Source organism: Saccostrea echinata, unplaced genomic scaffold (genome assembly GCF_033153115.1).
Source record: "Saccostrea echinata isolate AGI-Se365-2 ecotype Australia unplaced genomic scaffold, CSIRO_AGI_Sech_v1 ptg000033l, whole genome shotgun sequence".
NCBI lineage: Eukaryota > Metazoa > Mollusca > Bivalvia > Ostreida > Ostreidae > Saccostrea > Saccostrea echinata.
In genome coordinates this window covers 19097634-19169722 of record NW_026889782.1, presented here as the reverse complement: position 1 = coordinate 19169722, position 72089 = coordinate 19097634, and the positions used below count along the sequence as shown (strand labels likewise).

The following is a 72089-nucleotide window of genomic DNA, read 5'->3' as shown; positions in this document are numbered from 1 at the left end:
CATTACAGTCAAATTTCCATAAATTGAAAAAAATGTTGAATCTATGGTGACTCGTTACATAACAAAATTTCATGAGATGAAAAATTCCTTTTATGGTGACTTGTTTCAGTCAAAATTCCATAAAATGAAAAATTTCCAGTGAAAGTTGCATAAAATGAAAAATGTCAAGTTTTTGGTGACTCGTTTCAGTCTGAATTAAATAAAATGAACATTTCGCATCCATGGTGATTCGTTTCAGTCAAATTTCCATAGAATGAGAAATTTCCATCTACGATGACTCCTTCTATCTTAATTAAAGAAAAAGTGGACAATTCGTATTTATGATGACTCGTTTAATTCAAGTCAATATAAATGAAAATCCCAAGGACGAACTTTTCGAGTCCAAATTAAGCAACTAAAAATATAACAAAAAAAAAAAGAATCTTTGGTCACATTTTAAATAAAAATATTTGATTACAGACCTGTTGTACGAGAGCAGACCCTGTTTCATGATATTCAAGACATGGATTCGGACGACGGGACTCCTGCTTCTGCTGATGCCCTATGGGACGGTATCCAGACAGCGTCTAATTCCCAAGATGTGGACTTTGAAGACATTGTCGAGTCCTCGTTCCACGGAGATCAGTCTGTTAGCTGACATGGAGGTCGAAGGTGTTTACGACCCTTTCTCTATGGAGGTGACGGATGCTTCCTTTCACGAAGGGGATTCTCTCATTCGGGACTTGCAATTGGACCCTTTAGATGGACCCGTGCAGTCTGGAGGCGGATGGGACGATTTTGATATTTGGCTCGTCAAGGAGAAGGCTCTCAAAACGATGGGAGTAAGAGAAGCTACGTTCGAGCTGACTTTTAAAGATCGTCTCTTCCGTCAACCACAAAAGATGAAAGAGGTTAAAAATCTTCTAAAAGAGGCTTTCGAGAAGATCATACAACAAGTCAAGAAAGACCTCCGTCCAGGAGACATCGTGAGGTGTCATTCATAACGACGGATTGGACTTGCCAGTGTACGTTCCGTTCCGTCCCATTTAAGACATGAATGCCGAGGCCATGATGAACTGTCTCGAGATCGTTCTCAACAGTAACGAAGACATCCCATTAGATTCCTCTTGTCGAATCGACGTCGGGGCCATTAAGTATCCCCGGGGTGGACGAGGGGTCAAGATATCGACCATATCAAAGATCAAAAAGAAGCTTTCGGTTGTAGAAATACGGAATCTAGACAGGTGTCTCGTTCGAGCCACTCTCGTCGCTCTGGCCAGTGCCTGTAAGGTTCATCCGGTCGAGTTTCAGAGAAGTAAAGCTCTACATCCGACCTACACTGCCGGAGAAATCCTCATCCATTTCGGTCAATGTCCCACGTGGTATTACGACGAATTACGCGATAACAAAAAGGGAGCACAGACACTTTGACCAATCGAGTCTGCATGGCCCTCGATATCAACACTGACGAAGCTCTGACGTATGCCTACCTTCCGCAATTAGAAAATTTTTTCAACGTAAACATCTACGTCGTCAGTGCTCGGATGGGGGATGCTTTTTCGTACGTTAATCCTAACCACGAAGAACGAAAAAAGGTCTTCCTGTACCACGACGACATGGACGGAGCCGAACATTTCCACGCCATCACGAAGATCACGGGTTTCTTTAGTCGTTCCCTGTTCTGCTCCCACTGTCTTAAACCGTACGAGAAAGTTTACAAACACAGCTGTATCAAACACTGCAACGTCTGTCTGACCGACAATTGTACTAAAGTAGAGTCCAGAACCTGTCCGGACTGTCATCGCACCTGTCGTTCAGCCGTCTGCTTTATACGTCATAAATTACCCTCTGAGGGTGGTGACATCCCCTGCGAGGTGATGTACAAATGTCCCGACTGTTGTCGGACGTTTCATTGCTCGGAACGGAAGCGAGAGGACCATCGATGCGGGTATTACACTTGCAAGTCCTGTCATCAGTACGTGGAGGCCGAACATTTATGTTATGCCAGAATGCACCCGTCCTCGTCTGCAGATCAGCGTCGATACATTTTCGCCGACATCGAAGCTTCACAGAAAGACGAACGCCTGCAATGTGAATTGGGGTACGCCCCCCGACCGATGGTCGCTTGTCCGCGATGTCGAGACCAAACGTGTAGTGAGTGTCGCCTCTGTCAGCACTGTCAGAAGTCTCACTGCGGTCAAGCCAGACATTCGTTTGTGTTAGCCGTGTGTCAGACTGCCTGTTCGAAATGCGAACAGGAGGAACTGACTTCCGACAGCACGTGCTCCCATTGAGGCGATCGGTGTGGGACCTGCTCCAAGGTCGACAGGAAATACGTGTCTCCACCCTGTCCCGGTAAGTGTGGAGGTCGAGAACGCGTGTTTTAAGACACTCTACGATCTGGGAGTTTGGATGTTCAGCGAAAAACACAAGGGATTCACAGTCTTCTTCAACAATCTGTCTTATGACGGACAGTTTCTCCTACAGTACCTGGTTTCACAAACCCTTCGTCCTTCATTTGTCATCTATCGAGGAAGTAAGATTCAGATGTTCAACGTCAGCGTATGAACATCAGAGTTTAGATTCATTCAATTTTCTGCCCATGGCGTTGGCCAAACTCCCAAAAGCTTTTCAACTGGAACCCTGAAAAAGGGTTATTTTCCACATTTTTTCACGAGTCTGACCAATTTAAACTACGTGGGGCCTTATCCTCCCGCCGAGACATACGGTCCCGATGCCATATCGGTGGAAGACAGACGAGATATCTATGCATGGTACGACGCAAAAACTACCAGTGGAGCTGTGTTTGATTTCCAGACAGAAATGCTCGAGTACTGTCGCAGTGACGTCGACATCCTCCGGCGAGCCTGTTTGAAATTTAAGCATCTCCCGTGGGAAGCAACGTCCGGAGACGACGGACGAGGCGTCTTGCACCATCGCTTCACTCTGCATGGACGTTTTCAAGACTAAGTTTTTATCGGAGGACTGGAAAGTTCTCGTCAAGGAAAACGAAGAGGAGCATTGGTTGCCCGAACGTCGACTCGATGGTAAGGTAGAAGTTCAGTACCGCGGACGGTGGATTCCGAGGGAAGAGTTCGGATTGGAAATCAAACAAGAAATGTTTGTAACCTCCCCATTGCTCGCCCTCCTCCATACGGCTACCACTCTCGCGTCAATTACAGTAAGAAATCTATCGCTTGGTAAGAGTGGATTCGGCATACCGCACGCGTCGAGGGGCGAAGTTTAGACATTCGACATGGTCTCAAGTCGTAGTTCTCTGGGAACACGACTTTGATGCTCTGTTGAAATCGAACGCTGCGTTTAAGGCTTTCGTCGACCGAATCGATCTGGTCGATCGTCTAGATCCCCGTGATAGTCTCATGGGCGGACGTACCAACGGATGCGTTCTGTAAAAACGGGCTGTGAGGGGTACCAAAATCCTCTACGTGGATTTCACGTCCCATTACCCCTTTGTGAACAAGACGTGTCGTTATCCGGTTGGACACCCGGAGATCATTACTCGAGACATTACTGATCTGTCTTCTTATTTCGGACTGGCTAAAGTCAAAGTGTTGCCTCCTCGGGGTCTCTTTCATCCGGTGTTGGGTTATGGAGGGTAAATTAACATTTCCTCTCTGTCAAACGTGCGTGGAACGTCAGCAGCAAGAACCTTGTACCTGTACCTAGACCCAGAGGGCTTGAACGGGGACATACTGCACACCCGAACTCGAAAAAGCCATCGAAAAGGGGTACAAAATCAGCACGATTTACGAAGTGTATCACTGGGACGAAACGACGATATACGACCCCGAAACGCAGACCGGTGGATTATTTGCCTCTTATATCAACCTGTTCTTGAAAATAAAACAAGAGGCTAGTGGGAGACCTTCGTGGGTCAAGACCGAGGAAGACCTGGATCGGTGCATTGAAATGTACGAGCGGAGAGAGGGTATACGTCTCGACCCTCACAAAGTCGAGTATAATGCAGGTCTCCGTAGTCTGGCTAAATTACTATAAAACAGTTTCTGGGGAAAATTCGGACAGCGGTTGAACTTGACGAAAACACAATTTCTTCACGACAGCCAGGCTCACATACTGTTTTAACAGATGGTAGATCCCACCGTGGAGATTGTGGACTTTCAAATCGTCAACGAGAACCTCATGCTTTCCACCAAACGTGTGTCTGAGGAGCTTTGTCTCCCGGGTCATAAGAACGTGTTTCTGGCCTCTTTCACTACCTGTTGGGCACGATTAAAACTTTACGAGTTGCTGGACCGATTACAGTCTCGCGTGTTGTACTGGGACACGGATTCCATGATTTTTACTTCTTCAAAAGGAGAGTGGGAACCCCCCGTCGGCGATTATCTTCACGAACGAGCTCGACGACGGAGACTATATCACGGAACTCGTGTGTAACGGGCCAAAAAATTACGCTTATCAGACACACGAAGGCAAACGGATCTGAAAGGTCTTTTCCTTGAATTACGGAAACGCACAAATACTCCACCTGGAGAGCATGAGACACGCCATATTCAATAGAGACGATCCTCACGTGGGGACCTATCATACCATCAATCTGAACAAGATCTGTCGTGAGAAAGTGCATTCCGAGCTTTACTCCAGAGAAGAACTCAAACAATATTCTTCCGTCTACACGAAATGCGTCGTCCAGTCGGATCTCACTACCTTGCCATACGGCCATTGATAACAAAGACATTTTATTTTAAAAACAGGTTTAATTAGAAAATGTGTATGAATTAAACAAGAAAAACTATCATGTCAATAAAAATTTAAAATTTAATCTGTCTTTTTCTTCTGTTGGGGAGATGTGCGCATGCCCGGAGGTGACTTCCTTTTTAGGGGTCTGGCATAAATGAGTCCGGATCCGGTCTGGTGGTCTTCGGGTGTCACAAGGGGCTTGGGTTCGATCTGAGGGTCTCTTTCGATGGGAGCCTCGGTATTCGTTCCTTGGTCTCGGACCTCTTTACGTTCATTCTGTCTGAGTTTCATCTGATCGTGTGTCGTCTTTTTGACAAGAACGTATTCTTCTGCCATCTTCTTTCCAATGTGGTTTAAGAATCAGGGATATGACTTCCGGGTGTCTCTTCAGTAATTTTTTGATGTCCGTGTTGTCGATGTTACGGTCGGCGAGAGACTGAAGGAGAGACTTGTGCGTCTTCAGTTTTGTACAGTTGTAAGTCGATACGGTCGGGTGACCCAGATATAGATTCAAGGCTATTTCCCGGAAGGCTTTTAACTGTTCTTCCGTGGCCATTCCCACCAACTCTTTCATTTGTTGGGGATCCGCGGAATAGAGAGATTTAAAAAAGAGATCGTGGCGCTTGGTTCTTTGCGACATGACGTAATGACGAAAGTCGAGGAAAGTACAAAGTATATATTGAGGTTGAAAGACGATGGTGTCTCCCTCTTCTGGCAAGACGTAGGTACGCAGTCGTCGGTCCTCTGGACAGCAATTGGTCAGATCCAGCAAAATGTAACCGCAGTGACGACGCACGGCCTTGGTATAGGCGTTCATCCAAAATTTGGACCGTCCCGTAAACACTTGACTCCCAAATGTGATGATCTGACGATTGAAGAAAGTCATAATACATCATCATGAACATTAAAGCATAAAATTTTTTTAAAAAATCTAAATTGTTTACACATAAAGAAATTCCTACAAGTGTACAATACAATTAATTTAAAATTATGCTCGTCGTAGTCTTCCTGCAATTGTCCGAAACTCGTAAAATTCGCATTGGTCGACACTGACGAACCAGTAGGCGACCCAATGCGACCCCTTCTTTTCGATGGGATCCGTGTTGCACACGTAGGCCGAAGGAAATCGACACACGCGTTCGGGTAGTATGTTGGAAGCATAGATTCCTCGATTGATTGATTGGTTGTACGTTGTTTTACGTCCCATTCGAGAATTTTTCACTCATATAGAGACGTCACCATATACCGGTAAAGGGCTTCAAATTTTGACCTTTACTCGGCACTCAGGGCCATTGAGCAGTGAGGGATCTTTAGCGTGCCAACGCCTGCCGTGACACGGGGCCTCGGTTTTTAAGGTCTCATCCGAAGGACCCGCAACTTTCACTTCAAAGTGCCGAGCGCATGGCGAAGGAACAGTTGCTACCCATTTTTTATCGACTTAGGTCAGTCGCGGCTGAGATTCGAACTCGCGACCTCCCGATCACGAAGCGAGCGCTCTACCGACTGAGCTACAGTGAACGGTTAGATTCCTCGAAAATAAGGTCTTAATTTGGCCTCTTTCACTACCTGTTGGGCCTAGAGACTCGACGATTTTCAACACTTGAATGGCGTCCATGTTCTCAGATTTGTCGAACTTCGCGGGTCTGGTCGATCATCAAAAGTCCGGGACACTCGCATTAGGCCAAGGCGCAGACGGTTTCCGTTGTCGCTTCGGAGAAATCGAGCTTACACTCCCACGTTTCCCTGATGAACGAGGTTTATAAACCCTTCTCCCAAGTCGTTAGGGACGAGGTCGAATGCGTAGATTGCATATCCTTTGGAAAACTGGTCCCGATCGATGATCAATCAGTCGTCTTTGTACCATTTTTCGCTCGATTGGTAGAGGTTACAGAGTGCAGTAACGTAATTCCTATTTTTGCCAAAGTCCAGTCTCTTGGGTCACACTGGGACGGGTTCCCCGTTGACGGTCACTAAAATTTCGGAGAGTATGAAGTGTTCAAAATTGAAGGGATTTGCAGTGTAACTTCCGTTGTCGGCCGACTGTTTGACAAAGGTGACAAACATTTTAGACGATTGTTTTCCGTTCCATACGTCGTCCCAGTAAAATTCGCTCGTCTTTTCCGGGATGGTGGCCATCTTAACGTCCGTTTTCACGTAGTTGTATCGGGCGGGTGTCTTGTTGATGGTCTCGGCATGGTTCAGTAAGACGGCGCTATCCACTCTGATCTAACACGCCTTGAAGACGGCATCTAAAATATTGACCTTGTAACTGGGACTGGATTCGGCACTCGTCACGACGAATTCGTTGCGGGAACGAAACAGTCTTAGCTGTAAGTCTACGCCGTTGATGAGATACTTGTCCAAGTAAAAACAGTCCAAGGACAGAGATCCTTCTAAATCGAAGGTGCGGGACAATTGCGTAAAAACGTAACGAGACGAAGTCCCTGGTTTCTTTCTCCGGAGGCATTGGCGTCTTCTACACCTTCTTGATCGGGATAATACAGCTGCGTCTGAGGCTGTGATTTGCTGGCCGCCGGACCGTTGGACAGGAGGACTTTCAAGTAAGTTTTCCAAGGATAGTTGTTGGCATTCTGAGTGAGGCAGAGGTAGGTTGACGATCCCGGTCTTTTCTGAACAGGCCAGGGCCGTGCCGTCGGATTTGGTGATCTTGGCTTTTAAGTATAGTCGACTTCTCAGATCGAGATACCCCTTTCCGCTTCCGGGGATGGCAAATTCGAGCGGAGCGTCGTCGGCGTCGAAGGACGAAATGGGACGAGTTTCCGAAAAGTATATCTTTTGAAGAGCCACTTGATTGGGAGGATCGGTGAAAAGAGAGAGTTCGCATGGTTCTGCCGTACTAGTGTTGACGTCGCTCAGGAAAGATATGAATGCTAAAAAATGGGTTTTCCGTCGGGATGAGAGTTAGGCTTGCCTTTTCCTTTTTGTTTTTTCTTAAGATTCTTTTTCTTTGGTGGGTTCTGTCTCTTCGTCGGGACACGTCTTTTCCCTTTGAAAGTCAAGGAACCACTAATGTCCTTTTTCCGGGGTTTCTTTTTTATAGACTTCTTGTAAGGGCATGTCCGGTTCGTCGTTACGCATGGTTTCTTTCAGATCCGACAGGGCTCTTTCTCGCTCGGCTGCGACGGGAGTGACTTGTGTGATTTCCGATCTCGGGGAAGCAACACGTTTCACGGGAATCATGTAGGCTCTTCTTCGATTCAAGATGCCAACCCCTTTCTGACCTGTCTTTCTAATCGTCGGAATGAAGTTTTCTCCCCTCTCGGTGTGTCTAAACTGTTCCCACAATGAAGGATGCGAAGCGTACGTCGGCCCAGACATGCCCTAACAAAAAAATACTATAGTAAACTATAGTTAACTATAGTTTACTGTAGTTAACTATAGTAAATCAAAGTTCCAAAGTTTTTACTATAGTAAATCAAAGTTCCAAAGTTTTTACTTCAGTAAATCAAAGTTCCAAAGTTTTTACTATAGTTAATTAAAGTTTCAATGTTTTCCCTTTACTTACTCACATTTTCAATTTTTTTTCTTTAGTTTAAGAACTTATGTATTTTTATTAATTTTTTGTTTATTATTTAGCCGTTTTGGGGGAGGGGGAATTTATGGGGTTGGTTGGAGCTGGTTTTTGTTGTACATCTTTATTTAAATATACAAAGTAGTTAATTCAAATGCAATATTTTCATTTATAAATTAAAAAACATACATGTTTACTGAAGTTGATAAAGCAGATATTTTAAATGTAAATGACACAATTTTTTTTTATAATATAATATTATTTCTGCATAAATAAGACTTACGTTTCATCTGCATAACATTAAAATTAAATACATTGAAATAAATATTGCTTATTTATCGGCGCAAGCGACAACTTTTACATTAAAATTCATATCTTGTACATTATTCTTTTAGGGAAGGGATCGGGTTTTCAAAATGTTCTCTAAAGTTTTATGAATCTTAAACTTGAAATATCATAAGATGTAAAGAATGGGAATCAAAAACATAATTCCACGGGATTTATCGTACTTAATCAAAGTTTCAAAGTTTTCACTATAGTAAATCAAAGTTTCAAAGTTTTAACTATAGTAAATCAAAGTTTCAAAGTTTTAACTATAGTAAATCAAAGTTCCAAAGTTTTCACTATAGTAAATCAAAGTTCCAAAGTTTTTACTATAGTAAATCAAAGTTCCAAAGTTTTCACTATAGTAAATGGAAGTTCCAAAGATTTTATTTAAGTAAATCAAAGTTCCAAAGTTTTCACTATAGTAAATCAAAGTTCCAAAGTTTTTACTATAGTAAATCAAAGTTTCAAAGTTTTAACTATAGTAAATCAAAGTTCCAAAGTTTTCACTATAGTAAATCAAAGTTCCAAAGTTTTTACTATAGTAAATCAAAGTTCCAAAGTTTTCAGTATAGTAAATGGAAGTTCCAAAGATTTTACTTAAGTAAATCAAAGTTCCAAAGTTTTCACTATAGTAAATCAAAGTTTCAAAGTTTTTACTATAGTAAATCAAAGTTACAAAGTTTTTACTTTGGTACTATAGTTAACTATAGTAAACTATAGTTAACTATAGTTTACTATAGTATTTTTTTGTTAGGGTGATCAGAGATGACGAAATACTAGCGGCACCGTGGACTCTCCAGTCAAGAATGAGACGTCTGCGTCTTATATGTCCTTTATATACACGTGAATGTTTCTGAGATCATTGGAGCGTAAAGGGATCCTATAAGGACGAAAAAAATCACGTTGTTAGCGTCCTTCAAGACGATGCGTCTCAGAAGAGGTTTTTGACTTCCTCCCACGACGCTGTCATCGCAGACCGAACAGTAGACGAAAATTTCCTTGTCGGACGTTTTCCCGAGTTTGCTGTTTCTGAACTCGGTCAATTGCACAGTCCAATTGCCCGTCAAAGGTAAGGGTCTTGGTAAACGCACTCGAATGTTTTTCGGTCGATTGTCGGGATGAACGGTGGCACTGTACGTCGACTTGAGAACCATACGCATAGACATCTCGAAGGAAAGTGATACGATGGGAAGAGATCATCTCTCTTTTACATCGCTTTTTGGAATCCAACTGTTGAAGTTCTTGGGCCATCCCAACCATCTCACCAGAACTTTTTCTTTACCCCGAATCTTGCGTTTACGTAGAATCCTGTCGATTCTCCAGATCGTCTGTTCGTCTTTGATCACTTTCTGTAGTTCGCTCGCATAAAAAGTACCTTGGATCGGATCGTCTGCCAGGTCCTTCAGTTTGTAGATGGGGATGCCCTGAGACACGAATCGATCACGAATCACAAAGATTTCCTCGGTGTAGGTCTGGTCGTAATCCAGCTGAAAGGGACGCCGCAAGTGCGTAATTCGGACTTGATCTCCCACTTTGAACGTGTATGGTAAACGTTCTTTCGTCTTGGACGCTTTCTTCACTCGAGGAACCCGAGTGTCTCTTAGACGACGAACCAGGTAGGTATCTAGTCTCACTTCGTCTTCGTTTTCCTTGGTCACGGAAGCCGTTGTGCGACCTTTCAGCGATCGGTTAGGGGCTGTGGTTGATGGATCGAACTACGTCCTGTAAGACGTCCAGGTACTTTTATTTTTGTAAGTGTGTAAAATATCGATACAGACGTTTTTTCAAGGTCTGAATGTACCTCTCGGTAATGTTGGCTTTGGTCTCGTTCAAGGCATAAAAAATCTTGATCCCTTGGTCACTGAGATACTGTTGAAGAAATCGGTTATAAAATTCCGATCCCTTATCGGTTCTTATGGCTCGGAGAAGTCTCGGTCCAGTGAAGACGTCCTTAAACGCCTCAATCACAGATTTGGCTTTTCGGTCTTTTAATGGCCGGACCCATAGAAAGCGAGAAAAGACGTCGACAATCACGAGGAGGAATTTAATGTCATCGTTGTATTCGGACAAGGTCTGAACGTCCGCCAGGTCAGCTTCCCACTCGCAGCTCGGTTAAGGCTGCATAAAGGGGGCGGGGCTTAAACTACACGGGAAATGCTTACTGTGACATCACACAAAAATAGCAATTCCTCACAATAGCAGAAAATGAAATAATATGCTATTTTAAACTGCATATGAGTAATGAACTACATCAAAACTTACCACTGCATTCATTTTTATCTCCATTTAAATCCCACAGAGCAAGATATAAACAAGTCACTGATCGCAATGCACTTGTCGACATGACGTCATCATGGTAAAATTTGACGCATTTTATGTGCAGTGAGAGGCGGATCAAGTATTTTTTTAACAGTGAAAAATGCATTTTATTATTAAAGAGAATATTATTTGCTAATGTTAGGTAGACCATTAATACAAATCTGAAACCATTGTTTATTGCCATCATTTAAAGCTATTGAGGGAATGTTTTGAATTAATTCTACCGTGTTTTCTGTACAGGGTTTACATGTTTCACGCCGAGGTGCCTCATTAAATCACGTTTTCGCGAGGGCATACAGTTTATAGATCTTGAACATTTTTAAGATATACATAAAGGAAACTTTCCTTAACTTGAAAAGTGCTGCTGCTTTCCTGAAATCGAGAGCATAACTTAATAAATACATAAAATACATGGTAAAGGTCACACATATTTCGACTAGAGCTAAATAACTTGAAATTTAAACTAATAAAATGCGAATTCTATTTAAAGCAGCAGTACTTTCCATAAACTACAATATATATAGAATCAATTTATTGCTTAAATTTTTAAGTTGAACTAGGGTATGCCCTTGCGATATTGAAATTTGTTCATGACCTACATACAGTACACATTACATACATTTATCATGTGACTGTCAAATAACGTGACCAAACCAAATTCAATACAGAGCAGGGTATACAATGTTATTTCAATTAATATCAAATTCATGTGATAATCTAGTAGCTTTACAAAAATGAATTCGGTTTAAAAAGGTATGTATTTATGCACGTTCATATTCCGTTGATTTCCTCGTAGTACGCCTTAACATTGCTGCGCTGTTAGTCTATACCTTGAACCACGACCCTTCTCCTCTTAAACCCCTTTCTACGTACTTTATTTTGTAGCGAATAGGCGTTCTGGTTCTGTAGAAAATTTTTGATTTTACTCATGCCGATATTAAATTTACCCCTCTTGTTTCACCACCTGATAAAGTTTAGAGGGTCCCGTAAAAGAACCGGGATGTCGGGGATCGTACCATATTTTTTTTCAAATACTCTTCCATGTCCACACGTCCTGGCGTTGAACGTTTGTATGTCGATATGTCATGCACACATCCGCTCTTATATCCTCAGTTATATACAAATACAAAAAAGATAAGTATCACATTTTAAATATATTTATTAACACATTATTTTTTAATAAAAAGAAAATTACAAACTATAGCCTGTTACCCGTCTCACTACTAAGGTCGATCTCTGCCAATACGGCTCGGAGCACTTTAAGTGTCCTTGATCAGTTTATTCGGATTCTTGACGAACAACTTAGAGAAAAAAAGTCAGAATGGACATACAAGAAATATTTTAAATTTAAATGTCAATGATAGCTTTTTTTCACCGGAAATTATTTCTGGGGCGTACATTCCTTTCCTGTTAATTTCGTTCTTTCCGTCGGACACCATCTGAACGTATTGACAATTCTTGGACCAACGGAGATGTTCTTGGTAGGCATCGTCGATGGGTTTTTGTTGGGTCCTTTCAAGGATCTTGGCCAGTCCCAAAATGTTGCAAACCGAGAGGCAAAAGTGACATATTCTGGATACTGCCAGAGTTGGTGTTGAGGGGGAGGTTGTGGTGGAATGTTCTTGATCTGTCTGATCACATTTCGGGAACTGTTTGACACATCTTCATTCTCTTGATAACGCCAGGCAAAGTTGGCACTAGAATCCCAAGACGTGGAGGGTTGAGCCTCTAGTGACGAATAATCGTTCCAAGAATGTTCGGTACAGGAATCCGTCTCCACGAAATTTACTGCACTACCTAGGGAAGAAGTCATCTTGTTATCTCAAACCTCGTGTGTAAAATGATGACGAGGTGGGAAGCGTTCCTCATTTATACTTTCTCCTGTCACACATAATTGATTTCCATAGCGATACTTCATTGTTTGTTGAAAGAGTCACAGGACTTTCTTTTTGTTTATGGATAACAAAGAAGAAGATCCGTTTTGACGTCATCGTTTTCTTTTTTTTTTCAAGGATTCGTTTATTGTTGTAATGACATTGTTTATTGTTTATGTTATAATGGCCCTGTTTGTATATTGACGTCACTCCTATAAGGTAGACATGATCTTTTTTTTTTTACGGAGTGGACGAGAACAATAGATCTCATTGTTCGTGATTTCACGGTTCATACTTTCACGTCATGGAATTTCCTCGGCGTCCTCTATTGTTCTATAAATGAAGACGATTCACACATCGGGCTTCATTCTCCAGTCAACTTTTACTCAGATCTTGTCAGACTTACGTTTATCCGTAGCCTTTGAAAATGGACGTTATGTCAAAGTCTCCATTAGGCAAAACGAAGTTCGATTGGACATGCGAGAGTATATAGTCGGAGAGAAAAAAAATCATACCTACCAAAAAAGGGATATCTTTGAAATTACATCAAATCAAATCTCTGTCAAATATCATGGAATATGTACTAGAAGCCTTAAAACAAAACCAAGAGAGGAAATGGCACCTGGGATGCAATGTTTACGTCTCCGTCAGAGAAAACAATCCCTGTGTCGACATACGTCAATACTAGAAACCACCTCAGACAGATGAGTCTGTTCCAACAGAAAAGGTTTTATGTCTTCGACCACAGGGTTTCGAACACTTCATGCCTCGATGGGAAAACATCCTGAACTCCATACCAGAATTGGAAAAATTCGTGCCCTGTTACGAACAGAATGATCATCTGAATCAAATTGGAATGTCGAAGAGCCCCGCCTGTAATCCCGACGGATGGGAAAATTGGTGAATTCCGGACACCCCTTATCGATACAAAAGACAATTTTCAGTTCAAGACATTGATTTGAAATGTTCAAAATTAGATTCACGAACAGTGATGTATGAGATTACTGTAAATTCATATTGATTTATCTCTGTAATAAAATTGATGAATGAGATTACTGTGAATTCATATTGATTTATTTCTATGTAATAAAATTTCATTCAAATATGAAAAGTTTTTTCTCCTTTTTTTTAGGAGGGAGAGAAGGTTATATATGAGATATTTATTTAATAAAAATAATAACAGTTGAAAGTCTTCCTTTGAAGATCATAGGACTGATACGCAGCTTTGTTAAGGCTGAATAAAGGGGACGGGGCCTAATTTACACGGGGAATGTCTACTGTGACATCACACAAATATAGCAGTTCCTCACAAAAACAGAAAATGAAATAATTTACGGTTTTAAACTGCATAAGAGTGATGAACTACATCAAAACTTACCACTTCATTCATTTTTGTCGCTAGTTAAATCCCACACAGCAAGATAAAAACAAGTCATTGATCGCAAAGCACTTGTCGACATGACGTCATCATGGTAAAATTCGACGCATTTTATGTGTATTGAGAGGCGGATCAAGTAATTTTTCCACAGTGAAAAACGGATTTTATTATTAAACAAAATATTATTTGAAAATCTGAGGTAGACCATTAATACCAATCTGAAACCTTTGTTTAGTGCCATTATTTAAAAACTATCGAGAGAATGTATTGAATTCATTCTACCGTGTTTTTGTCTATAGGGTGTGCATGTTTCACGCCGAGGTGCCTCATTAAATTGCCTTTTCGCAAGGGCATACACTTGATAGATCTTGACCATTTTTTGAATATGCATAACGGAAACATTCCTTAACTTGAAAAGTGCTGCTGCTTTCCTGAAATCAAGAGCATTACTAAATAAATAAATAAAATACATGGTAAAGGTCACACATATTTCGACAAGAGCCAAATAACTTGAAATTTAAACAAATAAAATCCGAATTCTATTTAAAGCAGCAGCACTTTCCATAAAGTACAAGTTATATAGATACAGTTTATTACTGAAATTTTTAATTCTAACTAGGGTATGCCCTTGCGATATTAAAATTTGTTTATGACCTACAAGTAGTATAAGCGTCTGTCCACCCCTCAAATATACGTAATTAATGATTATTAATTTGCATAATTAATGAATTAATTAAGGTGAATTATCGGAAAATCGATTAATGGTACTCATATTCATTGTTATTTGTTTGAATAATTAATGAAGTTAATTAAAGGTAATTATCGGACAGGTGTTAATTAGAACAGCTGGTAAATGATATTGTTTTTTTTTAAATGTAAATAATTGATGAAGATGATGAGTGATAATAATAAGAATTCCTATACATAGAAAACCAAGAAAAAATGGCTGACCGATCCAATCGATAAAAAAGAGTGGGTAATATAACACCATACGACAATTGAGGTCTTTTTTTTAAATTAATGATAATTAAAGATTTGTTTTTCCTTAATTATTGGGATTGTCATACTCATACGAGAGTAAGAAAGAAGATCTGATAAATATGACTTGAGCTTTTTTTCGGTTTTTGTTGATTTGTTTTCCTTTTGAAAAGAAATGACTCCAGTTTTGAAGAACAAATAAATTCTCTTTGTCTTTTCTTTCATTTTTTTTTTTAAAGAAAAAATATTCTTGAATGATCACAGGGATAGACATTAACTTTCAGATTCACTTGCCCTTCGGGCAAGTGATCTCAAATTTTGACTTGTCCGAATGCAAAACTTGGTTGCCCAAATAGGAAAATAATTTATTGCCGTAAATCTTATGATAAGAAAAAGTGTGAACAGATACACTACTGTAAATCTGGCAAGTTGAGGTACCTGAAAAAATTTAGATGGTACGTTTGGACATAAATGTATACTACCACTTTCCTTGTCAATTTAATCTCTAAACACACACTGCAATGCATCAATAACCATCCGTTTCCTTTTTAATAAAAAATCATTTTAGGTAGGATCGTTTTGTTTTGTGAATTTTGATTGATGCAACGCTAAGGAAGATAGTTGCTATGAAACATACATATCTTGATCAGGATAGGTTCATGTTATATTCTGTCAGTGTGAATGAATTAAGTAGTTAACAGAGTTGTAATACGTAGAGCGTATTAAACATGAAATAAAAAAGAATAACGAACTCGATTTTTAATGAACAATATAATCTAGAAATCCAAGGGGGCAATGTCAGTCGCGTATCTGGCGGAAATAAAGTGTTCAATCTATTGTTTTATTTATAATTAATGTAAACTAGATACCAATATACATTTCTATCAGAGAAATTCACTAGCCCGATCGGACAAGTAAGTTGACAGTTTCACTTGTCCGAACTGAGAATTTACTTGTCCCGGGCAATCGGACAACCGTTAATGTCGATCCCTGGATCATCACTAGGTTTTAAATATTTCCTCTTGTACTAATACACTTTTGTCCATGTTTTCAGGTCCTTTTAAGGATCATTATATATGAATATGACATAAAACAGATTTTCCATTTTATTTTTTTTTATTTATATGAAAAGAACGTTACATTTATAGCACACACACAAAAAAATTAAATTCTATTAACTTAGATAAAACTATACATCAGTAAAGGTTCACTAAAAATTACAAACAGACATACAGATACACAAACACAAAATAAGCTAGGAATTTTTGTCATTTATATTATTTCAAAAATCACTTTTTTTTCACACGAAGAAATGTCAAAGAAGGTTATATAAAATTACACCAGTAAAAGTTGATTAAAAAAAAATTAAACAGACAAACAAACACATAAACACAAATTACTCATGACAAAAAAGAGTTGATGTCTTAAAAAATGTTCCAGGCGAGACACAGTATAAACGAGACTTTTGAAAAACATCATTCCAATTAATCCTACCAGTTCATGTATCCGGATTACAGATGCTACAACGCAACATTCCCATCTGATTTTGGTGGTCATCACGATCGATGCACAATTCCACATCTTTCATTTCTGGTAAATGTTTTTCGATGTCTGGTAACATATCTCGAAAGAGTGTATACTCGGTGGGTCTAAGACAGAGACCTTTTTTGTAGGTACAATGTCTATATCTTTACTGGGTTTCCAATGTTGCCGTATATCCACACATGGATTGTTTTCCCTTACGTGTACATAAACGTTGTAGCCCAGATGCCAACTCTGTGTTTCGTTCTTCTGAAGTGCTTCTTGAATGTTCTCTATCTTGAATAAGAGATTCTTAAATTGAATCATCTTTAAACTGATACCCTTTTTCGTTGGTATTTCACGTCCGTTGCATAGTTCGTATTGTCTAAGATCCACTCTGGGTTCGCCCTTCCACTCTGATACCTTAACGTATCGTCCATTTACCAGAGGATGAACTGAACGAGTAGACATTGTATTTCTTTCTTCTCGAGTAAGAGTTGAACTGATGAGACGTGATGCTCTGTCGTTTGATTTTATCATAGGAAGAAATTGACGTCATGGAAAATTATTGTGGTTGGACCAAATTGAAAAATAAACATGATGTGATTGGTGGAAAACCCAAAACGAGGTTTTAATGAATTATTAATTATAGAAAATATAGACATAGCCTACCAGATGTTAAGAAAGATTTTCTACAGCAGACCTCATCATCTGAAGCACCTTTGTCTTCTCATGACAAAGGTAAATCTACTTCATCACCTGCTTCTGCAGGCCATGCAGCTGTGGCTGCACCAAAAACTGCAGCTGCGGCTGCATCAACGCCTGAATCTGCAGGAACATCTAGATCATCCGGGAGACAAAACAGATCTCCCCCAAAAAACAATCAGAAGCAGTCGAGGGATCGGTTGCCGAAAGGGGCAGACGACCTCGTCGCTCTCCACAATAAATTTGGGGTCCTAGAAGAAATGGACGTTACACCTTGTCATTCTTCCTCGCAGGCCGGAAGCGTGTCACCCAATAAAAATAAAGGAATATCCCCCATCTCCTATAACAAGAAATAAATATGGATCATCCTACAATTATACAATGGAATTGTCGAGGTTTTAGAGTTAACTTTAACGAATTATCTTTACTTATTCAGGACCATTGCCCGGTAGCTTTATGTTTACAGGAAACACATTTAAAGGAAACAGATAAGATCAATATTAAAAACTATAGTATGTATAACCATTATGCTCAAACTGATAGAGCATCTGGCGGTACTTCTATAGCAATCAATAATAAATACATTCACAGCCAAATAAGTTTAAAAACTAATCTTCAGGCAGTAGCTGTACGCGTTTCTCTCGATAAGACAATTACCCTCTGTTCTGTATATGTACCCCCACACTATCAATTACAATCTTTAGAACTCACAAAATTAATAGAACAACTCCCTGCTCCATTTCTGATTGTCGGTGACTTTAATGCCCGGCTCAAACACCTACTTGCATCCGGGTAATGGTTCTTATTCATCAATAGATATTAGTTTAGTAGATCCTTCTTTACTCCTAGATTTAAGCTGGTCAGTGCATGATGATTTATGCGGGAGTGATCATTTCCCAATCATACTTAAAGTACCCAAACCCTCTGAAAATAACAATGTTCAAAACTGGAAATTAAACAAGGCTGATTGGAATAAATTTGAATACTTATGCTTACAAAATATTTTGGATGAAAATTTGAAAACCATCCTGATCCTATTCAAAAATTTACTGAAATACTATTAAATACTGCAAATGAATGTATACCTAAAACCTCGACAAATTCTACTAGAACTAAAAAACCATGGTTTACAGAAGAATGCAATGAAGCAATAAAAGCTCGAAAAAAAGCAGAAAAGTTATTCAATAGAGTACCTACATCAATAAATTTAAGCAATTTCCGTGTATTTAGAGCAAAAGCTCGCAGAACTATTAATTTTAACAAAAGAAGATCTTGGAAAAAGTTTGTTTCAAACCTAAATTCACATACCTCTATAAATAAAGTTTGGAACGCAATAAGGAAAATAAAAGGAAAAGGTCCTGAAAAATATCAACATCTTAGTATTGGAAATCAAATTATAACTGATAAGAAAGAAATATCTAATGAAATAGCTAATACAATTTCAAAAAATTCCTCGACAAACAACATGAGTCCTAATTTTATTGCTAATAAAAATACTCAAGAAAAGAAAACATTAGATTTTATATCCGAAAACAAAGAATGTTATAATGAACCATTTACTTTTGAAGAGTTGCAAAAATCTTTAGACAAATCTCATGACACAGCTGTAGGGCCGGATCATATCCACTATCAAATAATTAAACATCTTCCTAGTGAAAGTAAAGAATGTCTTCTGCAAATTTTTAATACTATCTGGGAACGAGGTCATTTTCCACCTTCCTGGACTCAAGCCACAATTATTCCTATTCCAAAACCTGGAAAGGACCATGCAGACCCTAATAATTATCGACCAATTGCATTAACAAGCTGCTTATGTAAAACCATGGAACGGATGATCAATGAACGCTTAATATGGTTTCTTGAAACCAATAACATCCTTACAAATATACAATGTGGTTTTAGAAAAACCCGAAGTACTATTGACCAGTTAGTTAGACTGGAAACCTATATTAGAGATGCTTTTGTTAAAAAAGAGCATACTGTGTCAGTAGTAAGGACGGCTATACACCGGGGGTTAACAATAGAATCTATTGTTGTCAGAGGACAATGGAGAATAATGGAATCTATTTTTATAAGAAAACAATGGAGACATGTATGACCTAATTTCATACATACATACGAGAGGTAAACAATGTATGACGTAACGTCATACAGTGGGGAGGGGGGATAGTGGATCTATTGTTAGAAACTTTATAGCGAAGAGGGTGAATCTATTATGATGAACAACACGAGGACGATAAAGGTTACCGTGACGGTGACCGAATTTCTAAGTATGAATGAGGTACAATGGAGAGGTTACTCCAATGACGTATAGTTCAGTACCCTCACATTGTATTTGATCTAGATTCGAAATTACTTTGCGAGTACACATTAACTCAGGTTACATCGAAGTATAAACATAACAAATGATCATGTCATAACACACTCGTGAATCCATTATCATCACTGGTGGTTTAAATGAATGCGGGTTTATCCTATAATTTACACTGGTAGTACACAACAGGTATTTCAAAATGAGAGACATTCTTTGTAAAAACGTTAGTTACCGAACAATAATAAACCCAAGGCGTATGAAAGGTCGTTTTAGTGATTTAAAAAATGTCAATTCCTGATGTAAAAAAGGACGAATCGTATGACTCTGACAGACTTTATACTTCAGTACCCTTAAATTGCGCATCATCTATGAATTTAATGACCTACATTAACTCAGGTCACGTAAACTTGTACAGATGTTTTTGTTTCATTTTAAAAACCGTTGAATTTTGATTGTGAAAAGGCTTGCAATTAATAACACAGATGAAGGATATAACAAATAATCATTCGAAATAATTTTTACTACTCTTATACAGAGAGGGAACACAGATTTCGTTTCAGTCTTTGAAATTCTACATTGAATACACAAATGTATCTGTAAAGTAACGGACAAGTAAGACTGTTGTGTTTTCTGTGTCCTGCTCCCTAAATGTATTTGTTTACGTTAGCAGAAAATATCTTAATGATATTTCACTTTTCGGTTAACTCTGTCAACAAGTTAACCGTCAATTTTTGGTGATCTGCAATGCACCTCTGGCCGACAACTGAATGAAACTACGAAGCTGGAAAATATTTAAATGATTTATCTAAGCATTTATATCTTTTAAAAGCAAAATTTACAAGAAATATCATCATCTTTTTTTTTAAATGCGTAACCTTGCTTCTTACAAATCACTTGCTCATACTCCCTTGATTTATATTTTTTAACATAAAAAAATTAAGCCAAATTGACAAGAACTAATATCTTTTTTTTTAAAATGTCAATAATCTTGCTTCCTGCAAGTTACTCGCTCATTACTCCTTTAAAGTCTGTACACATTTGCTCTCTGCAATCGTGTGCATTGCTCATTTTGAAGTCTGTATACACTTCACACACACTTGCTCCCTGCAATATTGTGTTGTTAGAGGAGGGGGGCAGTACTTCTGCAGCCCAGGAACCTAAACCTCATCAGGAACCTACAGTATTAAAAAATATATTGCAAACGTTAAATTACATAACAAAACTACATATGTATTAATTCAGTATGTATAAAATGCAGTCTTAGCATAACATACGAAATACCATTTTATTTCTTTGCGCTTCGGAGGTTGTAGCCCTCAACCAACTCTTCCTCAACTCCCCCGCAGGCGCCTAACTCCAGGTCTAAGTCTGGACGCCTTCTGCTGCGTGGACGGCTCCTCTCAACCCTGGGGTCCGAGGAACGGAACGGTGTCTGCCACGTCAGCTTAAACTTTCGCAGGAGTATTTTGCATAGCCATACCAGAAATCCTAAGGCCATTAGGATTAAGGACGCTATGGCCATTCCGAAGGCATCACGCACTGAGAATGATAAACAAACGATCTATTAATGCAAAGTATTTTAAAAGTATCAAATCATTTATTGAATCATAAGAGGATTTAAAAATAAGATATTTGATACTTACTTTTTTAGTATTAATGTTAATGTAACATGCCTCATGCACAGATCTAGCCCCCCCCCTGGGAAAATTTCTGGGACCACGCCTGTGTTTTAAATTAATGTACATGCATAATAATGAAGAGGGGAAAAAGGCAAGAAAGAGAAAGATATATATACATTTATTTAATAGAATACATTGCTTTCTAAACAGGCAAAATTTGTTGTAAGAGGTTAAATGGCTAAAAGCGATCACTGTCAGTAAACAAAAATCTTTAAGTTTTTAAAGTAGTCATTTCAATATTATCATCTGTCTTGTGTGGGTTATTCCCGTTGAATTCCTCATCACTATCATCATTCACAAGATCCTCATAATTTAATGGAGATAACACAAGTTGATTCCTATTTTTTTTCTTACATTTGTGACTGCAAAAGCATGAAAGAATAAATATGGGGATAACTAATAAAATGAAAAAATAATTACCATAAGAGTAAATACTTTTACCATCAGTGGTCAGAATTGGGTCAGTTGCGGTGCTATGTGAGGTACTGGTTTCAATGTAGGTAGGTAATGTGTGTTTATGGGACCTATTAGTGACGGTCTGTGAACGAGTGGTGCCAATGGTTGTAGTATTGTGTGAGGGAGTGGTGTCAATGGGAGTAGTAACATTGTGTGAGGGAGTGGTGACAGTGGTTATAGTAACATTGTGTGAGGGAGTGGTGACAGTGGTTATAGTAACATTGTGTGAGGGAGTGGTGACAGTGGTTATAGTAACATTGTGTGAGCGAGTGGTGTCAATGGGAGTAGTAACATTGTGTGAACGAGTGGTGTCAATGGGAGTAGTAACATTGTGTGAGCGAGTGGTGTCAATGGCAGAAGTAACATTGTCCAGGGTATCACGTTTCTGAGTAGACTCAGTCATGTACTGTATAGTGTACTGGACTGAGCCGTATGTGTTAGTACACGATTTGAGGACACATTATAATTTGCAATTGAAGTTTGTGCATTTTGTTTGTGTCTCTTTGTGAATGCAGAGAAAGGTCCAGACTTGTGAGTGTTGACGGAAAACGAAGTAGTCGCTGTTGTCATGAGGTCGGTCACGTTGTGACGAAGCGAAGTGTTGAAATCTAGAGTCAATTGAAAAATGCAAGTCAACAGTGAACAAAAATAAAAATAAAATTAAACTAATAAAGGAGAAAACACAGAAAAAGACTGTACTTACCCATTTCGTTTTGTGATGGTGTTGTCATTGTGACTGTAGTGAGTTCTGAAAAATGAGAAATTAAGATATCTACAAATCGTAAAACGTGAAAGTATTATCCCAACTGCCTTTCACCTAAAACTGGGAATGTAATAAATTTACTCAATAAGTGAAATATTGAATATAGGTAACATACCAGGACAGACAGGTTCATCTAATAGAAAGTCGCAAGGCATTGTGTCTTTTCCTGGGAAAAATCAGATCAAAGATCTATAATTTTGCAGCCTTAGCTAAAATCCTGTGGTTTTGATTGGCTTGAACTGACAGTGGGCGGAGTTTTCCCACGGCAAGTGTATATGATTACATCAGCTAGGCTCATTCGTAACTACTCGGCCATTTTCCGGAAGAGAAATAAAGTTATTTATCGTTCACGGAAATGACCGAGTAGTTACGATTACAGTCAGGCTCTATTTTTGAAAGGGGGGGGGGTATTTAAGGAATGCATTATTTTTACTTGATTTTAGTGATATTTTCCGAAAAAGGGAGATTGAGAAATAGAGAATGTACATATACCTGGACATTGAAGACTTTCGTTTGTGTAGTCCAACATGACAATTTCCTTTACATTAAGATCATCTGCTGTACAAAAATGCTTATACTGTGTCACAGGTCCACATGATCCACGAATCAGTAACTGTTTTATGACAACTTGAGACTGGATTCTCCGAATAAAACAATCAACAATCACAAATTGTGCATCAAACGGACACACATCCTCACTTGTACATTCTGCGAATTCAGACGACTGATGACACAGTTCACATCCTAACGAATTTCCGATTACGAATAAGGTGTAGAAAAGTATGGAATACATAACAGTAAAATTATTTTAAAGGAAAAAAAGGAAAGAAAATATGAATAATTTAAGTACGTTTGTATCAGATAAGCGAGTGAAATAGAAATGGGTTGAAATGAATGGAAAAATTTGATACTGTCGTCAAATGACATGATTAAATTTGTTTAACTGATTAAGTTTGACATCATTAATGAGATAATCTGGAAATATCATCGTACCGACCCGTATGACTGTGAAAAATATGTCAGGTTACCGTGATCTCATTAGAAGGTGATGATTTCAAAATTCGTTACACCCTCTTGCTATAGTCATTGTACGAAAAGTTATTTTTAAAATATCTACCCAAACAATGAAAAGAATCACATGGTTATTTTTTTTTTCTTATAAAAACTGAGGGAAACACCTCAGAACTTCACTCTGGTTCCAATCATAACAGGATGGCATCATACAAGTAAGTGTATTTTCATTAAAACTTGCGCGAATTTTTTTTTTTAAAAAGAAAACTATTCTATTATTTCCTTTTTTTTTAAGTTGCACTTGTGAAAAAAGAGAAGAAATCTTAAAACTTCTTACTTATATTATGGAAGATTTAAAGACTATGGAGTGTCCGTGAGTTATTATTTTTTTTTTCTTTTCTTTTTTTTTTTTTTGGTTTTGTTACCGTTTTTCTGCTTATTTTTTTTTTTAATTTTAAATTAAATCAGTATGAATCATTTACTTTAGATGTGAATTATTTTTATCTTAGAATGGCACTCCGGTTGCATAAGAGGAAAACTTTTTTCAGGTATTGAGATTATATAATTACGTGTGAAGAAATTTAGTGTTTTATTTTTACTCACACTTTATTAATTTTTATAATTTATTAATTTTTTTACATTTAGTCTGTAAATTTTATTTCAGTACGCCTGATGTTTCGTGAGTGTATTAATTCAATCCTTACTTTAATAATTTCCTCATTCTTATTTATTTTTTACGTACTTAAAGAGAAAAAAAAGGGGGGAAAAAAATTAATTTTGTTTTAAATATTTTTTATTAGTCCTGTGGGGAAAAAGTCCAGCAAAAATGGGTTAGTATATTACAAGAGTATTTATAATCTTTTTTTTTTTTTTTTTTTTTTTTATTTTGGAAAAAATAAAATTACGCAGAAAAAAGGATCACAAAAGTATTATTAAAATATAGTCAGATAAATAAATAGATCAGACAAATAGATATCTTTTTTTCCTTTTAGACCGCCGAACGCACCACGACGTCCGCCGTTAGTATTTTATACTTTTCTTAAAAAATTTTTTTTATTGGGATTCCTTTAAGCTAATACATAATTTTCTTAAACGTTTATTTCTTTATTAAATATATATATATGGATTTACTTTATCTTTCATTTACTGATTATTGTAATGATTTATTTTCAGCCGTCTTGTGATGGAGATAATCAGCGTTGAAGAGTAGGTTTTCTTTTTTTAACGTCAAGTGTAATAATCTTATAGAAATAATATGTAGTCTGTCGGTATTGAGAAAATGTTATTATTATTTTGTAGTTCGGATAGCTTGGTGCAATTACTTGGTGACAGCACCTTCGAAGAGGAACAGTAAGCAAATCTCTCTCTCTCTCTCTCTCTCAGCTACTGACTTAACTACTCAAATACAGTAAATATTACTTTAAAAAAACATTTCAGAAACGAGTCAATGACGGTAGAAGCGGTGGAAGAAAAAAATCAGGAGAAAGATGAGGAAGAAAAATGAATGTGAGTCTCTCTCTCTCTCTCTCTCTCACCCACACACTCCGTCACACATATACATACACATCCTCTCTCTTTCTCACACACACACACACACACACACACACATACATATATTAGTATACAAATATTCATTTGTGTACTATAGGTCTTTTTTTTTTATTTTGTAGAAAGAAGAAAAGAATCGCGAATACATTGCATGTAATATCGCGAAAAGAATAAAAATCTAGAACTCAAAATGATAATATTTTGTTTGTGTTATTATTAAAACTATATGTGAAGTTGGAAAAAGGCTTCATGAAAGAATGGTTGTAAAATGAATGAGGAGACTGATGAAATGAATCTACGTTTATATTATGACAAAGAAAAATGAAATGAAACAAGAAATAACAAAATAAAGTGTTGTTACTTGATGTGATCAAGTAATATGGGAAATCTTCTGTATATAGTGGAATGATTCTGATTTACACTAGAGTAAATAAAATAAATATGTTATAATCTGTCTTATATACATTAATTTTATAATTTTAATTTCATGGATGATAACTTTAAAAAAAAAGAGAATAATTTTTACTGATATTTGACAGGTTATAACCAATTTATTTTAAAAAAAAAAAACACTAAGAAAGTGTACGAAGGATCCTATAACCATTGAATAAAAAATAGACCTCAATGAAAAATTGAAATACTTATTTATTTTTATTCTTCTTATTTTTTTTTTTTTTTTTTTTTTTTTTTTTTTTTTTGAATATGTTGATTATATTAAACAAAGGATTATAAGATTAAATTTAGAAAGAAAAGAAATTAAAATTGTATTCTTTAATTCAAATGTCGACTGTTATTCATTCTATTGATTTCGTGAGTCTATTATACTCTGTATATGTATTTTAAAAAAAAAAAGACTATTTCGAAATCTCTCTTGGTAAAAGACTGTTGTTTACGGATGATAGCTGACAACCAATAGAATTTGTCAGTAAAAAATAACATCACTGAAAATCGTATAAAATATCTACATATTTATTTCTTGAGTAGTCTAATAGCAACCCTCAGATCAGTAAGAACGTAACATCTTCATCTAACCAAAAAAAAATGTATCAATGTGGATATTGTCATTTAATATTCGGAGATTATGATAGTATGGATAATCACGAAAAAACGCACAGTCAGGAATATAAGAGAGGAGATTTATTCCCTGATAGGTAAGAAAAAAACCCCCCAGATATACAACATGTATAAAAATACTCCAAAGCAAATCAAGTCCAAGCAAAGAAAAAAAATTGGGAAAAGAAGAGAACTATAAATAAAAGAATTGGATAAAATTTATGAGATAAAAAAAAAAGTATGTGTGTTGTTATTATTATTTTTTTTTTTTTTTTTTTTTTTTTTGATTGTTTGTTTTGTTTGTTTTAACCAAGAAATGATTAAGGGAAGTATACTTATTTAGAAGTGTATAACAATAGTATTATGTCTGATTTTAAATGCATTAAATCCTCGCTCGGTTACAAGACGCCGACTGGAGAAAGGGAGCTAATACGAAAAAAAAGATTGGTATATTATGACATGAAAGGACTTTTGTTTGAAAGACAAATATACCCCCCCCCCTTCCGTTTTGGTGAGAGTAGGGAGTGGTTAGATTTCAAATTTCTTTAGTTCTACTATACAATTTATTATTTCTAAACGTAACTTTTAATGGGCAATTGGAGAAATCATTCATATTTTATCCGTTTAATGTTTTAAAACATATATTCAAAAAAAAAAAAAAAAAAAAAAAAAAAAAAAAAAAATCACATTTAGAAGAAAGCAATCATTGTAGATCTTTAAGAAAGATGGAGGGTACGTATGTGTGTGTGTGTTTCTTTATTTTTAAAAATATTTTTATTATAAAATGGTGAGGAAAATATACAAATTTTAGAAACGTTTTACAATATGACAATGACTGGTTTTTAAATCTCCGCTCGGTGAGATATCACAAAACGCAGACTGGAGAAAGGGAGATAATACGAAAAATATTTATAGGAATTGCAATATGAAAAGAAGTATGTATAACCGAGTTGTCTTTGCTCTAAATATTAAAAAAAAAAAAAAAAACCTTTAGAAGAAAACAATCATTGTGCATGTGTTATTGTATGGGTCTGAGGGTGTGCGCATGTGTTTTCTTTTTCTTTATTTTTAAAAGTATTATTATAATAAAATGATGAGGAAAATATACAAATTTTAGAATCGTTTTTACAATATTACAAAGACTGTTTTTTAAATCGATATAAAAAGACGGATACTGGAGAAAGAGAGGTAATACAGAAAATATTTACACGAATTGTGATATGAAAGGAAACATTTCCGAATTCTCTTTCCTTAAAATGCTCGTCCCCCCCCCCCACTCCCTTATTTAAATATTAATAATAATAATTAACGTTTATATCTTAAAAAATAATAAATTCAAATATTTTAAGTATGGTAACTCGAAATGGTCATAACTTTTTTTTCATATTATTTTTTTAAAATGCTAGCCCCCCTCCTCCTTCCCCTCTTATTTAAATATTTATAATAATAATTAATAATAATAATGATAATAATAATTAAATTCTTAAAAAATAATATAAATTCAAATATTTTAAGTATGGTAACTCGAAATGGTCATAATTTTTTATCGTTTCACTTATGTTGACCCATTTCGAAAGATAAATAAGATGTGTATGATCTTTTATTAAAGCCACATTGTCAGAGAACAGGACCTCTTTCGTGATATTGAAGGCATGGAATGGACAGACGCGTCTCCATCTTCTGCTCCTTCTGCTCAATCCATGATGGATGACATCCAGGCTTCGTCAAACCTGGAAGGTAATGATTTTGACGATATTGCAGAAACTTCGTTTCACAGTAACCAGTCCCTTCTGGTGGACATGGAGGTCAAGGGGATCTATGCCCCTTTCAGTCTGGATTTTTCAGATGTAGCAGACGTTTCCTTTCAAGAAGGAGACTCTCTCATCCAAAATGTACAAGTAGAGCCTTTAAGTGAGGGAGTGCAGACGGGTGGGGGAAGAGACGATTTCAACATTCGTTTGGTAAAAGAAAAGAACCTGAAAACGATGGGTGTTAAGGAGGTCACCTTTGAGTTAACTTTTAAAGACCATCTCTTTCGTCAAGAGAAAAAAATGAAAGAGGCCTTAGATGTTCTAAAAGAAGCCTTTGAGAAAGCAATACAACAAGCAAAGAAAGACCTCCGACCCGGAGACATCATGAGAGGTGTCATTCATAACGACGGACTAGATTTACCTGTCTACATCCCTTTTAGACCCATGGAGGATATGAATGCCGAGGCCATGTTAAATTGTCTCGAGATTGTTCTCAATAGTAATGAGGACATCCCCTTTGATTCTTCTTGTCGAATTGATCTCGGCGCTATCAAATATCCACGGGGCGGAAGAGGTGTCAAGATGTCAAATTTGACCAGAAAGATAAAAAATAAACTTTCCATTGTAGAGATTCGAAATCTCGACAACGCTTGTCTCATTCGAGCCACTCTTGTTGCTCTGGCTAGTGCCTGTAAGGCACATCCTGTCGAAATTCAGAGAATCAAAGCGCTGTACCCAACTTTAACGACAGAAGACATTTTTTTTCAATTCGAGAAGTGTCCCACGTGGTATTACGATGATTTACGCGATAATAAAAAAGGAGCACAAGACACGCTGACGAGAAGGGTCTGTCAGACCATGGGCATCTCCAGCGAGAATCCGCTCACCTACGACTATCTTCCGCGATTAGAAGATTTCCTCAACATCAGTATTTACGTCGTCAGTGCTAGAATGGGGGATGCTTTTTCATATGTCAGTCCCAACCGCGACGAGGAACGCAAAAAGATCTTTTTATATCACGACGACGAAGACGGGGTCGAACATTTTCACGCAATCACAAAGATTACTGGCTTTTTTGGAAGGTCACGATTCTGTACGCACTGTCTCAAACCTTACGAAAAGGTTTACAAGCACAGTTGCACCAAACACTGTAACGTCTGTCTGTCCAACGATTGCATAAAAGGAGAGATTCAAACATGCCCGGACTGCCATCGTAGCTGTCGTTCCCGTGCCTGTTTCATACGTCATAAATTACCCTCAGAGGGGGGTGACGTACCCTGCGAGGTCATGTATAAATGTCCGATTTGTCTCCAGACATTTCACCAATCGGAGAGGAAGCGAGAAGATCATCGATGTGGATATTACGTTTGTAAGTCCTGCCAGCAGTATGTGGAACCGGAACACTTATGCTACGCCAGGGCTCACCCTTCCTCCTCTCCAGATGAACGTCGATATATTTTTGCCGACAATGAAACCTCGCAGAGAGACGAACTTGTGCAATGCGAATTCGGGTATTCTCCCCGACCTGTAGTCGACTGTCATCGATGTCGAGACAAGACCTGCCGGGAGTGTCGACTCTGTCAGAAGTCTCACTGTGGACAAGCCAGACATTCATTTGTCCTAGCCGTATGTCAAACCGCCTGTTTTCAATGCGAGAAGGAAGACCTGACGTCTGAGAGTACCTGCGAAAATTGCGGAGAACGATGCGAGACCTGTTCTAAGATCGACAAAAAGACAAAAACATATATGACTCCTCCCTGTCTCGGTAGATGCGGGGGTCGAGAACGTGTCTTTAAGACTCTATTCGATCTCGGAATTTGGATGTTCAGCGAACAACATAAAGGATTTACTGTCTTTTTCCACAATTTGTCTTACGATGGTCAGTTTCTCCTTCAGTATTTATTTTCACAGTCCCTTCGCCCCTCTTTTATCATATACAGAGGAAGCAAGATTCAGATGTTCAACATCAGCGGATTACAAATCAGAGTCATAGACTCTTTTAATTTCCTTCCCATGGCCTTGTCCAAACTTCCCAAAGCCTTCCAACTGGATTCTTTGAAAAAGGGATATTTTCCTCATTTTTTCACGAGTGTGGCCAATTTAAACTACCTGGGACCCTATCCTCCTGCCAAGACTTACGGTCCCGACGGCATGTCGGTAGAAGGCAGACAGGAATTCTTAAAATGGTACGACGCTAAAATAACAAGTGGTGTCGTGTTTGATTTCCAAAAGGAAATGCTCGAGTACTGCCGCAGCGACGTGGACATCCTCCGTCGAGCCTGTCTCAAATTCAAAAACCTTCTGTGGGAAGCAACGTCCGGAGACGGAGGACGGGGTGTCGACGCTTTCGGTTCCTGTACCATAGCTTCGTTATGCATGAACGTCTTCAAGACAAAATTCTTACCCGAAGACTGGAAGATCTTGGTTCAGGAAAACAACGATGAACAGTGGTTAATGGAGAGACGACTAGACGGGCAAGCAGAAGTGCTGTACGAAGGACGATGGATTTCACGCAAAGATCTGGGATTGCAAGTGTTAAAAGAAGAATTTGTTTCCTCTCCCATCGCTCGACCTCCACCGCAGGGATACCACTCTCGCGTCAATTACAGCAAAAAGTCCATTGCATGGCTAGAATGGTTACGGGAACGTGCACGAGTCGAGGGACGAATTTTGAACATCCGACATGCCCTCACTGATCGTGGTGAATATCGCGTTCCTGGAACGCGGTATTCTGTAGACGGTTACGTTCCCCCCAGTTTAGAAAATCCAGGTGGCGTTGCGTACGAGTTTCACGGATGCAGATACCACGGTTGTCCCCTCTGTTACAAGAATGGGGACGACGTCCTGATACCCAATTCGAACCAGACAGCATCGGAATTGTTGGCCCTGACGCGACACAAAGAACGTCAGCTTCGAGGACTTGGTCTCAAAGTTGTTGTCTGCTGGGAACACGAATTCGACGTCCTGTTGAAGTCGGATGATACAGTCAGGACTTTTGTCGACCAACTAGATTTGGTCGACAGACTGGATCCCCGCGACAGTCTCATGGGAGGACGTACCAATGGATGTGTCTTGTACAAACGAGCAACCAGGGATACCAAGATAAAGTATGTGGATTTCACCTCACTGTATCCCTTTGTCAACAAGACCTGTCGGTATCCGATCGGTCACCCCGAGATCATCACACGTGATTTTAACGACCTCTCTTCCTATTTTGGATTAGTGAAAGTCAAAGTTTTGCCACCTCGTGGTCTCTTTCATCCGGTCTTGGGCTATCGTACGGGAGGTAAATTGACGTTTCCTCTGTGTCGGACTTGTGTGGAGCGTCAGCAACAAGAACCTTGTACTTGTACTGAAGCACAGAGAGCCTTGACGGGGACTTACTGTACACCCGAACTCGAAAAAGCCGTTCAGAAAGGATACAAGATTTTGAAAATGTACGAGGTGTATCATTGGTCCGAAACTTCAAAATACGATCCATCTGCTCTGACTGGAGGTCTCTTTGCCTCTTATATCAACCTTTTCTTAAAAATTAAACAAGAAGCCAGTGGTCGACCATCATGGGTTCAAACAGATGAGGATCTGAATCAATACATTGAGATGTACGAACGCAAAGAAGGAATCAGACTCGATCCGGGTAACGTTGAGTTTAATGCGGGTCTTCGAAGTCTGGCTAAATTACTTTTAAATAGTTTTTGGGGAAAATTTGGACAACGTTTGAATTTGACAAAGACTCAATTTTTGCATGACAGTCAAGCAAACGTACTCTACCAATCCATGGTCGATCCTACCGTCGAAATTGTCGACTTTCAGATTGTCAATGACAAAAACCTCATGCTGTCAACGAAACGTACCTCCGAGGAGATGTGTTTACCGGGTCATACAAACGTATTTCTGGCATCCTTCACTACCTGTTGGGCCCGCCTCCAGCTGTACGAGTTACTAGACCGTTTACAGACTCGCGTCCTGTATTGGGACACAGATTCCGTCATCTACACTACCAAAGAAGGGGATTGGGACCCTCCCGTTGGTGATTATCTAGGAGAACTAACAAACGAACTCGAAGAAGGGGACTGGATCAGAATTTGTCTGTAACGGTCCCAAGAATTACGCTTACCAGACACATAACGGTAAGCGAGTATGTAAAGTCAAGGGATTTTCCTTGAACTACACCAATTCGCAAATTCTGAATCTGGAAAGCATGAAGGATGCCATGTTTAACAGGGAAGAACCCGACCTCGGCATCTATCATACAAAAAATTCAAATAAGATCTGCCGGGAAAAAATTCACTCGGAACTCTATTCCCAGGAAGAACTGAAACAATATTCAGCTGTCTACACAAAACGGGTCGTCCAGAAGGACCTCACGACCCTACCTTACGGATATTGAAGGAAAAAAGACCATTTGTAATTTTCGTCATTTATTGGTTTGTTCTTTTCATTTTGAATACATGATACGTTTGAACATTTGACAATTTTTTCTTAATGTCAATAAAATGTTTAAAACTTGATCCAAGTCTTATTTTTCTTCTGTTGGAAAGCACGCAGACCCGGAGGAGATTTCCTCTTTAAGGGTTTGGCATAAATCAATCCGAATCCGGTCTGGAGGTCTGGAACGGTTTTTGCATTCGAAACATCTGATTCGGTTTGACTTTCTTTGGAATGGTCGGTGGATTCCTCGGTATTCGTCCCTTGATCTCTAACCTCTTTTTTTTCATTCTGGCAAAGCTTCATCTGATCGTTGATCGTCTTTTTGACGAGAACGTACTCCTCTGCCATCTTTTTTCAAGTGAGGTTTAAGAATCAAAGAAATAGCTTCGGGATGTTTCCTGAGTAATTTCTTAACGTCCGTGTTGTCGACGTTACGGTCAGCAAGAGACTGAAGGAGAGTCTTGTGAGCTTTCAGTTTTGTTCTGTAGTAAGAGGACACGACCGGATGACCCAAATATAAATTCATAGCTATTTCCCGGAAGGCTTTCAACTGTTCTTCAGTGGCCATGCCTACCAGTTCTTTCTTTTGTTGAGGATCTGTAGAGTACAGAAATTGCAAGAAGAGATCGTGGCGTCTTGTTCTCTGGGACATGATGAAATGACAGGGTTGGCGAGTTCCGGTGGTATTTATTGGGGTAGGTACACAACGGTTTCTCCTTCCTCCGGTAAGACGTTGGTACGCAATCGTCGTTCTTCAGGACAGTGATTGGTCAGGTCCACCAGAATGTATCCATAAGGACGCCGCACGGATTTGGCGTACGCGTCCATCCAAAATTTGGATCGTCCCGTAAACACTTGACTCCCAAACGTGATGATTTGACGATTGTCTCTCACGTTTTTAAACAAGACCACGTGTTGACAGTTTAACAAGATGCTCTTGGCATAAACCCCAGGCGGATATAAGTTTTGAGACAAGAGGAAGGCCGTTACGTTGGCGTGAGACACCATGGTCTGAAACAGGTGTAAGGCGTCGGCACTCTTAGTTACCAAATGAATCATGTCGTCCAGGATGACGACAGTGTGAGGTGAATCCATGCACCATTCTCTTAGGTCTTCTCGACTGGGTAGACCTCGGTAGGTGGAAAAATTGGATAAACTTGACTGCATGTCGTCTACGATGGGCTGGTCTTCCAAGTAACAGTACACGATTTTTCGAGGAGGAACGTCAAATAGTTCACGACCGTGCTTCAACAAGTTCCATACGAAATGAGTCTTACCCGACATGGTTCCGCCAACGACGGCAAAAGAAGTGGGGGTCTTGAATTGCATCGTTCACCTTCGAGATCCTTCGATCGACTGATTCGTCTGAAGGACGAAGGTCGTATTTAAAAAAAAAAAAACAACAACAAAAACAAAAAAAAACTTTTTTTTGTTGTTACACTTTTATTGAATAAAATCTTTTAAAATATATCATTACTACATGAATTCAATTTTAACTTTACATCACGTAAACAAAACCCATCCTTATACAAGAGAAAAAAATAGAACGATCATATACATAGATATATACCAATATTATTTCATACCATGTCACATGAAAAAAAAAATTCACACAGTAAAAACAATTTGTGACCTCAGAAAAATAAAAAAAATTATAAGACTTAAATCTGTCCTCATTTCCGCCGCCGCCGCCGCCGCGGAGGACTTGAAGACTCCGGAAACTTTTGGTCTCCGGAAAACTTTCAGTCTCCGGAAACTTCAGGTCTCCGGAGACCTCAAATCTCCGCAGTCTGTGGTTAAGACCAAAGTCTTTTAGTTCTTTTTCAAAATGACGTCCTTCACAAGCGTTTCGGAGGACTCTCGGACGATGCGTGGCATGGAGATCCCCTTGGCACGACAGTTCAGAAAATATAATACGTAAAGTCCACAAGTATCGGTAGAGTCTGGTTGTACTTGAACGTTGTTGTAAACACATAACAGCGAGTTGCGGTCCACAAAGTCTCTGAGACGCTCGTCGTAATCTTCTGGTAATCGTCCAAAACTATCAAAAAATTCACATTGGTCGGCACTGACAAACCAGTAGGCGATCCAATGTGTCCCCTTCTTCTCGATGGGGTCCGTATTGGACACGTAAGCAGAAGGAAATTGGCGCACCCGATCAGGTAAAGTATTGGAAGCATAGATTCCTCGAAAGTGAGGTCGCAGTGCGTTTTGAGATTCGACGAGTTTTAACATTTGCCGGGAATCCATTTCTGTTTTTTTTTTAGGTCTTCTGATGAGGTTAGATTTGTCGGACTTCACGGGATTGATCAATCATCAACAGTCCGGGACACTCACAGTAGGCTAAGGCACAGATGGTTTCTGTCGTTGCTGTAGCGAACCGAGCGTACACTCCCACGTTTCCTTGGTGTACCAGATTTATATATCCTTCTCCCAAGTCGTTGGGGACGAGGTCAAAGGCATAGATGGCATATCCTTTGGAGAACTGGTCTCTGTCGATGATCAATCCTTCGTCTTTGTACCATTTCTCACTCGATTGATAAAGGTTACAAAGTGCAGTGACATAGTTCCGATTGTCACCATAGTCAAATTTTAAAGGGCGAACGGGGATGGGTTCGCCATTAACGGTCACCACAATTTCGGACAGATTAAAGTGCTCAAAGTTAAAAGGATTAGTTCCGTAGCTCCCGTTGACGGCCGACTGTTTGACGAAGGCAACGTACATCTTTGAGGGTTGTTTTCCGTTCCACACGTCGTCCCAGTAAAATTCACTCGTTTTGTCTGCAATGGTGGTCATCTTAACGTCCGTTTTCAGGTAGTTATATCGCGCCGGTGTCTTAGTGATAGCCTCGGCGTGATTTAACAACACGGCACTGTCTACTCGGATTTTACAGGCCTTAAAGACGGCGTCTAGAATGGTGACCTTATAATTGGGACTGCTTTCACCACTCATCACGACAAATTCGTTCCGAGAACGAAACAGTCTCAGCTGTAAGTCAACGCCATTGATGAGGTACTTGTCCAAGTAAAAACAGTCCAAGTACAAGGGCCCCTCTAAATCGAAGGTCCTGGACATTTGAGTAAAGACGTAACGAGATCGAAGTCCCGTATTTCTTCCCGAGGCGGCATTTGGATCCTCCACACCGTCTTTGTCGGGATAATACAACTGGGTCTGTAGATAAGATTTACTGGCCTCCGCACTGCTGGACAAGACCACTTTCAGGTAGGCTTTCCAAGGGTAGTTGTTGGCATTCTGGGTGACACATTTTCCATTCATAAACACGTCAATTTGAGAGAACAGAGATTGTAAGGGTAGGTTAACGATCCCCGTCTTCTCCGAAGCAGCCATGGACGTACCGTCGGCTTTGGTGATCTTCACTTTCAGGTACAACCGACTTCTTCTCAAATCTAAATACTCATTTCCACTTCCGGGAATTGCAAATTCGAGCGGAGCGTCGTCCGCGTCAAAGGAATATATAGGTCGAGTTTCAGAAAAATATATTTTTTGAAGAGCCACTTGATTGGGAGGATCGGTGAAGAGAGAAAGTTCGCATGGTTCTGCCGTAGAAGTGTTAATTTCGGTCAAGAAAGACATGACTGTCAAAAGATGGGTTTTCCGTCGGGATGTGTATTAGGTCGACCTTTCCCTTTCTGCGCCTTCTTGGATTTTTTTTTCTGATTCCGTTTCTTAGGTGGAGCACGTCTTTTCCCTTTAGAAGTCGAGGAACGAATGAGCTGTTTCTTCTTGGTCTTCTTTTTTATAGATTTTCGAAGAGGCATGTGGGGCTCGTCGTTACGCATAGTTTCTTTCAGATCCGAAAGAGCTCTTTCTCGTTCGGCTGCGACTGGAGTTACCTGATGGATTTCCGACTTGGGGGAAACAACAGGTTTCACGGGGATCATATATGCCCTCCGTCGATTTAAGATACCACCCCCTTTTTGACTCTTTTTTCGTATCGTAGGAATGAAATTTTCTCCTCTCTGCGTGTGACGAAACTGCTCAAACAATGCAGGATGCGATATGTAAGTCGGTCCAGACATTCTCAGAGTTGTCTAAATACGAGCGTTACCGTCGACTCCCCGGTCAAAAATGAGACGTCCTCGTCTTGTTTATCCTTTATATACACGTGGATGTCTCTGAGGTCCTTGGTGCGCAAAGGAATCCTATAGGGACGAAGAAAAATTACGTTGTTTGCGTCCTTCAAGACGATACGTCTCAAAAGCGGTTTCTGACTTCCACCTACGATGCTGTCGTTACAGACGGAACAGTATACGAAAATTTCCTTGTCGGACGTCTTACCAAGCTTTGTGTTTCTGAATTCGGTCAGTTCTACCGTCCAATCGCCCGTTAAAGGTAAAGGTCTGGGTAATCGCACTCGAAAGTTTTGCGGTCGATTGTCGACATGAATGGTGGCACTGTCCGTCGACTTTAGAACCATACGCATCGACATCTTAACGAAAACTGATGACAGGGGGAACCCTCACGTCTCTTTTATATCGCCTTTCGGGATCCAGCTGTCAAATTTTTTGGGCCACCCCAACCATCTCACTAAAACTTCTTCTTTTCCGCGAACCTTGCGTTTACGCAAAATCTTGTCGATTCTCCAAATGGTATCATCGTCTTTCAAGACCTTTTGGAGTTCACTTGCATAGAAGGTTCCCTGGATGGGATCGTCTGTCAAGTCCTTCAATTTATAGATGGGGATGCCTTGAGACACCCATCGATCTCGAATCACAAAAATTTCTTCCGTGTACGTCTGGTCGTAATCCCGTTGAAAAGGACGTCGTAGGTGTGTGATTCGCACTTGATCTCCTATCTTAAACGTGTAAGGCAAACGTTTCTTTGACTTGTTTGATTTCTTCACCTGAGGGACCTGGGTGGCTTTTCGACGACGAACGAGGTAGGCGTCTAACCTCACCTCTTCTTCGTTTGCTTTCGTCACGGAAGCCGGGGTGCGACCGTTTAACGAACGATTGGGAGTGTCATTGATAGATTGGACCACATCTTGTAAGATGTCCGAGTACTTGTATTTCTGGAGATGCGTGAAATATCGATACAAGCGTTTTTTCAAAGTCTGAATATATCTCTCTGCAAAGTTAGCCTTGGTCTCATTCAAAGCATAAAAAATCTTAATCCCTTGGTCTTTCAGATATCGTTGCAAAAGACGGTTGTAAAATTCCGATCCTTTGTCGGTTCTTAAAGCTTTCGGTCTTCTCGAACCTTGAAACACGTCCTTGAATGCATCCATCACGGATTTAGCTTTTCTGTCTTTTAGGGGACGGACCCACAGGTAGCGAGAAAAAACGTCGACGATTACCAGGAGGAAATTAATACCGTCATTGTACTCGGACAGATTCTGAACGTCGGCAAGGTCAGCTTCCCACTGGTAATCGATGCCTTGTACGACGACTCTTCTCCTCTTAAACCCTTTTCGGCGCACCTTCTTTTGAAGGGAATACGCGTCCTGATTCTGTAAAAACTTTTTGATTTTCCCCATACCCACGTTGAACTTGCCTTCTTGTTTTACTACTTGATACAACTTGGAAGGTCCGGCAAACGATCCAGGATGTCGAGGATCGTACCATATTTTTTTCAGGTACTCTTCCATGTCCACACGTCGTGACGGTCGATGTGGGAATGACACTACATCACAGATACTTCAACTCTTATAATTATGTGTATCATTGAATAAAAAAAGACACAAGACCAATAACAAGACATGAGATTTTTATTACACCCATTTCTGTTTTTTTTTTTTACAACATAGGAAAAAAAAACATTTTTTTTTGGATTGCTTATCTCACTACTATGATTGATCTCTGCCAACACGGCTCGGAGCACGTACGTGTCCTAGATCGGTTATTTCGGATTCTTGACAAACAATCAAAAATAAACAAGAGCACCGCTAAGCGGAGCATCCCCTCGCGCCAGGAACTTCACCGGTAATGGCAATGTCTCCATATACGAGAAAAATTCTCAAAACGGACGTTAAACAAGATACACTCATCTAGGCCTAGTAATCAAGGGTATCCAGTATTACTATATGAAGTTTATAATAAGGTAAAGAAATTAAAATGTATTGCAATACTAGTTAAATTTTAACAAAAGTCAAGGTGCATACACTGTATCATGGTGGGGGGGGGGGAGGAGGAGGTTGGGTCATAACAAGCATACGTGATTGGGCAGATTCCCTTATTCCTAGCAGAAACATATCACGTATGCTCTAAATTTCATTAATTTACCTATCTGGGTAAACCTCACAGTAGCATGCAATATGCATCAAATCTGAAAATACGCACGGAAGTAATAATTTTTTGTAGTGAAAAATGACAATATACCGGTGTTGAGATGTCAATGAATTCCTCAGGCCCCTATTGTAAACAACACACGTGTGGTAATTTGGTATTGAAACTGCGACGTTCATCAAATTATTTCAGTTAATCGGTGACAGAGATAACACTTTTAATTCATACAAACTTTCTCAAGACACGCACAATAATATGACAATACGCAAATACAAAGTAAAACTTAAGAAGCGGCTCTATCGAAACGACCCGAATTTTAACCAATTTACCGGAAGTGAGTATTGTCAACTCGTACACAAAATTGCAGGATTTGAAGGTAGTAAAAATGCGATATTTTAAGAACTATTTCACCGATTAACTTGAAAATGAATAGGGTTCGTCCTTTTACAATGCCACATAAGTATGTGAAGGCTGAGAAATGATAGTGCAAAGGTTCTCTTTAAATCTTGCCCACAAGCTGTAACGGACACACTAACACACTAACACACACACATACGCACAGTAGCGATGCTATATCCCCTCCGCAACTAGTTGCGCGAGGGGATAACAATACCAATCATTTTTAAAAAAACACACACATTATAAAAATGTTCTTTGCATATCGAATTCAGGGAACAGTTGGGCCTTTTCCTTTACATTTTCCCGTCGGTTATCATCTGGGCATACATGCAATTCTTAGACCAACGGAGATGTTCTTGATAGGCATCGTCCATAGGCTCCCAACTTTTCAGCGTCATTCCACAGCAAAAACAAGTCACCTTGTCCCCCATCTGTGTGTAAATGAATCCAGCTCGAGCCAGATCTTTTCGGTTAGGTCCCTTTAAGTATCTAGGCCAGTCCCCATACGTAGCTATCCTAGAGGCAAAGGTGAGGTACTCTGGATACTGCTAGAGACGCTGTTGAGGTGGAGGTGGTGGAATGTTTTTGATTGTCATCTGTCTCGTTCCGACATTTCGCAATTCCTTTCTCCCTTCTTCTAAAGGAGTGTCTTGGTATCGCCAGGCAAAGTTGGCACTTGAATCCCAAGAGGTGGAAGATTGATCTTTCAAAGAAGAATAATCACTTCGAGGATAATCACTAACGGAATCCGTCTCCACAAAATTGGCGGCACAATCTAGAGAAGAAGACATCTTGATCTCTCCAACGGCAAGCGAATAATAAAGAGGGAGAGTGGAAACAACCCTCATATATACTCTGTATGACGTCATTCGTCCTTGAACAACCCTACAATTACTTCATTGTTCATCAATGAATACCTTGTAACATTATGACGTCAAAACATTTTTTCTATAATATATAGGCCATTGACGTCACTGATTAGGTGTTTCTTTTTTCCCAAACCTTTGTTTTTTGAATGACGCCACTCTCCTATTGTCATAAATATAAAAGATCTTCTCTTACTTTGACGTCATTAAAAGTTCACAAAACAAGAATTGATAACACCCTGACCTAGTATTTCAAGGTGAAATGAAACAATGGTTTGAATGCTGTTACGGTCTCTTCTTTTACGTCATGGTATTTCCTTGACGTCAGCTTTTGCTATATAACCGAAAATTCAGAGAGACAGAGCTTCATTTTCAACTTCATCGTCCTGTAAAACACATCATGTCAGATCAACGTTGCTCCGTCGCTCTCGAAAATGGACGTTATGCCAAAGTCACCCTTTGGCAAAACGAAGTTAGATTAGATATGCGAGAGTATATAGTGGGAGAGAAAAAAATCATACCCACCAAGAAAGGAATATCTTTGAAACTGCATCACATCAAAACGCTGTCTAATTTCATGGATTCTATACAGGACACCTTAAAAAAGAACGGAGAAATGAAGTGGCACCTGGGATATAATGTTTACGTCTCCGTGAAAGAAGACAATCCTTGCGTCGACATACGACAGTATTGGAAACCACCACAGACCGATGAGTCTGTTCCAACTAAAAAGGGCTTATGTCTCAGACCACAGGAATATGACCACTTCCTATCTCAGTGGGAAACAATCCTTAATTCCATACCAGAATTGGAAACATTCGTACCCTGTTATGATCAAGATGATCATTTGAATCAACTGGGAATGCTGTGAATGATCAAAAAAAAAAAAAAACATTGACTTTTAACCATCATCTATTATATAGTAATTAAATGCCATTTATCGTTATATCTGTTGGAATTGTAATTTTTTGTACAATAAATTTCATCATTTCAACAAAAAATTGTCCTGTTATTCTTTCTACTAAAGGTTTTTGAGATGATGATGGAAAAATGGCTACGGATTTTTTTTATTTGGAATGCAACTTCTTTCAAATCGACGTCCTTCAATTCTACAGTTATTATCATGTTTTATTTCATGTGTCGACCCTGTTTCTGCTTTTCCTTTTTAAATTCCTTTTTTCAGCTTTTTTTTTTATTTTCTAATTTGAACGAACGGAACGTCACATTGGAAAAAAAAAACAACAACACAAAAACACACTCTCTTATCATTTATTATAATTACACATGCAAAAATAAATTTCTATCAAAAATATACATTCTAAAAGTTCAATGTCTCATTCATATAAATTCACATGGATCTTCTTTACGCCAAACACCGTCGGGCCACATGAATTCAACTCTACCGTAATAGAAATCTTCCCAGATTGATTCGTAATAGGCAGACATCATCTCTTCGTAGGGAATATCATCAGCCATGGTGATTTTCAAAACCTCTGAAATATTTAAGGGTTTCTCTTTCCATAATTCGTCTTTAATGTCCTGTGCACGAAGACAAAATGTAGGCATTTTCATGACATTCGTTTTAGCTTCTAACGCCAGTCTGACAAGACAGTGTTTTTCGTGCACGAGTTTGGTTCTCAACACGTAATGTTTTTCACAGTAGTCACAGGACACAGGGTTCGTGTTGTTTGCAATATAATCGTCGATGAGAATTTTTACAACTACAGCCTTTCTTAAGAAAATCCCAAAACCCACGTCTTCTCTTTCCATCGTGTCCATGTATTTATTTAAATTCATCCTCTAATATACGTGTACTCTGTTGTTTGATCAGTAACAGTTTGATCATTCCTTTCACGGTTTTTTTCTTTTATTCATTGAAAATTAGGTCAAGGTCACGTCAAAAAGAGGGTTTTCCATTTACGTCACTCTCCACTAGGCTTTGTGTTTCATTTTGATACACTCATTGTTTATCCCCCCTTGTATTTAACTTATTTTTTCATCCCAGGGTATAGTATGACATTAGATCAAGGTCGTCTTCCTTCTGTTTAACCTTTGTATGGAATTAGGTCATACATTGTTCTGTTAATAATAGTTCTGTTAATAATAGACTTATTGTTTCCCTTTTATTTCTAACAATAGATCCATTGTTATAAAAATAGACTACTTCTAACAATAGATCCATTGTTATAAAAATAGAATCCTTTTATTCTCCATTGTCCTCTGACTACAATAGAATCCATTGTTCACCCCGGTGTATAGCCGTCCTTACTACTTGTGTCTATCTTTTTTGACTTAGAAAAAGCGTATGATACTACATGGAAATATGGTATTTTAAAAGATCTTTACAATGTTGGTCTCAAAGGAAATTTACCTAATTTTATTAAGAATTTTTTAAATAATAGAACTTTTAAAGTGCGATTAGGAACTACAGTTTCAGACAATTTTGAACAAGAAATGGGTGTACCACAAGGAAGTATTCTTTCAGTCACATTATTCAGCATTAAAATAAATAGTTTGGCTGAAGTACTTAAAAATGATATGCATGGTAGTTTATATGTTGATGACTTTGTTCTGTGTTATAAGTCTAAAAATATGAATTTTACTGAGCGGCGGTTACAATCATGTCTAAACAAAATTCAAAATTGGGCCGATACTAATGATTTTAAATTTTCAATGAATAAAACCGCGTGTGTACATTTTTGTTTAAAGCGGAAAAGCCATGATGATCCGAATTTGCAATTAAATGGAAATCCAACAAATATAGTTAAAGACATAAAGTTTTTAGGTGTCATTTTTGATAATAAACTCTCTTTTATTCCACACATAAAGATGCTCAAAGAAAAATGTTTAAAGGCACTCGATATTATTAAAGTAATAGCAAACACAAAATGGGGAGCTGATAAAAGTACTCTACTTAAACTCTATCGCTCTCTAGTAAGATCGAAATTAGACTATGGGTGTATTGTGTATGGATCAGCTAGGACTTCCTATATAAAAGCTCTTGACGCAATCCACCATCAAGGTCTTAGATTGTGCTTGGGGGCTTTTAGAACTTCTCCTAAAGATAGTTTATATCTAGAGGCAAATGAACCACCTCTAGACTTGAGAAGAATTAAACTTGCTTTACAATATATAATTAAATTAAAAGCAAATACCGATAATCCTGCTCATGACTGTGTTTTTCATCCACCAAATGCAAATTTATATGATAAAAACAAGAAATGCATAAAACCACTTTGTTTCCGATATAAAAATCATATAAGAGATTCCGAACTACCATTGGATATTGTAAAACCTTCTACTCTTTCTGAAATACCACCATGGAAATTAATTAAACCAGTAGTGAATAAATCTTTATCAGATCTTAAGAAATCAGAAACAAATCCTCTCATTTTTCAACAGAAATTAGCTGAAATAAAATCTAAACATCCTTCAAGAGAAATTTACACAGATGGTTCTAAGGAAAGAGGCAGGGTTGCTGCTGCTGCAGTGGTCAAAAATGATGTTTTTTCTACACGACTTCCGAACGAAGCAACAATTTTTACGGCCGAAGCAAAAGCTATACAACTTGCTTTTGAATATATAAAAACTTCTAGTGAAAATTCATTTACAATATTTTCAGACTCGCTCTCATGTTTAGAGTCCATACACAATATGAACACAAATCACCCATACATTTTGGATATATTAACTAAGTTCTATCATCTTACTCAACAAGGCAAAGAAGTCGAATTTTGTTGGATTCCGAGTCACATTGGTATTTCGGGTAATAACAAGGCCGATAGTTCTGCAAAAACAGCTCTTCAGTATGAAATTGTACCTTTTAAAATTCCTTACACTGATCTTAAGTACTTGGTGAAACTTTACGTAAATTCCCTTTGGCAAATATTTTGGGATTTTTGTGATAATAATAAACTTTATACCATACAAAACAAAGTTAATCAATCATCTGACTTTGGCCTGAAACGTCAGGACGAAGTAATTATTTCAAGAATAAGAATTGGACATTCAAGGTTTACCCATTCATATTTACTGAGCGGGGAACATCAACCTGAATGCATATCTTGTGACTGTGTAATAACTATAAACCATATACTTTTAGAATGTTCTGATTTTACGCCTGTTCGAAATAAACTTTTTAATGGCGTGCAAACAATGCATGATCTTTTTACAAATGTAAATCCTAGTGCAATTTTACAATACTTGCAAGAAACTGATTTTTACAATAAGATTTAAATGTATATATTTTTATTAGCATTTTGTAATTTTCAATTTAACTGTTTTTATTTTTAAATTCCAAGTCCGTCGGATGGGACGTAAAACGGTGCCCCGTGTCAAGGATTACAACCCCCTTGGCACGCTAAAGATCGTTTCTCTGGTTTTCGAAAAAGAGTAGGCTCATTGGGGGCCGCCAGAGAAACCCAAAAACTCTCAAAACCGTTCATACAGTATTTAATTCATACCGCCGAAATATGGCTGAAATATTGCCGACTCGGCGTAAAACAACAATAATCAATCAATCAATCATCGAAATATATTTTTGATTATGCAGCTAGGGAAAATATTCAACTAGACCGCGATGCTATTAGCAAAAATCCCGCATTGAGATCTATTGCCAAATTACTTTTAAATTCATTTTGGGGGAAATTTGGGCAGCGCTTAAACATGCCTCAAACATCCTTTTATCACGATACTGAAGCTGACAAATTTTTTACAAGTCTTTCATTAATGATGAAATGATCCATACTACATGGAAAAACAAAAGCGATCTCGTTAAAGAAGATTACCAGACAAATATCTTTATTGCAGCATTCACTACCTGTTGGGCTAGGCTAAAACTTTACGACGTTTTACACATGCTTGACAGACGTGTCTTATATTTCGATACAGATTCCGTAATTTTTGTCATTAGACGAGACGATGTAGAACCAGAAATTGGACCTTACCTTGGGCAGTTGACGAACGAGTTACATGTACCATCTCCTGACGATTACATTGTAGAGTTCGTGTCTGGTGGTCCTAAAAACTATGCCTTTAGATCACTTCAAGGAGAGCAGATCTGTCGCATTCGCGGGTTTTCACTCAATTATAAAAATTCACAAATCTTAAACTTTCATTCCATGTTAGATATTGTTACAACTGACCAGAGCAAAACTTTGACTGTTACAAATCCTGCAAAAATCACTAGGTCTAAATACTTATATAAAATTTATAACACTGTAGAAAATAAACAATATCAACTTGTTTATTCGAAGAGAGCAATACAACCGGATTCGTATGACACGTTGCCTTACGGATATTGATAAAGTATTATAGTAATTAAATGCTCTACCTTTCTCCCCCTCCTCCCCCTCTGATGTCCATGTAATTAAACAAGGAGGGGGGGGGGACCAGCATATTACATAAAAAAGAAACATATCTCCAGTTTTTTTTTAAATTTATTTATTGTGTATTTTAACAGAATAAATTATAATGTTATGATTAAAGTTTAAACCACTGCTGCTGCTTCTTCTTTTTTTGTATAGTCTTGTGCACAGGAAATCCAGGTGGGGGTCCATTTGTTTTCTTTTCGACGACAAATCCAAAACCTTGTTGATTTTTCTTGTTCTTCTTTTTTCTTGAAATTTCTTGTTCTTCTTCTTTAGAAGTTTGTGTTTGTTTTGATACTGATTGTTCTCTCGGTAATTCTTCTTTTTCTTCTTGACTGATCGGTGGCTCTTCTTTTGATTTTAAGAGTATGTCATACTTTTCTTTTGGTATTAAAAGTAACTCCCGAAACATTATTTAGCACACTCAATGACGGTTTAAGTAAAATAGGTAGTATTGTATGTTCCCGTAGTAATAGTTTCCGTTTGACACTCTTCTTTATCGACTTGCTGCTCAGTTTATGAATGACGTTTTGATGAGGAGACAATCTCTTAATATAGTATTTTGTTAATGGAAATGTCCCCTTGTACTACCTCACACAAAGCCTGTTGTTGATTTTCAGTCATCGTTTTTAATAAAGCTTTTCTTTGTTTGGGGTCTGCTGAATATAATGTTTTAAGGAATGCTGCATTTGATGTCACCAGAAGGCTCATGGTTCTCCAACTAACTCTTTTTTGTATTATTCCTTCGGTAAATATACCACGGTGTCTTCCTGTGGAAATATATGCGTGCGCAATCTATATTGATCTTGACTGGCTGGATTCATATCAATCAGTAGGTATCCGTATGATTTTGATGTTGCTTTCTGATATGCGTCCTTGAAATACGAGGACTGACCTGGATATACTTGGGCTCCAAATTACAAGATCTGTCTCGAGTCTCTCAAGGAACGAAACAAAACCACGTTATGACAATTTAATGACAAACTTCGAAAAGTCTTTGACTGATAAAATAAATTTTGGGTTAAAAAGAACACTGTGCAGTTCTTGTGATGTGCTGTGATGCTAAAAACTGCAACAGTTTCTTCACTTTTTGATACTAGTGTCATTAAATCGTCTAAAATCAACACGGTATGTTTCATACCTTCTGTCCATTCTTCTATCTGATCTCTAGACGGTAGCCCTTGGTATAAACTAAAATTCGGAATGTTTTGTTCCATGTCTTCAAACAAAGGTTGATACTGACTATAACAGTAAACTATTTTTTGCGGTGGAATTTCAAACATTCCGTTTGCATTTCGTAAAATGCGATAAATAAAATGGGTTTTTCCTGACATTGTTGCGCCTGATATCATACAGGATGTGGGTGATTGAAATGGTAAAATGGATTCGTTTTCCCAGCAATGCATACTTCTTTCTTCCAGTACCAGAGCTCAACTGATCAACATTTGTACTGTGTTGAAACTATTTATAAGCAACACTTCTTTTTCTCCCTTCTACAGATATTTATTTACAAACTCTTTGACATAAGTATCAGGGTTAGCACAGCGGAGTAATACTCTTATTATTTGTGACATTAAATAATTATAACATTTCATCCATATGTAAAACAATACATGATATCCACATGAAATACTCTCCTTGTTTTGGATCTGAACATTATTGTACAAACAATTTTCACAGTTATTTTGTAAAAACACATCAAATGCAGCGTTGTAATATCCCGGGGCATTCCCTAAACTGTCGTAAAATTCGGCATGCTTCGGGCTGTGCATCCAGAACACTACCCAGTGACTTCCTTGCAAATATGAAGGATCGGTGTTGCAAATGTATGCAGATGGGTACATGTATTTGGGTACTGTTTGTGGCAGATTGTTTGAAGAAAAGACACCTCTTATTACATCAGCGGTATGCCTGTTATTTTTTGTTCGTGTTAATAACTCACGGGCATTCATACTCGGGTGTACTTAATGTCTCTTGATTGATCAATTTCGAGTAAAGCGGGAAATTCTGCATAAGCCAAACAATTTAATGTTTCTGTTGTATTCACTGCAAATTTCACTTCTAATCTGACGCTTCCCTGGCGAACCAAATTTATATAATCTTCTCCTAGATCGCTGGGAGCGAGACTAAATGCGTAAACTGCAAATCCCTCGCTGAACATGGAGCGCGTTATGCTTAGTCCGGAGTCTTTGTTCCATTTCTCAGCCACTTCAAATAGATTCACGAATGCTGTGACGTGGTTCCCGTTCGCTCCTACGTCAATTTTCATGGGTCTTGCTGGCATGCTTTCGCCATTCACGTACAGTGCAATTTCGTCTGCCAAATTTTGAAAATTAAATATGTTTTTGGTGTAACTACCATTTACTGCAGTCTGGGAGATGAATGCAAAATATGCCTTTGTTGGGAGATTGTTAGACCAAACGTTTTGCCATATAAAACTTCCAGATCCCTTAGAGCAAGTGTTCATCTTTACTTCTGTTCGTATCAATGGGTATTTGGCTGTAGTTTCTTTCAATATTTCTGCATGATTAATCAAAACACCACTGTCCACTTTAATCATGCAGGCTTTAAAGGATACGTCCAACAGTTGAACTTTGTACGCAGGAGTTGATTCTGCACTCATTACCAGTAGGGGTACTCTGCTTCGGAATAACTTTAGATTTACGTCGACACCATTCAATATGTATTTATCCAAACGAAAAATGTCCTCGTATAACGGTCCTTCTAAATCAAAAACTTTGCTCTCCTTTATAAATGTATATCTTTTTGCCAAACCGCCGTTTGTTCCACCGTATGCATTTGCATCGTCCATTGTTGCATCGTCTAAGAAAAATAGTTGAGATTGTAATTGCGAGTCTGAGGCATCATTGCCACTGGACAAGATGATTTTTAAATAAGCTTTCCATGGGTAATAACTAGTGTTCAGAGACACTAACTTTCCGTTCATATAAGTGTCTATCTGGGACCACAGTGACTGTAGAGGGAGGTTTATAATGCCAGTTTTTTCTTGGGCTGCTAAAGCTGTTCCATCTGCTTTGACTATTTTACATTTAACATATAAACGGCTTCTTCGTAAATCAATATATTCGTTTCCTTGACCAGGTATGGAGATTTCTATCGGGGCATCTTCCGTGTTATATGCTGACACTGGTCGGTATTCCGCATAATATATTTTTTCTACTGCAACTTGATTAGGTGGTACGGTAAATAAAGACAATTCAGCAGGTAGACCAATTTCAGTAATTTTGTCACTAAGAAAAGCCATTTCTTCTCTTGTTCTTTTCGGATGAAAATATATTGGATGCCAAGTTTGTATCCTCTATTTTGAGTTTTTTTTTTTTAAAGTACTGTCTGATGCTCTTTCCCCTGACTTCTTCTTCCTCCTCTTGATTGAAATGGGGGATTTCGGATTGTTTTCCACTTTTATACTGCCTACGGGAACGTGTGGAATATTTTCACGCATTTCCTCTTTTAATTCTCCTTTGGCTCGTTCTTCTGCTGCTGCAATTGGAGTCACCTGTTTGCCTACTATTTCCTTCGGTTCTTCGACAGTAATATGTGGATTAACTGGTATCATGTAAGGTTTCTTAGAATACATTCCTGCAATGCCGCTGCCGGACTGCCTCCCTTTATAATTTCGTGGATTAAATTTTCCGTCTAACATGTTTTTGTAAAATGTTTTCCATATTCTAGGATCATATACGTATGTTGGTCCACTCATTTTTCTTCTTTATAAACTTTTCAACTTCAATAACAATGTCACAGATGTTTCCTCTTTTAAAAATAAGGCGTCCTGTCCAGCTGCATCCTTTATATATATATGTGTACGTCGTGAACTTGACCTAGTCTCGTGGACACTTCATAAGGATATGTAAATATTTCATTCGGTGCGGATTTTTTTAAACTTACACGCCTTAATAATGGAAGTTCTTTGTCCCCGATGATCGTATCCTCACATAGATTTGTGTAAATATAAACATCCGTTTTTCCTTTAGTTGAAGGTAAACAAGTCTCTAGTAATGCTACTGACCACTGCCCCATTAACGTTAATGGTCTTGGCAGATGAACATAAAAATCATAAGGCTTATTGTCCCTGTACAGATCAAGGCTATCTATACATTTCAACACCATCCGGATATCCATTTTATGTAAATTTACAGGCTAATCAATTCTGATTTTTTTATCCAGGAATTGTACTTTGAAGGCCACTGGTACCAAGATACCATTACTTCTTTTTCACCCTTTCTTGTCCGCTCTTTTAAAATTTTATCCACTTTCCATACAGTGTCTTCCTTTTTATTGACTTTCTGTAGTTCCTGTGCATAAAATGTACCGGAAATTGGTTCATCTGCATAGTCTTTCAGACGGTATACGTCAATACCTTCGTGACGATATCTATGGGTTATTATGAATATTTCTCCCGTCCATTTCTGATCGTATTCGCGTTGAAAGGTGTGCTTTAAATGAGAAATTCGAACTCGATCATTTACTTTGAATTTGTATTGCTTTCGTTTTGTCTTCCCTTCTATGGAAATCTTTTTTCCGTTTACATTTTTATCTGTTTTTGTTCTTTCTAAAAATGCATTAAATCTAGCCTCTTCCTGTGTGTCTTTTGTTACGTTTACTGGAGCCATGTTTCCTAGTGATCTAGTCGGTGTTGCGTTAATGCTTTGAGTAATGTTTGCTAATTCATCTACAAATTTGTATGAATCTCTCTGTACAAACATTCGATGTAATATGTTCTCCAACTTCTGAATGCTACGCTCTGCAAAATTACTTTTTGTCTCGTTTTCTGTGTAAATTGTATGAATTCCTTCTTTCTTTAAAAACGATATCACCCATCTGTTTTTAAATTCGCTTCCTTTGTCCGTTCGGAGTATTTTAGGTTTACGCCATTTTGCAAATATTGATCGTAGACCTTTAATCACTTCATTTGCTGTCTTTTGTTTTAGTGGGGCTGTAAAAAGAAATCTGGAAAAAATGTCTTGTAGTACCAAAATATACTGAATTCCGTCGTTGTACTTTGAAATATTCCTTACGTCTTGTAAATCTCCATCCCAGATAGAGTCAATTGAATCGGTTATGATATGACGTCGTTTAAATTTCCGTTGCACTCTTTTCTGTAGTGAGTATGCATCCGTATCGGACAAATATTGTCTGATTCTGTGCAAGCCAATTTTGTATTTTCCTTCACGTTTTACAACTTGATATAATTTGTACGGGCCACTAAATGCGGCAGGGTGTTTTGTATCTGTCCATATATTATTTAAATAACGTTCCTCCTCCTTGGACAACATTTTTATTACTAATCAATACTTAAATATGTTAACTCTTTTCATATAACTAACTGCATACCTTTTTTGATACCACATAATTAAATCTTTCTTTTTTTACTTTTTTATTCTGCATACATAACAACATATTTTAGATCATCATTTAATATTTCATGTATTCGTTTGGATTACAGCTAGGACATTTTAACATTGACATTTGGTTGTTATGATCAAGATGACAACATCTAATATCGTCTAACTCTTTTTGAAACCTCTTTCTGGGAACTGGGATAGTCTTTTTAAGTTCTTTCCACATTGCCACAGGCAGAGAAATACCCTTTCCGGTTGCCACGATATTTTCTGAGTCTTCTGGCTTCCACCATTTTCTTATATCTACCAATTTGTACTCCTGCTCCACTGTTACATGTACGTTATGGCCGAGATGTTCTTTGTAAGAGACATTGCCATCTTCTTTTTGTGCATCTTGTAAGGCTTTGTCAATTTCATCGATACAATCCTCCGTCAATTTCTTCCATTTTTCTAAATGTAGAACTATACCTCTCTTTGAAGGATACTTTCTCCCAGTAGGACTGGTCTCAAAATATCGTATGTGTATGTACAGGTTGCCTTCATGTGTCTGTGCGGAAACGTGACAATCATTTCGTATGTCAAATTCTTCAGTCGTATTCTTGCTGTATGGTTTAACTCGCTTAATATCTTTTTCCTCTTCGTCCTCTTCATGAGGTCTCTTTGATGACACTATTAGAAAATCGTCCATTTTTTAATGTGCTGTATGTTATTACATATTACTACAGCTGTTTATATACATATTCTGAATAACATTCTCCATTCCCCCCTTTTTTAACAATCATTCATTTGCTGGGGCTATATTACACCGGTAGCATTTACTCCTCCTACTATTCTATTATCTATTTATTTCTGAGGGCTTTATCTAACCGTTTTCTGATTTGCCAGGAGGGCCATATCTCAACCAATCATCTTTTAGGGCTATATCTGACTCTCTTCCCCCTTTACTTATAATCGTCTGGGGCTATATCTGCCTAACCAATCATCGTCTGGGGCTATATCTGTGACCCCTCCCCCTCTTGGGTCTGCTTGACATGAGGGCTATACAGCCTAACCAATCAGTGTCTGGGGCTATATCTGTGACTCCTCCCCTTCCTTGCTTGCCAGCTGGGGCTATACAGACCCCTATGCAGCATTTATGAACTTAAACTTTTTTTTTTTGAAAAGTAAAAACATATCCACTATTCAGAGGAGAATTTCTACAGATGTAGTAAGTTTTCTTTTGTTGACACTCCGTTATTCTATTCCCTACCCTAATATTCAACTTTATTATATTTTTTTTTTGTTATTTTTATTTTAATTTTTTTTTTACTAAAAAAAAATGTTTTTTACTCATGAAGTTTTTTGTAATGTGTTACCTTTTATGTTGAAACTTTGTGACTCAACTATTTATAAGAATTGAGATGATTTCAGAGTGTTGTATTAACTTTAGATACTGACATTCATGAACACACCATTTCTCCGGACTACAATACCCCTTCAACGCATACGCAGTCTTCAAACACTATGATTGTGACGTCAACCGGCCTGTCAACCCCCTCGTCCTCACCTTTGACATTTACATACCAAAAGATGACGACCCACCCAACAATGCATACATCTACCCCGGAATTATCGACGACATACCCACACACGTATTCAATTATCACTTCTTTCACCCCCCACATCGTCACATATCATCAGAGAAAGACAATAATACCCTCATCATTTATTTCGTCAATAACCCCTCAGTCAGCATTATACATTTCCCCAATACACTCAACTAAGGACCATACATCCGAACATCCCACACCATATAGTTCAGATACCATTGACAGCACACGATACGTGTCATCTGCAATTACGACAGAGGCAAAAAATATTAAGGACAGTGACACCACGTAGAGCGTCAACAGGGACAGATCAGCAGAGGACACCCGGGGTACTAAGCATGGACTTTTCATGTATCTCTACATATTGCTAGTCATTCCCATATTTATTGTAGCATGCATATGTATATTAAAAAATTACCAAAGGAAAAAATCTATCAGTCACGATTTAAGAAATATAGATACAGACACTGAGATTGATAATGAGAACGATAATGAAATAATATACGAACGCGTATCTGTAGTGTAGTAAATAGTGTTCTTTATTCACACCAGTTAATGAATGAAACATTCGTTCTAAGGACACCCCCCTCTCAATATTTAGCAGAAGCATGTTTATATAAAATAACTATAATAAAACAAGGAGTATATTTACAGCTGTTCTTCAATTATTGTTACTAATATCTTCTTTTTTTTTAAATGTTTTCATTGCATGCTGCATGTGAGAAATGTCATCTTAAAGTGAGTATTTGTATATGAATTTATTATTTGTAAATTGAACTCATTGATTTCTGATTTGAAGGAATATTTCAAAATCCTGAAATCATATGTATAAAAGAAATTAATACAAGGATTTTCTTTTTTAAAAGTTTGTTTGGTGACATTTTTTTTCCAGACAAATGATTATAAATATTGATTAATATTGCATAAGGTATCAAAAACTGTGATTAATATATATTTTACAAATTTTCAGTGGACACGGCCTATGGCTTGCCCATGACTTCATTTATTATGATATGCATCATACTGATGGGGTTCCTTTTGCGACTACTAAAAAGAAAGATGGAATGGACATGTCGTCTGCAAGTGAAAAGGAGAGAGGTGCCCAGGGAGATGAGCCACTTAAGGTTGGGAATGGGACGAAGACCGCCACCCACTGATGTGAGGTGCGCGGTCTTCGAAATGGACGAGAGCCCTTGCCCGTGCCTTCCGTCGCCAAGCAGACGAAGACCAAGCTCCCGGTGGCAGCGGGAGGCCCGGGGTACAGCCTCAGATCGAAGGCTAAGAAGAATAGTTTGTAAAATGTAAGTAACCAAAAAAAGACGTATTTTTGAAATGATTCCTTTTTAAAATTTGAAAAAAGTTTTAATCAATATCACATGTTTACTTAAAATTTAAAGATCACATTTCCTATAAGAAATAAAAAATTTGGGTTTAAAACACAACTATATATGTTGTTTTTTTTTTGTTTTTTTTTTTTTTATACAGGAAGACGAGCCGTCCACTTTGAATTTTGTTTTGTATAAATATACATTGATAAAGCGTATTCTCGATATACATCGACTTCTTTTTTGGAAGGTATAAACTTTTATCAGTAGTCCTTTTTTCCACAAAAAACGTCTTAAGACTAAGAATTTACAGCTATTCTATAAATTTGACAGTCGTTACTATTGGACTAGTCTCTCATGCGTAAAATGTTATTCTTTAGTCGTAAGATTTTTGGGGGAAAATGAACTACGAGAAATATTTAAAGCATATTATAATAACTGAAAACCTTCAGTGCATGAAACGATGGCTTTGAATTGAAATATGATTTTACATTCTCTGGTAGTAACAAGTACCCGAAATACTCAATAACCGTGTACACTCAGACGTACAAAGTGATAAAAAGAATGGAGGGGAAAAAATATATATATTGAAGAAGGTGGTTTACTCAACAAAACCAAAAATTCATTGAAAGAAAATGTAGGTCATATTTATTCCTAAGAAAAGGAAAGAAAAGATTCGAATAATTATATGTATTGTAAAATAAAATATAATCAGGGTAAGGATGACTGAGTAAGAAAAAAAAAAAAAAACATGGCTAGATGCAAAATAAAAAAAAAAATCAAAAAAGGGTATCAACGTTATGAAGATTTTAAGCAAACCTGTTTTTTGGGGGGCACACATTCCATATAATGCATTTAGTAAAATGGGGAAAACCCAGTCTTCACAAAAGAATTTCCCTACTTAAAGAAAGTTTTTTTCACGTTGACATGGAAACAGCCAATGATGGTGTACCTGAATGTTGAAAAAGGACAAACACACGTATCTAATATATAGTATATAGTGAATCTTCCAAAGGATACGGACGTGATTTGTTGGAGATTCCCCGAAAATCAAAATGTTTCAGTGTGGATTTTTTCATTTAATATTTAACGACTATGTCAGCATGTCAGAACATGAAAAAAAAAAACACGAACAAAAATCAAGCAGAGGAAATACACACTCAATAAGGTAATGATATTTTTATTTGAGGGGGGGGGGGGTTAAATCGATTTACACTGAATAGTAAGATAATTTTTTTTATGCCCCGCCATGAATATGGCCGGGGCATATAGTGTTTGTCATGTCCGTCTTCCGTCCTTCCGTCCTTCTGTCCTTCCGTCTGTCCTTCCGTCACACTTTGCGTTTAGCTCTGTTCAAAGCTCAGTTTCAAAGAAACTATCCAAGATATTTTTATCAAACTTCATATGCTGATAGATATTGATGAGGGCTATGCAACTGCATCAACATTTTTTGACCTTGACCTTTCCTTTGACCTTGACCTCACTTTTCTTAAATTAGTGTTTAGCTCAGTTTTAAAGATACCATTCAAGATAGTGTAATCAAACTTCATATGTTGATACATACTGATGTATGATATTCAATTGCATCAACATTTTTTTGACCTTGACCTTTATTTTGACCTTGACCTCACTTTTCTTAAATTAATGTTTAGCTCTGTTTTAATGAGACCATTCAAGATATTTTTAACAAACTTCATATGCTGATACATACTGATGAGAGCTATTCAACTGCATCAATATTTTTTACCTTGACCTTTCCTTTGACCTTGACCTCACTTTTCTTAAATAAGTTTTTAGCTCAGTTTAAAGGAGATACCATTCAAGATAGTGTTATCAAACTTCATATGCTGATACATACTGATGAGAGCTATTCAACTGCATCAACATTTTTTGACCTTGACCTTTCCTTTGACCTTGACCTCACTTTTCTTAAATTAGTGTCAAACTTCATTTGCTGATACATACTGATGAGAGCTATTCAACTGCATCAATATTTTTTGACCTTGACCTTTCCTTTGACCTTGACCTCACTTTTCTTAAATTAGTGTTTAGCTCAGTTTTAAAGAAACCATTCATAATATTTTCATCAAACTTCATATGCTAATACATACTGATGTAACCTTTTCAACTGCATCAACATTTTTTGACCTTGACCTTTCCTTTGACCTTGACCTCACTTTTCTTAAATTAGTGTCAAACTTCATATGCTGATACATACTGATGAGACCTATTCAACTGCATCAATTTTGTTTGACCTTGACCTTTCCTTTGACCTTGACCTCACTTTTCTTAAATTAGTGTTTAGCTCAGTTTTAAAGAAACCATTCATAATATTTTCATCAAACTTCATATGCTAATACATACTGATGTAACCTTTTCAACTACATCAACATTTTTTGATCTTGACCTTTCCTTTGATCTTGACCTCACTTTTCTTAAATTAGTTTCTGAATCAAACGTCATATGCTGATACATACTGATGTAAGCTATTCAACTGCAGCAATATTTTTTGACCTTGACCTTTCCTTTGACCTTGACCTCACTTTTCTCAATTTGTGTTAAAATGTTGCATTACTAATATACCCTTGGCGGGGCATTCATGTCCTATGGACATATTTCTAGTTTGTTTTTAACTCTACAATATAAATAAAATCCGATTTTCAACAACATGTATAACTTTTTGCTTGAAAAAATATGTGTTTTTCTTTCGTGCTAAATGAGTATACATTTGTATGTGTTCTTTTTTTCTCCCCTTATTTTTCATGCTGTTTATTTAGGCGCCTTAATGGGAAAAATAATATAATGTATTGAATAATTATAAAACATAAGGATAGAAACATATATGATTTTGTACTACCTCACGTGTAGAATAAATTATAGAATATTAGAGAAGAAACACATAACATTAAGATGCATTGAATAATTAAAGAAAACGTGCGCGCGGTCATAACACGGTATTTTTTAAAAGTTCAGAAAATGAGACCACGTTTTAAATTAAATTAAAACCAATTGAGATATTTGACCGGTTTTTTTTTTATTTTGCACACAACCTCTTTTTTTCAATTTACAAATGTATTGAAAATCCTAAAGCCCTCTCCCCCTCTCGTTCCCTGGAATATAAATAGGATGGATTAATCACTTACTTTAGAAGAAAAAGAAAACCTTCAAAAGACACGAGATGGCTGAAGCTTTCTTTACTTCAACGCCTTCAAGGACATTTGGAGATTTCGAGAAGGAGTGGTTAGATTTAGGAAAGGAGTTTGAGGTGGTGTTTGATTCGGGGTAAGTTCGTCTTCTTAAAATTCATAACTCACTTAAAAATTACAAAGAACTGCGAACGATAGTTTTGTTCACCGACTACCTCCAAGTCAATTTACAGCAGTTAATACAGTTGAATGAATTTTCATATTTCCTTAGATATTGACATGAATATTCATAAAACATTACTTAGTTGGGAAAACAAAGAGAAATAACTCTAATTTTTTCACGAATAGTGTATTTAATCAATTACATTTGTTTAATTTCATGTGCGTATACCCAAAAGATTAAGGAACTTTTATCCATATTCAAGAATATTTTGAAATATGCTTACGCGTTCAAGCGTGATTTCAATGGAAAACGCCGTCTACCCTCTATAAAATCAGCTGATAACGAAAGTAACTATTTAACACTTGCATCAAAATTATTAATCAATTACCATTGGCATTGAACCCTTCTTTGCATTAACCGGAGATTTTATGGCCAAATCACAATTAGTATTGAATTAAATGGGTGTAAAATGTAGGCGGGGATCGAGAGTTAAGGTGTGTAGTTGTTCATTCGTTTTATTTCCAATCATTATAAATTTGCTATATTTTCTATTACTAAATGTCTTTAAATTTCTGTTTAACTAGGAATTCCCCCAAAGACCTCCAACTGATTGACCCAAGATATGACGAGCCAGTAAAAAGGGGGGAAAAGAGAAAACTGAGTGAGTCAGAGGACTCAATAACTTTAACTCAAAGGTAAATTCTAAAGAAAACTCTCTCTCTCTCTCTCTCTCTCTCTCTCATTAATTTGCTTGAATTGTAAACTTTTTTTTTCAATTTGTATTCTTTTTTTTTTTTTTTTTTTAAAAAGGAAAATGGCAAAACGGGGCTTCACACAACAGTCCAGTGAAGAGGATCCCCGCCTTATAACATTCAGGTATATTTTGTTTTCATAGGTTTAATGTATTAAAACTGTACATGTTCCACCTTTGATACGAAAAAATATAGAGTGATATAATAAATAAAACAGAAAAAAAAAGATTTTGCAATCATTCATTTGAAACAGATTCACGCTAGTTTGTAGACTTGAATAAATCAATCTTTTTTTTCTTTTTTTTTTTTTATTTTTTTTTTATTTAGGAGAGTAGGTCTTGGTATGTTCGTTCGTTTAGATACTTTATGTTTCGTTCTCGTTCGTTCTTTTATTACGGACAGGAACACCCTAAAAAATATGAAGACCTGGAAATGCGAGTTAGCACCAGGTCTACGTTCACCTTAGAGTCACCGACACCAAGATATGTCACAGTGTCACAAGGGTATACTCCAGCGTCACTAGGGTATAGCCCAGCGTCACCAGGGTGTACTCCAGCGTCACAAGGGTATACTCCAGCGTCACCGGGGTATAGCCCAGCGTCACCAGGGTATACTCCAGCGTCACCAGAGTGTACTCCAGCGTCACAAGGGTATAGCCCGGCGTCACCAGGGTATACTCCAGCGTCACAAGGGTATACTTCAGTGTCATCAGGGTATACGCCAGCGGTACCAGAATCACCAGGATATGTCCCGATAATCCCTGCACCTGATCACACCTTGACGCCACGTCAGGCTCCATTTATAAATAATATCCCAGCGCCATCGGGATGTGCACAGGTGACATACGACCCCACGTGTGAAAACCCTCAATATCCTCTTAAAGAGGAGTTGGGGGCGCTTGTAGAATTAGTCGAGTCTGTTAGAGTCGATTTACTACAGACATCAATGATTGTGAACTATATTCAAGACTACTTGAAAAAAATGAAGTGACGTAAAATGACAGTGAAATATCTTTTAATCTTTTTTTTATTTTGTACTGATAAGTTTTGATTCATTTACCTTTGCTCACAGATCATTTTATCATCCTTAAAATTGTGAAATCATGTTAATTTTAACAATTGATATTGAAGAATTAAAACTTTGTCAATGAAATACGTTTTTTTGGTGTTTTTATTATCGCTGTTGGTGTTGGAAGTGTATCATAAAAATAAGTGTGGAAACAAGTTGTCTACTTCTACTATGCATTACTTACAAAAATAAATCCAAGATGACAACATTTCCTTTCGTATACCAAGACTTGATTGTGATATATTTCGAAAATGTTTGAACTTTATATAGTAATGGTACCTTAAGGGTGCGCCTTAACAATGTCTTAGTTGCAAAATTAAAATGAAATACATGTACCTCCACCCTAAATAGAAGGTTGAAAATGCGTGTGCAATGATAAAATGATGGGATGGGTGAGCTCAGACAGCCTTTGGAGTGGTGACCTCAGAGGGCCCTAAGAGGGGTGCCCGCAGACGGCCCTAACAGTGGTGCCTGTAAAGTGCCCTAAGAGGGGGTGCCCGCAGACGGCCCTAAGAGGGGGTGCCCGTAAAGTGTCCTCAGACTACCCCCTTTACTACTAGTACATCCAAATATTTGAAACGATTAATTCAATAAAAAAACTTTAAAAGAAAAAAGTCCCAAACACTTATTTACCTGTACAGGTAAAAGTCTCGTCCGAGTCCAACATACGATAGACTTGACCCTGTCGTGGCAGAATCTCTTGTAGTCCTCTATTGGACAATTTCCTTTAATCAATAGTTGTTCTTTTGGGAACGCTGACCAGATTTTCTTGATCCAACAGTTAACCTGTACAAATCTACCAATACACACACAGGCCTCCTCCCCAGGACACTCGGCAAAATCCAAGGAATATGTACATTCCTGAGAAAGATCGCACCCATAGACGAAAGAAGTGGTCATCAACCATAATATAATACGTAATGCCATTTTTTTTTAATCAATGCAAAATCAGGAGAAATAAAATCTTTTTTGATAATTACAACCGCTTATACAAAATTTGGAATGGTAAATGACTGTAATATATTTTATTTTATTTAAATGGGACATGAAGTACATTCAAACAATGATTACCTACTAACACAGTTAACGTGTCCTCTTAATTGATTACATTATCACCCGCATCAGACAAACTTTATTTATTGTCTTTATCTATTGTTGACTGGGGTGTTCCCGCATTTTCCTATTAATTTTGCTCAATTTGTGACTCGCGAGTTATTTCGACTACACGGGGAGGGGTCCTGTATTGTCGTTGACACTGTTTTACCATATTAGGTCATCTTTAGTAATTTTACTTTTTTCCTTTAAAAATGAAGAAAAGAAAAACCGTTTTTTTTTTCGTTGTTAAGATACCCTTTTCCAATCAAAATTCAGTAAAAATAATTAACACCGACTCTTCACCATATAAAAGAAGAGGGAAAACGCGCTAAATCTTCACTCCTTCTTTTTGGACCCTCATCATGGAGAGGTACTTCATGTTTCTCATTTTTTAGTGAGAAAAAAAAAAACATTCGAAACTTCTTTTTAGAGATATTTATTTCTTTTTTTTTAAGGCAATGTGTTTGCAACCAAATCAAGGATATAATAGAGAACTTAACCTCAATTTGTGTGCAGCTGGGAAGGCTGCCTTGCCCGTGAGTATTTTTTTCTTTCCTGGAGTTATGATTCTTCGGATGTTATTCTTAAGCATCAGGTATGTCAAATATTAATTTCTGATTTTTTTCATTTATAGTATGGACTTCTATTCCAATAACAGAAAGGTGCCGGCAACTAGGTATATCTCCATAATTTTACCTATTTTTACTTCTACTTCAAAAGATTTCCTTCTTCTTGCACTTAGTTCATCATAAATAATTTTTTTTTCTCATCGAAGGTATTATGATGGGGTAAAATTAACATACATTAATTCTTTTTTTTTTCATAATTTTTTTTCATAATTAAGACATTGTTTACATTTAAAAAAATCATTTTCTTAAAATTGACATTTGTTAATGTTACCATAAAAGTTCATGTTTCAATTTGCATTTCTATCTCATTTTTTAGTACGCCCACTGAGTAAGTCTATTTTACGGAAATTTTCGAGAGAGAAAAAAAAATCAAGGAAATGAAATTATACCCACTTTAATTAATATTCAAATTATGTGTTCGACGTATTTTTTCTTTGTTAATATAGAGAAACCCGTAGACGACGATTAATGTCAACGGGGTTAGTATTGTTTTCTTCATGATTTTTGACAATTTTTCTCTTCTTCATATGAAAGGCAATAGTGTATACTCTTTAATTTGCAAATTATGTATCCTTTGCTTTTTTTATATAGCGAGACCCCTCGGCGCCCCGCGGCAGCATTGGGGTTCGTATTTTTTTTATAGACAGATTTTGGTCAAACTTCATCTTGTAAATTGTAAAAAACAAAAAAAAATTAACCGTTTTCCCCTTTTTTATTTTCTTCTATACAGGCAGGCGCCAAATGCCCCGATGAGGAATCCGTTAGTATATTCATGCAATAATTAGTCTGAAAATACAAATATAATATATATAAATTATACTTCTTTGAATATCATTATTAAACCTCGATTTTTATTTATTTATTCTTACAGTCAAAGGCCCATTCTAGAAATTATCACGTTAAGTGATGAGTAAGTGATTTATTTTTTCAAATCATACCTGATTTTCTTTCCCCCCTTTAAAATGTAATTTATACTCATATTGAACTGTTACTATTACAGCAGTAACACTGCCGAGATGGAGGAAAGGTACTCCCTTTTAGGGAGTACTTTTGAGTTATTAAATTTGTCTACCTTGAAATCAGGTAATTGAAAATATCCTCTTGCGCAGTTACTTTTTTTTATTATTGTGAATTGATTTTCATACAATCGTTTTAAGATGATACCTTTAACGGTCTTGACAATTGTTTTAGTAGAAGATGAAGACGGACAAGACAAAGAAAAGAAAGAAGAAACATCGTAAGTAGTTTTTTTTTTTTAAATATAATATATGGTCATTAATTATTATTGTATAAAGAATTCTTCTTTGGACTTAGAGTATTATTTCAAGTTTATTGGAAAACAAATAAGGGAATAAAAAGTTCTCTCTGGTATATTAATAAATCTTACATCGAAATAATTTTATTTCTTTCAGTTAAAACCAGATTGGTGGATGAAGAAACAACAAATTGTTTAATGTTTCTTTACTTCATTAAAAATGAGAAATGTTTTTGAATTGTTTCTGTCATTTTTTGGAGAAGGGACTGCAAGGATAGAAAAAAAGGATAAAATTCCTGGTCTGAAAACATTTAAATGTGTACACACTTGATTGGATTTATTTACTACAAGTTCACTATTTGCATGCTTGATTGGATCCGTTTATTCCGATTTACCTGTATCCTACAGGTAATGAACTTTTTCGAGAAGCGTTGACTCTTACAGTTGACAGTTTAACTTTTATGTTTTATGTATCGAGGTATGTAATTGTTAAGAAAAAAAACAGTGATTTTGTGGTATTAGGGAATCTCACATTATTTCCCAACGGAAGAGACTGTATATTTTTCTTATGTAAAAGTAAACCGTCGCTGATTAAAAGTCAACGCTTCTCGAATGAGTTCATTATTTAAATACCGAACCCTCATTTGACTCTTACTGTGTATTAGATTAACAGTGGCTACATAGCTGAATGAACAAATTTACTACGATCTCCACTATACAGGTCATATTTAAATCTCCAAGACGTCCCGTTTTTTAACTTCTCGTATTCATATTGAAATTCTTTATTCACTGTATAACTTGATTTCGTGTCTCATTGTTACTCGGATCAATACGTATAAAGGAGAACAAAACCCATAAAGGCGTACCAACGAAATCCCTGATGGAAAATCCCCAGTTAGGGATCCGTGAACACCCCTTTGTGAACACATTGTTTGGTTTTATTGACGTCACTGGGTTTTCCCCACTCTTCATTGTTCCCTTTTTTTCTATACCTATACACCTATTTCTATACTTGTTCGGTTGTACTCTACACTTTCTAGGTCAAGCGTACACCACTGTCCAAGGGCACTCGACCATAAGTCGGACAAGGTCATTTGGGTCTCTATTGTCCCCTCCATTGTTCTCCCCATTGTTCTCTTACACAATACTCCCATTGTATACTCCCCTGAGGTGTCGGTCATACTACTCCCGTCGATGTTGGGAAGGATGAGACTGACAACACAGTTATCTTTGAACAAGATTCTCCTCTCCGGCTACCAAAGAGGCACAGCCCTCGTTTGCCCTCTGAGGCAAGCCCAAATGTTACTAGGTTACAAGCAAAATTAAATGTTTTGAGTTTGTTGGGTTTTGTTTTTAGCTTCATATTTAGATAAACCGAGAAGACTTTCGTTGTTCTTTATTTTTTTTTTTTTATAATTTGTATTATGTTTAAATGCAGTTTTGTGTTTAAGATTTTTCATATCATGACAGTCGTTACTCAAAATTTTTTACACATTCCTGAATGCATTTCGTTCTATATTAATCCTTATCTGCATGTATGTTGAATACTGCATTGTATATTTAGTTGAATGTTACAAGGTATCGCTTTTAAACCGAACCCTGTAGCTAAAAATGTTATGTTGGCTGTCAACGTTTTAGTCAAAAATATTTAATTCTTCGATATTGCCTCTGAGTAATGAAAATAGAAGAAAGATAACTCTAGGTTCAACACCTATACCTTTTGTAAGCATATATGTGTGTACCTGATTACCTCAACGTGAATTCTACAATCCATATATATGTTGTTCTGTGAGATTTTTTTGTTCATTTAATATACACTTGAGATACTGCTTGAGCATGTTTAATTAATGAATAAAACTCAACTTTGTTAATGCACATTTCCATTGCATATTGTTTTCTTGTCTTAATATATATAAATATTTTTTTAAAAAGATTCTTTCCTTTCCGACTTAAAATGTCTTTTTTTTCTTACATAAAACATAAAATATAGATAAAGTGCTTGAAATACTTCAATGAGCATTCCTTCAGTGGGCATGACATACCTTTAATGTCATACACTTAACATTCTGTATAGACTTTTATACTCCCGTCAATTTCTCACTTCTCCGCTGTATTTTTTTAATATCATTTATCGTCTTTGTAAAACTTTATCAACCCACTGTTTCCGTGAATATTCTGGATAATTTTCAGAATTGGATTCAAAATCTACCAAAGTAATGCAAGAATTCTTGATTATTTTTTAATTAATTTTTTTTTATTAAAAAAAAAGACAACGACTAAGAAGCTTTTTTAATCACTAGTAGTTTTGTAGAAGACGTATTTTCCTTGCAGCCATTCTGCCGTATGATATACGGTATCGGATTTATATTATGTCTTGTCTTTGGAACAAAGATTTTCAAAATCCCCGATGAGCAGTTTCGAAGAAAATGGGTCGTTAGATACATGGCTCGTTCCCTTTTTTACTACACTTCATCTCAACAGGACGTTTGATACTAAAAAGAAACCCTCTACGTCATGTTCACCGTTATATAATCATTTTTGTTAATGGAGCTGACGAGAAATTCGTCGTCCATCCGAAGTAGTTCATATACAGAATAGTGCAAAGCAAGGACAAATACTTTATCAACCCACTTTTTCCTTGAATCTTGTGGATAATTTTCAGAAATGGTTCAAAATTTAACAAAGCAATGCAAGTATTTTTTACCCTTTTTTTATTTCATTTTTTTTTAATTAAAAAAAGGCAACGACTTAGTTACAAGTTTTTTTAATCACATGTAGTTTTGCAGAAGGTGTATTTCTCCTTGAAGTCGCTCCGCCGTATGAAACACAGTATTGGATTTGTAATATGGTTTGTCTTTGGAACAAAGATCTTCGAAATTCCCGACGAGCAGTTCTGAGGGAAACTACTTACCTTAAAGGGTCGTTAGATACATGGCTCATTTCCTTTATTACTACCTCGGAAGAACGTCTGATACTAGGAAGAAAGTCTCTACGTCTTTTTCACCGTTACATAAACATTTTCGTTTATGGACCTGACGATGAAATTCGTCGTCCGTCCGAAGAAGTTCAAATACAGAACAATGTAAAGCGAGGACATTCCCTACTTCCTGGTGCTCATCAGGACATTCGACTGCTTCGTCGTCTTCCCGATGAATTAAGAATGCCATCAAAATCCGTGATAATAATAAACAATCCTGCAGTCCTTCTTTTATTTTCATAACTAATAATTGACGCCATTTTTGTTGAAAAGATGATAACTTAGATCGATATTCTGATTCCTCCTCGTTATTTTTCAGTTTTGTAAAGAATGGCGGATTTTTAAATAAAACGTTCTCCATCTTTTCATGTTTTTACAAGATATTTACATACTATGCATTTTATAATCAATGCGTAAACTTTGTTTTCTCTACTTACCCCCACCCCTTCTAAATGTTTATATTAACTTTTTAAAAAACGCATTAACACAAATTGCATTTGGGGATAGTTCATTAAATGCATGTTTATTTTTCATTTCAAGATTAATAAGAACTCAATGTTTGTCTTCATTCACTTTTGACGTGTTTAATTCCGCTCCTAATTTACATATTTTATCCTATATAACACAGTATCACCCATATAATACATTACAAATAGCAACCTTAACCTCACTTTTTGATATAATTTACCACCCTTTATACACTCTTCGAGAAGGGCCCAGAAAATTATATCTGAAATGTTATATAAAGATTTGCAAACGTTTGATTCAACCCCCTTCCCCTTTTTTATCTTGCAGATTCTCTTTCACTTATTTCTTTATATTTATTATACTTTAATAATTCGTTTCACTTAACTTTACAGTGACGAAGACTTGATAGATTTATGCTCTGAAACATCGCCTTCTAATGGGTATTTTTATGTACACAATTTATCTTATTTTGTATATCAGTATTTATATTTTCATCATTATTAATTTCCTTATGCATATATTTATTTATTTCAGCTCACCATCGGAAGCATCTCAGTTATCTACATCAACCATTACAGGGTATTTCCACTATAATGTTCTCACCTTTTAAATATAACGATGTAGCATTTTCCATTTGTTAATACATATCTTTCTCTTTTTTTTTTTAAGGGTTTTCCCCTTACCAGTCATCACGAACATCTACTGAGTCAAGGTATATTTTTTAACATAAATTAATATCACATTTTTAAAAAAAAATCCACCTTTTAAAATTTTATTTTTAAAATATTTTTTATTCTATGATTTTTTTTTCGTTACAGATCATCGTCACTAGCACCCCCCATAGCTTCCTCTCAAAGGTGCGAATGTTAGGACTTTTTTTTTTTTTAATTTTTATCAAGAGTTAATTAAAACGTTGAGATTCTTTATATGGTTTACAATTATCGTTCCTGTTTAATTGTGTAATCTTTATCTTTCTTTTCTTTAGTTCGAGCACATTCTCTCATCATGAGGAGCTTGAAACTCGTGAAGATGTGACTTTGGCAAAAATAATGAATTACATACGCTTCAACAGTTATAGGATAAATTAATTGGTGACATGGACAAAAAAGTCGGAGAAGTGTTTCCTCGTTCATGAACTTCAAACTGTGGATAGCGAAATACAAAAACTTACTATAGATATTGTTGTGTTACAAAGGGATACTAATGATTTGATGACACAATCAGGATATCAGTGAGAGTAGAAATACCCAGGACTTACAAGTACATATTCATTTGCAATGACTGTCGATACGTTTTCTCGTATAGTTGGACTTTACAAATTTCCCATTTAAGCTATATGTGGGTTTTCTTTTGTCAAATTCATTTAATTATATATACCATCTTTAAAATATATTAAGCTCATTATTAAAGACATTATTACAATACAAATTATCTCTTACTTTTACCTTTGTTCATTTACCTCCTTTCCTTTAGTTTCTACATTTACGTTCTCTTTCATTTGCGACTTTATTACAGTCAAACATATCCTTCAATTTGTATTAATATATCTATTCACTCATGCTTGATTGACTGTTTTATTTCTTCCTTTTTAAAGTACAGACTAAGGTGTGACTTCAAATTTCCCACCGTCAATTTTCATAATTTATGTAGTAATATTCCACTATCACCTGCTTATGTTGTTTATGTCTCCCAACATATTCGCTACTTAAGAGCGAGGCAGGCTAATCACTGATAAGTTGATGTTACAAGGATTTCAACAGCCTCGTTTAAAGTCAGCATTCGGTAAATTTTATGGTGACCTTCTTAACAAGTATATGTCCTATCATTTGGTCGTATTATGGCTGACTTGTTTCAAACCAATTGTTAAGCCTTTGTCTTTGTATTGATTTGACTACGGATTGTTCCGTCTACCTGATCAATACATAGGGCTCATGACGGGTGTGACCGGTCAACAGGGGATGCTTACTCCTCCTCGGCACTTGATCCCATCTCTGGAATTTCCAGGGGTCCGTGTTTTATGCCCTTTTCACATATTTTTATTATTTATGGATTTTATTAGATCGATCACTGTTCGTTATCTTTACTTTCTTACATTTACTAAGGAACGCTTACTTGGGAGCTCATCTCGTTTTCAATGTTACGATCAACTACATGCAGTATTTATATATTGTATTAATGTATATTTTATACATATATATGTGTATTGCTAACAATATATTCTTTTATAATGCGCATTCGTGCCAATAAAAAATTGAATTGTAAATATCAGAAAATATAAAGCAACCTAGGTTTTTTCTTTGATAACTGTTTATTTTTAACCAATTCATCCCCTTTTAAATCTATAACACATTTGAAAGAGAAGAAGAGAAATATCTATAAATAAAATGTATCTTTAATATTTTATTATTGATTTTTTTTTAACTCTTCAAACTGTGTGCACTACTTTAACTTTTAATGAATTTTGTTGGGGTTTTCATGGAGTATTTAAAATACGTATCTGTTTCCCCCATGGGATTAGTATCCATGGTATCTTACCTTTTAATTACCTCAAAACAAGCCTTACTTTTCATTTCATAGATGCATTTCTAAACCAAACTCCCACAATTAAAAAGTCCAACATGACGGCTTAAAGGGGAAACTAAAGAGTGCGCAAGTTAGGAAAAATGTATTTCGAAGTAGTCCCACCGTTTGAACAGAAATTATTTGATTGTTAAACGTTTACATTGAGGTACAATATCTCATCAATAGTCCTACTCAGGACTGCCGAGTCGCCCGCGTGGCGCAGTGGTTAGAGCGTTCGCTCTCGAGTCGCGGAGTAAGGAGTTGATCCTTACGTCGCGGGTTCGAATCCCACTGTGGGACGTGGAGACCGGTCCTTCGGATGAGACCGTATAAACCGAGGTCGCAGTAGGTGCTGGTACGAAAAAGATCCCTCACTGCTCAATGGCCCCGAGTGCCGAGTGTAGGTCAAAATTTGTTGCTCTCCACCGGCAAGTGGTGGCGTCTCCATACGAGTGAAAAATTTTCGAGAGGGACGGTAAACAATAAACAAACAAAAACAGGACTGCCGACTGTTATCTTTGACCGATAAAAAAAAAACATAACTGATTTGGGTGGAATGACTATTCCCTGGCATACCGATATTTATGAAACACAAAACCAAAGCAATTTCAACCTCAAACACAATCCTCTACCCATTTTCCCCGTCCTCGTGAACCTAATTTCTTTCTTATTAATCTTATTAACCGCCCTTCCCCAAACATTATTTTTATACGTCTGGCGTGTTAAATCCTCATATCAGTAATATCTATGTACATGACTAAACTTTTAAAGTTACCTTAATTATTTAGGTTACCTGAGTTTTCTTTATTGTGCAAGCTTGCGTATATTATCATACAGAGGCATAACACGGGAGATTAATAAATGATTTTATTTTTAGAATAATATATTAATGTTTTACTCATATATACAAAGTAAATTAATTATGAAATCACTGTGATTGACTAATTGTGCTATCGAAAGAAAAGAAACGCTTATTAAATCAAGTTCAAGTTCTTAGGAAACAATAATTCGGAATGAAGAACTCCGTCTTTAAATCTCTATAATTATTTATGTTGAAATGTCTGTCCTAAGTTAAGTCGCGCCGAGGTTATTCGATACCCAATAACAAACATGAATTGTTAAGGAGGGACTTTTCTCATATTTCTTGTATTTAGAAATTGATGAAATTTCCATAGATTCAACAAGACATAATCACGGTATCAGATTAAATTTTACCGTTTGATTTCAGAACCAAGGTCAAGTCAAGGTCATTTCTTTTTCCTTCACATTAAAAAAAAATGCTGTTGCCAATCATGCGATGCCTATTTCAATTTTAAAAGTTTAAATGTTTTTTGCGTTAAAAGATATAGGGTCTCTCAGATGATTCTACCAAATCGACATGAATTATTCAACTAAAATAGATTTTGGCTAATCCGAATTTCCTCTATTTATATTTTTAGGATATTTTAGTTATTTTTATATGCTTCGTATATTTAAATTTTTCTTCTTTTTACATATGGTAAAGGAGTCTACAAAGACATAAATTGATACAAAAACAAAAAGTTTTTACCGTTTATTAAGGGAGAAAAAAACCCCTCTTTTTACATATTTTTTGCTCAAATCTGTACTTAGATTGGAAGATTTTAAACGCTAATAAAATTGTAGTTTGTTTTGGAAAATCATATTTAATTGACACATTTCAAAACTTCAGTCCATTATTATTAATTTTACTTAATTTAATTCTTTTTTAAATCTTTGATTGTTTAAAATTTGTATAATTAAATTCATTTTTCTATGGTAATTTTGAGAAGCAAAAGGATTTTTTCATACGCCGTTGTTCCGCCAAAAATATAGTTCCTGCTAGATTTCAAACTCAGTTTACCATTTCTATTTAAAGTTGTACAACTATGATGAAGAAAAATATGATTTTTTTTAATCTCTTACATGTAAATATATAAGACATATAAGCAAATATACTTTGAATATTTCATCTAATCAGAAACCAGACAAGAATCCCTCCTTAACTCATATTAAGATGCCACTTTTGCCTGTGGAGGACTATAACTTTTAGCTATACTCGGCACTCCTGGCCGTTAAGAATCTTTTTCGCTTCAGCACTTACCTCGAAACGAGACTTCCATTAATATTGTCTCATCCGTAAGACCCGGTTTCCACGTCCCGTAGTGGATTCTAACCCGCGACGTTAGGATCAACTCCTTACACCGCGACTCTATAAAGCAAACGCTCTAAACATGCGCCACGCAGACGACTTGTCTGATAGGAAGTCACTCCACAAAAGAAACTTATAAATAAACAATCAAGTGTGAATGTCTTTTATCGTCTCAGCTGAAACCCTGCGTCGATAAGACTTTGTCAAGCTAGGATAGGGTCATAAATCTACGAACAAATGCCCTACCTGATGGTATTGCCCTAATAAATAGTTTTCGATAGGCCTGAAAATAGCAAGAGTTATTTCCCGTTGGCCGCTATATTGGAGGTCCAATGAGCGAATTTTCCTTTTGAGCAACCAATTTTAAGAAATATAAGGTCAAAAATTACGAATTAAAGGAAGCTTGTGCTAACGTAAATTCGTAAGAAAAATTGTGTTATCTTCACCCAATTGGCCAGTATGACAAGTTTAAATGGTTGAATAATGAAGGAATTCGGGCTTGTATACCTCCAATATGGCGACCAACGGGAAATAACTCTTTCTAAAATCGTGTCAATCGAAAACTATCTATACGAAAATATAATATTACTGTTAGTTTTTGAAATTCTCCGAGGGTAGCCTTCCTGTTAGCCAACATCTTCAACTCAAGTCTTCAGCTGACATAATTTAAATCATCATCTGCAAATTATAAATTTCTAAGTCTTGAAAAGTCAGAAGAGGGAACTACCCGTACGCAATTTTGGTCACGTATTTTCAGAAAATATCCAGGCGTACAAGAGGCGTAATCCTGCCGTATTTTTTGCCGAAATATGCAAATTACTACGCCCGGAAGTTCAAAATACGCCTGAAAATTTTAACAATGGAATTACGCCTAGATTCAAGCATACCCGTAAAAAAATACGTCCGTAAAATAAATACACCCGTATAAAAAATACGCCTGCCTTAAATATTCATTTTAAATTTATCACAGCTATGGGGAAAACCACATTTCTTATCATATTCTCCAATCACATTTTCATAGATATATTCACAAAAAGATGGTTTTATGTTATAAAACTGGCATTGCAAATAAAGTCTTTACTCCTGATGCTCCATTTAACGGCTGCAGTTCATTGGCATGCATTAATGGAAAATGCTGCTGGTCAACTCTTGCGAAAATCTTCTCTCCTCTTATATCAAGTATTTATGGTATTTCATCATTCAATCGATTGTCCAACTGATTTATCGAATGGATTTAAATATAAATCAGTATCTGGAAAAAGAAAAACATAAGAACATGTAACTCATGATATATATCTACTGACTCATTTCAATTATGAACATCTCGCTCTGCAAATGCAGCTTTCAGATTCTTATATTTTTAGGTAAAAAATTCAATGTTAACTTCAGCTTTGTAGGTTTTATTTCAAAGTAATCACCTCTTCTGCACCATCTGTGCTTTGTTGCCGCTAAAATTCTTTATCTCATTTGTTCCTGGCATGACCTGCGTGGTGGTTTAAAATTGGCGCAAATACTTAGATGTAATTAATGCTGTTGTTTTTAACCCCCTAGTTACCTAAACTGTTTTATAATTTCAGAGATCTAATCAGTACAATATGTAAATTTAACAAAAAAAGAATTATGTATTATTATAGAATACAATAATAAAAATTAATGTATGTTTACATAAGGTGTTTTTACAATATAACTTTTATTTTAAGATTGGGGGAATTATAGATCTGCTATAGAGAAACCGGATATAAACTGTTAAGCCGTTCTTAGAATGATTTACAACATTACAGATAAGTCGTTCCTAAACATGCTCAACACATATGTAAGTTATTAGCCCAATCCCAACTGGTTAGGCTAGGGAAGTGAAAACTGATGGTAATGTAATATCATCTGAACATGCCATTTATAATTTGTTTTATATTAGAGAGACATTAATTATGTATTTACATGTAAACCTTGTGTAACGGTTGATTTGCGCATACTAAAAGAACACGAAACGCGCACCATACTTTATTAAACCGATTGTCTAGTTATAGAGTTTCTGTCCTTGCGCCAGGTATTTAATTTTATTTAGAGATTATATTATTAAAAACTTTATAAAAATTCTATTTGAATATTAATTTAGTTGTTATCTATTTTTAATTAATTTTCAGTGCAGTGATTTGAATTTATTATTTTGTTGAGTAAATCTCTAAGATTTAAACTGGTTTGTCAAGTTATCTATTAATACTCACTGTGCTGACGCCCCTGTTATGAACTGAACGTGTTCGATTGAGTTTGAGAGTGATGCGTGTTACGGTAAGAATGTTTGTTAATCTTGTGCTTTATTAAACTTGAAT

The 72089-nt window shown here is 36.9% G+C and overlaps 4 protein-coding genes and 1 pseudogene across 4 annotated transcripts; 2 read left to right on the top strand and 3 right to left on the bottom strand.

The window, feature by feature from the left end:
* The first annotated feature begins 469 nt into the window (after positions 1 to 469).
* Positions 470 to 2273, top strand: LOC133198233 (uncharacterized; annotated as a pseudogene).
* Positions 2274 to 34619: 32346 nt separating this feature from the next.
* Positions 34620 to 35933, bottom strand: LOC133198231 (uncharacterized protein F54H12.2-like). The gene has a single exon (XM_061334357.1). The coding sequence runs from the start codon at positions 35931 to 35933 to the stop codon at positions 34620 to 34622; it is 1314 nt and encodes a 437-aa protein (XP_061190341.1).
* Positions 35934 to 36819: 886 nt separating this feature from the next.
* LOC133198230 (uncharacterized) lies at positions 36820 to 37947 on the bottom strand. The gene has a single exon (XM_061334356.1). The coding sequence runs from the start codon at positions 37945 to 37947 to the stop codon at positions 36820 to 36822; it is 1128 nt and encodes a 375-aa protein (XP_061190340.1).
* Positions 37948 to 40249: 2302 nt separating this feature from the next.
* On the top strand, positions 40250 to 40720 carry LOC133198229 (uncharacterized). The gene has a single exon (XM_061334355.1). The coding sequence runs from the start codon at positions 40250 to 40252 to the stop codon at positions 40718 to 40720; it is 471 nt and encodes a 156-aa protein (XP_061190339.1).
* Positions 40721 to 47166: 6446 nt separating this feature from the next.
* LOC133198228 (uncharacterized protein F54H12.2-like) lies at positions 47167 to 48483 on the bottom strand. The gene has a single exon (XM_061334354.1). The coding sequence runs from the start codon at positions 48481 to 48483 to the stop codon at positions 47167 to 47169; it is 1317 nt and encodes a 438-aa protein (XP_061190338.1).
* Between the last annotated feature and the right edge of the window lie 23606 nt (positions 48484 to 72089).

What these genes read in the sequence shown, in the direction of transcription:
- LOC133198231 (XM_061334357.1), bottom strand. Translation starts at nt 35,933, where the DNA reads ATGTCTTTCTTGACCGAAATTAACACTTCTACGGCAGAACCATGCGAA.
- LOC133198230 (XM_061334356.1), bottom strand. Translation starts at nt 37,947, where the DNA reads ATGGAAGAGTACCTGAAAAAAATATGGTACGATCCTCGACATCCTGGA.
- LOC133198229 (XM_061334355.1), top strand. Translation starts at nt 40,250, where the DNA reads ATGTCAGATCAACGTTGCTCCGTCGCTCTCGAAAATGGACGTTATGCC.
- LOC133198228 (XM_061334354.1), bottom strand. Translation starts at nt 48,483, where the DNA reads ATGGCTTTTCTTAGTGACAAAATTACTGAAATTGGTCTACCTGCTGAA.